Raw genomic sequence first — 58,220 nt, forward strand, 5'->3', positions numbered from 1 at the left:
TAACATGTGAGTTAAACGTCTTTTCTCACTATGACTCGCACTCCTCTTCAATAATGCATTAATTTCTTTCGAATGTCCTCTGATGTGATTAACCCATTGTTGAATTTCCCTGAGTCTCCTATTCGTTTTCACTATTTCATACGCATCCTCCAATGACCTCAATAATCTTTTACACGCGTTAGGATCCATGTTGTTCATGATAAAGATACTAAAGAACTAGCGGAAAATCAAGGTGAAATTTGTTTATTTACATATATATGTGGGTGTGCCTACGCTTGTACACTCTGTAAAATCTTACGTGATTGGTTGAAAAAGAATCATGTGACTCATGGAAAATTATTAACAAAATAGCAACATTTTTTGTTCGTGGTAAAAAAAATAGCTGAAAAATGTCCCGGATAACATTTAATCTTTGCGGTGCGATAGAACATCAAAGGGTCCGAAAACTCTGCTCCAGTTTGTCAAACATCTTGTTCTTAGGGTTGTGAGTACAACATGCGTTCCCAGGTAAACAGAAAATGTCTATGTAAACAAAAGATTGCGTTCGGACATCTTCCAATGCATTGCCATCCTTATCAGTTTGCAGCCGATGAAGATTTTTCGGAAACTCCTCCCACTACAACGTGTACAATTTGTCGAGGACTATGCCAAATTGGTGGAGGNAAATTAAACCGCGCATTAAACCGCGACCCCGCGAATCAAATCGCGAATTACACCGCAACCCCGCGAATTAATTAACCCTTTCATCACTTCGAGGGAAAAAATCGCGAATTAATTAATCAAACCGCGAATTAAACCACGACCCCCGCGAATCAAACCGCGAATTAAGCCGCGGCCGTCTGTTTTTTAACTCTTGTTGTTGACGTATAGTATTCCCCTTCAAAGTTTGTTCTCGTCGATTAGAGTAGCTCCTCATGAGCACAAGAAAAAGTGAACTGATGCTGGAGTCTCGAAATGGAGACGTTATATAATCAAACCCTCACCCCATCCCCCTGAAAATTTTTCAAGGTTTGTGTGCTCATGTATATAGATTGATTTATGATCCTCCATTGTTTTCCTGGAATGCATAAAAAAAAAGAAAGTTTTTGTGACCTTTTTCCTTTGAACCCCTTTCTGTGATGACTCATTCATATCTCAGGAATTTGAAAAATGTAAAGATAGCATTTGATGATTTAAGACCCCCTTAATCTTCTTATCATTTCCTAGAATCCATGAAAGAGTGAAAGTTTTTATGACCTTTTTTTTTGCTTTTAGCCCCTTCCTGTGATGACTCATTGATATCGCAGGAATTTGAAAACTGTACACCCCGCAAACTATTGTGACCCTCCTCAGGTATTTAAAGTAAAGAACCCGCGAATCAAAACCGCGATTTAAATCCGCGAATTAAACTGCAACCACGCGAATTGAACCGCGAATTAAACCGCGACCGCGCGAATTAATTAACCCTTTCATCACTTCGAGGGAAAAAATCGCGAATTAATTAATCAAACCGCGAATTAAACCACGACCCCCGCGAATCAAACCGCGAATTAAGCCGCGGCCGTCTGTTTTTTAACTCTTGTTGTTGACGTATAGTATTCCCCTTCAAAGTTTGTTCTCGTCGATTAGAGTAGCTCCTCATGAGCACAAGAAAAAGTGAACTGATGCTGGAGTCTCGAAATGGAGACGTTATATAATCAAACCCTCACCCGACCCCCCTGAAAATTTGTCAAGGTTTGTGTGTTCATGTATATAGATTGATTTATGATCCTCCATTGTTTTCCTGGAATTCATGAAAAAAATGAAAGTTTTTGTGACCTTTTTCCTTTGAACCCCTTTCTGTGATGACTCATTCATATCTCAGGAATTTGAAAAATGTAAAAGTAGCATTTGATGATTTAAGACCCCCTTAATCTTCTTCTCATTTCCTAGAATCCATGAAAGAGTGAAAGTTTTTATGACCTTTTTTTTTGCTTTTAGCCCCTTCCTGTGATGACTCATTGATATTGCAGGAATTTGAAAACTGTACACCCCGCAAACTATTGTGACCCTCCTCAGGTATTTAAAGTAAAGAACCCGCGAATCAAAACCGCGATTTAAATCCGCGAATTAAATTGCAACCACGTGAATTAAACCGCAAGTTAAACCGCGACCGCGCGAATTAATTAACCCTTTCATCACTTCGAGGGAAAAAATCGCGAATTAATTAATCAAACCGCGAATTAAACCGCGACCGCGCGAATTAATTAACCCTTTCATCACTTCGAGGGAAAAAATCGCGAATTAATTAATCAAACCGCGAATTAAACCGCGACCGCGCGAATTAATTAACCCTTTCATCACTTCGAGGGAAAAAATCGCGAATTAATTAATCAAACCGCGAATTAAACCGCGACCGCGCGAATTAATTAACCCTTTCATCACTTCGAGGGAAAAAATCGCGAATTAATTAATCAAACCGCGAATTAAACCGCGACCCCGCGAATCAAACCGCGAATTGAACCACGAATTAATTAACCCTTTCGTCACTTCGAGGGGAAACCGCGAATTAATTAATCAAACCGCGAATTAAACCGCGACCGCGCGAATCAAACCGCGAATTGAACCGCGACCCCGCGAATTAATCAACCACCCACCCACCCACTTTCATCTTACCCCCCTACTGGGCCCCAACGACCAGGTCGACGCCAAAAACTTTGTGCCAGAACCCGTATTACTACACTACTATTTTTCAATATCAATTTCTGAAGGTATCGCCCCATTGCCGACGAATTACGGTATTATCAAGAGTATAAACAAAAAACGGCGAAGGCGAGGAGAGACAATGTGCCGGGAACTCCAACGAGCTTGGTAGAAGAGTACCCTCCTTTACGGCATTTGTACAAAGGGACTTTGCATGCAGCCGATGGATCATGTGGAGTTATCATGATGCACGAAGGCATGCATGCGCCGTTGTCATCATTCAAGCAGTTATATGCTGATGGAACATTTAAAGTATGAATTTATAAATATTGAAAATTTATTGTATTTTCAGATGCTTTAGCTATTCGCATTTGCATCACTGGTCGATTAGGTGACGAAGGTTTAACAGATAAAAATGAGGGTCATTAATCATTGCCGTCGAAATGTAATAATAATTTCATAATCAATCCTCAGAGTATGGAGAGTCGGCTATGAAATTAAGGGCTGAGCATTATAACTAGAGGAAAGTAATAATGACGACAAAATGAGTAATTCCACATTGTCAAAGCACAGCACTGATATGTGAAATAAGGGTTGATCGTCGCAACTGCCGAAAGTGATGGTGATAACGAAGCGAGTCATTCAATGCGCCAAATTACAATCGCCAGCGGGGAATAAGGGCTGACCATAACATCCGCCGAATAGAGCAATTATGGCAAAATGAGTCGTTTCCGTGTATCGAGGCACCAGGGATCGATAGACGAAAATAAGGGTTAATGACCATTACTTCTAAAAAGTAGTGGTGGTGACGAAATAAGTAATTTAAACTTATCAAATCATGGCGGACCGAGATATGAAAACACGGTTTGAACATCGTCCCTGCTGAAAAGTAATGATTATGACAAAGAAAGTCTTTTCCAAGTCATGACTTAGGTAGATACACAGGATTAATAATGAAAATAAGCGTTGAGCGCCACATGTGTCAAACTTAGTAATTATGGCAAAATAAGTCTTTTTGGCATGACAAAACACTAAAGGATGCCAGATGAAAATGAGGGTTGTGCTACGTTGCACCCAAAAAGTAATAATGATGATGTTATAAGTAAGTAAGCTATTCGCACCACCGTATTTTGTGTCACGTGCTTCTAAGGATATCCATGTAACCTCTAAATCGTAGCATATGGAGACACGGTGTTACGAATTGTCACTTTGAGAATGATAGAAACTTCTGTTAGCCTCTGGTATTTTTGAATCACGTGGAGTAACTTGGGGTCATCTCGAGAAGTTTCTTGTAATTTGAGTGTCTGTGAATAACCCCCAGTTGACTCAGTTAACTTCGAAAGACTACCAGCGTTCATAGTAACTTGTATTAAAAATTTAAAATATAAGAATCGTGACGTGTCAGGGATGATTTCGCATACATATATTCAGAGAAGTGGGCGTATAAGGGTTGATTCTTATATCACATTCTTATTGTTGTAACTAACAATTTGTTCATTAGACCAGTCCACCCCAAATGTTATGATTGCAGCCACTGATGCCTTTGCATCTCCTTGAGCTGTTTTCGCCATATTTTATTTTATCGCATCAGTCGGAAGAGTAACTAGCAGTATGCCCGTCATACACAATACAGTGTAGACTCTTTATAGGGATACTCCGCCGTAATACTCTCCAGCTTTTCTATGGCTGAAGCCTATCCTCATCACGCTACTTAGGTGGCGGTTCAACCATTTGTTACCGCAAACTCTTTAAAAGACGTACAGTCCTCTAACTGCCTTCTGCATCTCCTCTGTAAAAAAATGTTATCAAATAGTAATTCCACCGACGTACGGTGGTCCAGTCGGTTAGGCGCTAGGCTAACACGCGGGCGGCCTGGGTCCAATACCCGGCTCGGGTGAATTTCTCGGGGAATATTTTTCAGGGATATTCACCGAGGAATTCACCTATGATGCCTCTTATCTGCACCCAGCCATCCAGACCCTGTACGAGCGGGAGGCTGATAGAAAGTCTATGACTGAATGCAACCGCCTGTACTGATACAGATTTCTGTGCTTCCTGTGCGACTCCCTGTAAGGAGGGCGTTTAAAGCAGTGCAGTGTAAAAGTCGGCCACAGACGCAAAGCCAATTAGCCAAAAAGGGCAGAAAGGGCGTAATATAAAAAAAAAATAGTAATTCCTAGGTTATTCCAAACTTGAATCGTTGATTGCAATAGGTAAAGAGCATTGTCATCAATTCGCGAAGGAATTCCTCTGTTTTTTTATGACGGGGAAGATGTAAATAATTATTTCTCGCTAAGTCTTATACAGAGTTTGAGGGATCTAATTCTATCGACCGTCGTAGGAGATAGTATGCGTTCTGGGGGAGGGCGAATTCTCGGAATTGGCTTCCCCTCCGGCCCCGAACACGTCTCATAAAGAATCCGCAATCTATACAATTCTTGGATCACTTACTGAGTCTTTTCTTTCAAACTAGATCAGATCTTTGATACCCGGGTTTGAACAAGTCTACACCATTCACTTCAGAAAATTGGATGTTGTAAGTTTTATCATCCCCCTCTACTGGGTTCCCACTTTGTCGTAGTGAGGGGGCTCGGTCGCGGGCGGTGGAGGTCTTAAGGACTACCGCTGCCCGCGGTCGCTAAGAGGAATCCACCCAATCCATGTGTGTGAGCGGCGTAAGCCATGGCCTCGGCCATACCGTGCCTAAGGATGCGTGGCACAGGGGGAGCTGTGTCGCTAACGGTGCCTCTCAGAAACCTGGGCGACCTCTGAGAGTAGTCTTGGGTGTAACCCACCCGAGACAAGCCAAGCCCTGGGCAATCGCGGCAATGCACCAGGTGAAAACGCTTAACCGCGGTACTCGTGGGACTAAAATGGAAACCAATTTAAAAAATCTTAATATTGAAAAAGCAACTTCGGGTGGGGCCAGCGATGGCGAACACACGAAGTCTGACAAGGCTGACCAGTCTGGTACCGATGTGAATCGGGTCAGACTGAGTGGAGCCGAGAGAAGACGTCGCAAGAGAGCGAAGCTGCATCAAACCTCGGGGGCGATTGCAACCTTGACGGATGCAGCAGCGAAGGTCGATGAGGGAAGGGGGGAGGGGGCTACGAGGAAGGCAATAAAACGCCTTCCATCAGAGCGTACTACGCCAAGCCCCTCAGTCAGACCGAAAGAAAAGAGAATGAGAACGCAGGATCAGGGCACATATGCTCAGAACACTACGAGCTCATTCAAGTTTGCAGTTATGCCGGAGTCATATCCGGATCAGAAACTGGGCACTGAAGAGGTAACGGAGGTGAAGAAACTCCTGAAGAGGGCCATTCTGGCGTTACCTGACGGGGTGAAAGCACCCACCTTCAACGGTGTCTGGGAAAGAGAAGGTGTGGCAATGGTGTGCTGCACTGATGAGGAAACGGGAAATTGGCTGAAAAGCCTTTTCCCCGAAAACAAAATAGCTGGACTTACTGTACGTGTGGTCGCAGCCTCGGAGCTTCCCAAGAAGCACAGGGTTGTACTACACGTGGAAGACCCAGATCTAACCGCTCAAGAAGCACTGTGCTTCCTTGAGAAACAAAATGCAGGACTGCAGGCCAGAGAGTGGGTTGTCGCTCGGGGCAGTGAGAGTAGGGACGCGAAAAGTGCCCACTTCGTTGCGCTGATAGACGACCGATCACTCTCTGTTCTGAAAGCCTGCAACTTCAGACTGCACTGCGGGATTCAAAAAGCTACTGTCAAGCTGCTTGCGAAAGACCGTGGTGAAAGTCAGAAGAAGGGTACATAGAGGTACCAGGAAAGTAGTCATCATTATGGCTGCAACCCGGGTGCACATTGTACAGATAAATTTGCACCACAGCAAAGCAGCCTCGGCTACTCTAGTCAGGCTGTTAGCTGGGATGCAGACTGTCATAGCAATGATCCAGGAACCATGGATAGTGGACAATGCTATTAAGGGCCTCAGTGGTTGTGGCAGAATCTATCACGCAAACACTCAGGAGAAAATTAGATCTTGCATTGTTATTAAAGGACTAGACTCTTTCTTCTGTTCACAGGCTAGTGAGGGAGACCTGGCTGTGGCACAAGTGGATCTGGGCCTGGGACAAGGCGAGGAAATGAGCCTGGTTGTAGGGTCAGTTTACATGCCCTATGACTCGGCTGAACCACCTCCTTCGAAAAAAGTAAAGGACCTATGCAACCATGTGAAGGAAAGGGGACTTGAACTCCTGCTAGGTTGTGATGCCAACTCGCACCATGTAGCATGGGGGAGCACCGGCATTAACGGCAGGGGGGAAAGCCTCCAGGAATTCATAATGGGGGCCGGTCTAAACATCCTTAATAGGGGGTCAGAACCTACCTTCATAGATCGGAGACGACAGGAGGTCATAGATATCACTCTGGGGACGGATAGAGTGGCAGACATGATTGGGGACTGGAGGGTCTCAAAGGACCTCTCAGCGTCCGATCATCAAACCATAAGAATGTCCATCCACACAGTGAAAGAAACGGAATGGGTGAGAAACCCAAGACGAACAAACTGGGGAAATTACCGAGAGAGTCTATCTGACAATCTCAGGGATATCATCCTCAGATTTAACAACAAAAAGCAGCTGGAGGAGGCTTCGATTGCCCTAAACCAGGCCATCATGGACTCCTTCGAGACAAACTGCAAGCTTATCCCGAAAGGGCAGCCCACTGAGACTCCTTGGTGGTCAGAGAGGCTCGGTGGGCTGAGGGGCAAAGCTAGAAAAGCTTTTAACAAAGCTAAGAACATGAGAGCGGGCCCCCGTAAGGAAGACGCATGGAAAACTTACAGAGGCTTGCTCGCAGATTACAACAAGGCAATAAAGGCAGCCAAAGAGGACTGCTGGAGGGCTTTCACAAGCAATGTGGAGAGTCAATCGGAGACCTCTAGGCTGGCAAAAATCCTTGGAACAAACAAGACTCCATATCTAGGGAGCCTACAGGCACCAGATGGCAGCCACACGGAAACCATGGGAGAGACTCTGAAACTCCTAATGAACACCCACTTTCCAGGCTTCATACAGGCCCAGGAGAGAGATAAAGAAACAATGCAAAATCAGAGGGATGTCTACGAAACCCATGATTGGGCATTGGCAAATAAAGTAGTGCAGCCCTGGGGGGTCAAGTGGGCCATCAAAACCTTTGAACCCTTCAAGGCACCGGGACCAGACGGGATCTACCCAGCCCTATTACAGGAAGGGATAGAGACTATCACGGGACCCCTAACCAAGATACTCAGAGCTAGTATAGCCCTGAAACATGTCCCTAGTGTGTGGAATGAGACTAGGATAGTATTCATTCCCAAGCCGGGAAAAACCGGTTATATAAAACCAAAAGACTTCCGTCCTATAAGCCTCACATCCTTCATCCTGAAGACCCTGGAGAGGCTGGTGGATAGACACATCAAGGCCGGGCCCTTGGCTGACAGACCCCTCTCCCCCTGTCAATATGCATACAGAGAGGGACGATCAACAGATACCGCCTTACATCACCTGGTGGGACTGATTGAGGGACAACTGGCGGTCAAGGGTTTTGCCATAGGCGCCTTTCTGGATATTGAGGGGGCTTTTGATAGCACTTCGAATCCGGCTATAGAAAAAGCCATGGAAGAACGACAGGTGTCCAAGACTATCATTGCTTGGACACAAAACATGCTGAAAAGCAGAAGACTGTCGGCAGGACATGGGAGGGTATGTGTGGAGGGACGTCCGACTAGGGGCTGTCCGCAGGGGGGAGTTCTCTCGCCCCTGCTATGGAACCTGGTTGTAGATGGACTTCTAAATCAACTAAGTGAGGCCGGCTTCCACGTCATCGGTTTCGCCGATGATGTGGCAGTTGTTGTGAAAGGCGGATTTCTGAGGGTGCTAAGGGACCTGATGGCAACAGCCTTCAATATCATTGAGGACTGGTGCAGGGTAACTGGCCTATCGGTAAATCCAGCCAAAACAACAATCCTGGTTTTCACCAGAAATTATAAACTGGAAAAGATCCAACCTCTGAAGCTAAATGGCTCGGAGATTAACTACACCAGCAGAGTGAAATATCTGGGTGTCCTCCTGGATAATAAACTCAGCTGGAAAGAACATATCTGTACTCAGAGAAATAAAGTGTTTGCCTCTATGTGGGCATGCAGGAGAGCTGTGGGCAGGACATGGGGACTCAATCCTAAAATGATGCTCTGGCTCTACCAAATAGTTCTACTTCCGAGACTGTTATACGCTGCGGTCGTTTGGTGGCCGAGGGTGAGTAAGACGGAAACAAGGAACCTGTTGAAAAGCCTACAGGGAACCTTCCTGAGGGCTGCAACAGGAGCCATGAAATCGACACCTACTGAGGCGCTAGAAATAGCACTCAGTATCCCACCCCTCGACCTTAGGGTTGTGAGTTGTGCTACCACAACTGCATATAGACTAAGGTGCCAACTAGAATGGAAGATGACGGGCCAAGGCCATACAAGGCTTAGCCTAATCAATGATCGACCCTTCATAGGTAAGACGGATAGGATTCCTAGGAAGTATCAGATCAGGAAAACTTTCAGAACGAGTATACCACCCAGACAGGAGTGGCTAGACTCGAAACGTAAACCAGGACCAAGAGAGGACTACTGGTTTACGGACGGCTCTGGCTTCAATGAAAGTTTTGGGGCAGGCATCTACCGTCTGAAAGATGGCTTCGGAGAGAGTTTTCCGCTGGGCCATCATTCAACCGTCTTTCAAGCAGAGATGCTGGGCATACTTAAGTGTGCAGAGTATCTGAACGCGAGAGACACAAAAAAGATGAAAATATTCATCTGCAGTGACAGCCAGGCGGCGATACACGCCCTGGAAAAACCCACTACAGAGTCACAGGTGGTGTGGGAATGCATGCAGGCATTGGACACACTGGGTAAAAACAACCGGGTCACCGTAACCTGGGTGCCAGGTCACCATGGGATTCTGGGTAATGAAGAGGCAGATAAGCTGGCCAAGGAGGGTACAGAAAGTGTGCCCTCACACGGCCTGCTTGGCATGCCCTTCGCAGTGGGAAAAACTCTTATTAAAGATCATTTCCAGCGGGATCATGTCAGGCGTTGGGAGAAAGTTGCGACCTGCAGACAAGCGAAACTGCTTATGAGAGGGCAACTAAGAGTTAGGACCAGAAAGCTTCTGGAGTTGCACAGAGGGGATCTGAGGGTAGCAGTAGGGCTCCTTACGGGTCATACAGCTCTCAGAGCTCATCTGTTCAAGATGAAACTTGCAGAACAAGAAGACTGCAGACTGTGCGGAGGCGATAAGGAGGGCGTCATCCACATTTTATGTGAATACCCCCTATTAGCACTCCGTCGCTATAAAATCTGGGGCCAGGCTTTCCTGAAACCAGAGGACTTACAACAAGCGGCTGTCACCAGCCTTATTAGCCTAGTGAGAAACACAGGGCTGGGGCTGTGTGACTAACCGAAACTAAGGCGGAAGTTACAAAAGATCGTATGATTTAGGTGACTCTGGGCGCTTTAAGTGACCGGCCGCACTTTTTCTATTCTATTCTATTCTAAGTTTTATCATACTATAATTGAATAGAGAAAGTTCCCTGTTCATGGAGGACATACTTCAGCGACTCGTATTATAATAGACGGATAAAATATTTTTTAGGGATTCCCAGCTATTTTTGTTTTCACATCTTCGAAAACTACAGCGATGTACAACGCCATCTGGGAGAAAGTTTTGGAAATGATACCTCAATTGCAAGAAAATGTCACAACTATCACCGGTGATTTTGAAGCAGCCCAAATCAAAAGCTTCAAGACTAATTTTCCCAATGCAAGAGTTTGTGGCTGTTTATTTCATTTTAAGACTGTAAGTCACCTAACTATATACATATATACACCTCATATTGTATCAGTATACCTATTTACCAAAATATACTACGATGTTCCATAGGCAATTGTGAAAAAATGGGACAGCTTAGGAATTCAGAACTGCGAATTCATTTTGGAGAAATCCTATGCTGTGGCTCACTTACCAGCGAAAGACATACCGGAGGGTATTCAACATATCACAACACTGATCGATAGAGAGAACAAAGTTGATTTACAGACATTTGGTGCTCATTTGAGGTCGTACTGGGCTCCATTGAAAGACGTCTTGTCTATTTTCAAGAACCCAATACGTACCAATAATACTTGTGAAAATTTCCATATGCACGCAGCCAAACTTATTGGGGTTCACCAACCCACTTGGACCATGATGTGTCAGTACCTAAATGATTCAATTTTATATAATTTACACAAGCATAATGCGGGCGCAAGCGCCCGCCATTTACGTTTCATGGGCATGGGTCTTCTATTACTTATTCTTATACAACTTCAAATCATAACTCCATTGTTTTCAGTCTAACTTGTTGACATCTCCTATTTTGCTCTAATTCAATTTCTTCATTCATATTTCCATTATGGATAATTAAGATAACGAAACAATTATCAATTCAAAAAATCAAGATTCAAACACATTGAATGATAACTCTGAAACCGACCCTTTCCCTTTTACTCCATCTGAAGTGTTGCATTCTTTCTCTTCAACCTCCACAAGATTGGCGTAAGTATTTCTCTTTCTTTACCTTTCATTACTTCTTTCCATCAACTCCCCAAATGATTGTTAATTACGACTAATAATTTACTTTTTTTTCATTAGTGAACTCTGTGTTGTTGTTGATAAGATTTATACACCGATTATTGTGACATGTCGAAATGGAGATTTGAAAAATGTTTTTAAATTTCGTGGAAATAATAATGATAACGAACGCATACAATTTATTGTGTGGAAGCCTCTCATCGATCCTGCTATAGAAAAAATCAAAATTGCACACGTAAATATCAATATTTGTTTTTTATCCATGAATATTTCATTACTTTCCTCTTTTTCTTGATAGGCTCTTCATATTCATGGTCTATACATCAAACCAGTGAAAGATAAGTATAATTGCGGAACAATTCCTTTCGAATTTGTTCTTCAAAAAAATACTTCAATCACAGATTATGGCAAATTTTCAATATCTACCCCTCAGCTAGAATTAGGTAACATTTCTAGTGTTGAGTTGGTTCCCTTAACTGATTTGGATGGAGAGAAGCATATTATCAGTTAATTTATCAATTTTTTTATATAGTTTTATGTTATTACATTCAATTTTAAAAAATTTCAATCATTGCTTTGTTCATTCAGAAATTCACGGATTTATCAAGACTAAATGGAGTATTGTTGGATCAGACACTGGAGCTTTCGAACAATCTTGTTTGGGGTCGATTTGTGACGGGGGATATTTCATTGACGTCAGTATATCTGATTATACATCAAGTTTTGTCTGTCCTTTTGATAAAGGAGAATCCGTAGAATGTGTCCACTCTTTTCTCAAAACAGGTGTTTTTTTCCCCCTATCATTTTCCTGTCCTTTTTAATTTTTTTTTATCATAACTTATTTATTTATTTTTCCAGGGAATTCTATTTCTTTCAGAGTGAAATCTTTGGCGTATATTTCTAAAACTAATTCTCCCAAAGCTACGTTGAAAGATATTATTCTATGCAAACCCTTAAATTCTTTGAGAATTAAATCAGAAGCTGGATGCTCTAAAAAAATGAAACTTAAATAATTTTCCATCAATCAACCATCGAGAATGATATACTCGCACTTTATTTCTTGGAATATCCTCGCGTATATTATTTATCTTTCAAATAAATTTATTAGTCAAAATTCATCACCATTCAATTCTTCTTCGTATATTAATTTTCCGCTTTTTTTCCTCTCAAGGTTTCTCATTATTCAATTCTACATTTCATTCGTTTTGAGAAAAAGACCCTATATGTGGTTATGTAAAAAAAATTTCTCATAAAACGTCGTTTCTTGACGTTTAATAACTTTCTAAGACCCTTTTTTTCAATGAAAAAAATGATCTTAGACTTATGACACTTAAACGTGGCGATTCATTATCCTCTGGGAGAGTATACATATGATTTTTTCCACACAACACATGATTTTTTTTCACATTTTCATTATATTCTCTTTTTTTTTCGTCTCCTTTCATTTCTCTTTTCTTTTTTTATAGTGACATCAATTAATCGATTACACTGATGTTGAACTTATGTTTATTATTACATAATTAACCTTCATATCAATATTTTTTTATGAAATTCACTGTCAATTTAATTCTACACAATTAATGATTGGAATATTGTATTTTTTATCAATTCTTGAAAGGTTTATGACGTTTTCTTCCTACGTTTCTTCTCCAATAGTCTCTTAGACTTTCTTCTTTTGTTGATTCTTTTCCTAATCAAATGGCATACAATTTTTATTAATTTTTTAATAATTATTCTCATTCTGATGGATTTTATTCACCTGTTTCTTTTTCTTTTTTCTTTGAGTTGTCGCAGTCATTCTTTTTCCATCCATACAAAGTTGTCTATTCTCAATATCCCACTTGAGCACTTCAACTTCTACGTCCATCTCTCTCCCAGTGTAATACCAACATTCTTCTTCTAAATCATATCTTGAATTTTCTACTACCACTTTCGTGATTAAATTTGAAGCATTCATTTTTCAAATCTCATTAATTCTTCAATTCAAGGTTATTTGTAAACGTTTGGTTATAAATGAATTGAATTTAGCTTAGAATGTCTTTTTTTATTATTCCCCCATTCGTACTTCCTTTTCGATTGTACGCATTCCCTGTAAATTCAAACAAATGCATCAACAAACTTTCCCTTTATCAGTTGAGCAGCTAACCAAAAATGTACATTTGCAATTACCCATTAGTTTTATCTATTTCATTATAATATTTCTTGATAGACAACATTTTTCACGTAAATGTTGTTATCTCCATTTGTTACCATTCCTTCATCTGACACAAAGATTTTCAAATTTTTTTCATTTTGTACTCTAGATAATGCCACATAGAGTTGTCCATGACTGAAAACACTACTTCTTAAGTAAATTCCTACTTCATTCAGGGTTTGGCCTTGAGATTTGTTAATTGTTATGGCATAAGATAGTCTAATTGGAAATTGTTTTCTACTCATAATGAACGGTAATTCATTTTCTAGTGTTAATAATTTGATTCTTGGCAAAAGTACAATGTCATTCGTAGCTCTTCCGGTAATTACTTTCGTTATTAGTACATGAGGTTCCATTTTCACAACAATGAGTTTTGTTCCATTACATAAGCCATTCTTAATATGTAAATTTCGTAGTAACATAATTATTGCTCCTTCTTTGAGTATTAATTCATGCTCTGGGAAACCATTAGGAGTGATACTATTTAAATACTCCATTGGAATATAATTTTGTGTACACTCTTCTTCGCTTACATTTTTGTCTATACTGAAATATACTTTTTCTTCTCCTTCTAATATTTTAATGATTTTGTTATTTATTTCCAGTGCATCAATATTTAAAGGCGTAAAAATGGCATTATTCCATATATCCTTATCATTTTTTTCGATTTTCCCTCCGTAAATTTCTGAAATAATATCATTCTCACATAAATATTATTGGGGTATTTTAATTGCAGTATTTTGCTTTTCAAATTCATCTTCATATTTCCCATTCCCAACATCTAATAACCAATTCTTGAATATTTCTTGTGATTCGATGATCCTATAGTTCGTTTTTAAAGATATTTGATCGAAAAATTTCCATAAATGACTATTTTTTACACAGCATTCGATAATTGCAGTTCGAGTACCGTGCTTTACTATTGGTAAAATTTGTCTAAAATCTCCAGATAATATTATAACTTTTTTCCCAAACGGTATTTCTATTTTCATTATATCTCTGAGTAATAAATCTATTGCTTGTAATGCGTATTTTTGAGCCATTGTTACCTCATCCCAAATAATTAATTTTGCTTTTTTAATTGCCTTTCCCAATTTTGTATTATGATTCACATTACATATTGAAGATTCATTCAAGGATAATGGTAATTTAAATATTGAATGAACCGTTGTTCCATTCAATAATAAATTTGCTGCAATTCCTGTCCAAGCTACAGTGATTATTGATATCTTCTTCAACATCATTTTTTTAATTATTCCATTCAGCAAATAACTCTTTTCTGTTCCCCCTGGACCATCCACGAAAAAATATCTCCGATGCACTGACTCATTTTCTACAGCATTTATGACCATTTCATACACTCTTCTTTGTTCTGTCCCAAAATTTTCTTCAATTATGGATATTTCGTTTTCTAATTTATCTGTGTTGATGTTTTCATAAATTAAATTTTCGTCCTCACTTATGTTGTTTATCAAAGTTTCATCTACATCAGGTAAATTAAAATCCTTCAATTGATAACCATTATTATTCAGAATTCTTCTTATTGTGTTTAACGCTATGGACTCTTCCTTTCTAATATTCTTCCTAACATCAATCATGTGTTCCTTATAATTATTCCACAAATCATAGGCGTCATTGTTGGGACAACAAAAAGCACATATATAACCAAATAATTTACAAAATTCCCTTGGCATTTAAAATTTGTTAGCTTCGTCGAGACAAAATTCTATTTCATCATCATTTTCGATTAAATTTCTTTTTTTCGCTGCTTCATTAAAAGTTTCACAAGTGATGTCTTCAACTGATCGTAACTCTGTAAAATTCTTCACCCCTCTAACATGAAGTAATAATAGTCTTAGACTATACCGTTCTATGTCTTTAGGACTGATAAAATATATTCTACTTATCACCGGTTTGGTCATTTTCTTTCTTTTTGTCCATTTTTTCAAGTTTGTATTAAATACATAATGTGTGGGAATCTCTGAATATAAATATTTCCTTGCTTCGTGATCGTTCATATTCAACTTGAACCATGCTGTTAAGGTTGTGTCTTTGTATGCTTCAATAGCTCGCTCTTCCGATCCTTCCTTGAAGTAAATCGTTTGTTGATTCTCTAGATGGACTGCTAGTCTTACAATAGCATGCGATTGTTCATGTATTAGAAATTCATTAATTCTATGCATTGCTTCTGGTGGACATATATATCGTGTTGATAAGTACTGTAGAATTTCATCGTATTTATATTGAGTTTCGTTGTTGCTATTAACTAATTCTATTAAAGCTGAATCGTGTCCTTTGTAGCGGTACTTGAATAAATACTTGATCCATAGAATTGTTGAACACAATTCGACATTGATATGACAGTTTAATACTTGTAAAAGATAGGGATTGTAAGGTACGACGAACCGATTATCCGCGACTCTAGTATTGTTTTTAGTCCGATAAATAATTGTTTTATCGTCATTAGATCTTTGATATATAGGATATGAATTATCATCCATAATTGTTGTTTCTGAAAATTCTTTAGGAAAATGTTTTGTGCATTTCTTGGTTTTAGTATCCATACACGGTGCTGATGAATTTTGTTCTCCACATGGTCCATGTATCAAATTGTTTTACCATTTGATACAATGTAGGTATTTCGTTTTCATCTGGAATTTCCGCGGAAATGATTTTATCCACAGTGTCAGAATCTCGAATAATATATTCAGTTTCGAAAAAAATCAGCATATGTATATGCGGTAACCCTCTCTTTTGAAATTCGACAACATAAAGATATGCAGTATGTCGTCCGAAAATTTGTACATGGAATAATAATTCTTTCAGTTTATCCACTTTCATTTTAAATACCCTGGCAACTAAATCAGGTCGATCAGATGCTGTTTCACCTGCCTGTAAATTTTCTTGAATTTCGGTCCAATTTGGATTACATGTCATCGTTATAAATAATTGTGGTTTTCCAAATTTTTGAGTTATACTTAAAGCATTCATATATATCTGCTGGTATGCCCGTGGCCTACTTTGAAAAGATGACGGTAAAATAATCATTTTTCCAGGCGCCTCACAATGATTATCATTCGATTTTTTTTTCACATAATCCATCAGTCCGCTGTACATCTCTGATCGTAGTTTAGTTTGTTCTTGCCTAATAAATTTTAGTCTTTCGCTCTCAATTTTCGTCCAGACATCAACAATATATTGTTGTGTGAGTTTTCCTGCAGATAGACATGGATTGAAGTTTTTCCTGACTGATAAATGATAACTATAGAATTGTAATGGGGTGACACATCTAATCCCGATTTCATGTTTTATATTTGTAGTCCATCCTCGTTCTCCTCTTGGAAATAATAATGGGTAAGTCATAGGATCAACATGTGAACTCAGACTTGAAATAGGTACACTTGGTCCACCCTTTGGATGTATGCATATGTCTCTGTCTTTAGGAGGTTGCCCATCATCAGATGAAAAAACCACAGACACTTCATTACATGTTGGTAAATTGAATGTATTTTTATTTAATGAAGGATCTCGCTTCAACCACATCATAATGTTTTTTGGTTTTCTTTTTTCAGTTTCAGCTTTCATAATTTCTTCTTTTTCTACATTGTACATCATTCTGTATGCTTGTAAATATGGATTTTTTATGTCTCTCAATAATTTATCTAATGTATACAGTAAATCTTCTCTACATCTTATATTACATTCATTCTTCATTCGTTCTTCATTAGCTTGTTTCGTATCCAAAATATATAATTGTCCATATTTCCTTTGTTCATTTTCATCAGGATGTAACGAGTAGGTATTATGGTAGATTTGGCCATGAATTTTATACACAAAAGGTCCACGTCCAGGCGGAGTTATTATTTTAGCACCCATACTTGCAAAAGCAAGAGCGCTGTTATAACAACGTATATTCTCTTTGAAATTATAAAAGAATTCTGATTCCTTGCTTAATAAATCTCTCAATACTTTTGGGTAATTTCCAATTTCATCAAGTTTAACTTTTCCTTTATGACAACAATTTTTGAAATTTTCATCTGAAGGTATTTCCGAGTAGAAATGTAATGCGTTACAAAATTTACATTTTACATTCATTTTCCCACCGTAATATATTTCAATATTTCCTTGAGTAATATCATTGTTATCACTTAAACCACTCAAAAAATTTCTATATTTATTATGTTGCTTTTCTAGTTTCTTGAGCTCAATATCAGGTTCAGTGTCACTATTATTTTGGCCTTCATAGTCACTTGAATCGTTTCCAAATTCTCTGGTTATCTTTGAATATTGTTCCTGTAATTTTTTCATCTTTTCCTTAGCTAAAATCTTACATTTTCGATGTAATTTATCATTTTGTTCTATTTTGCTGTCATTCAATTCATCATTTTGTGGAATAGGTAATTGTATTTTTGAAGGTATCAATTTATATGGAATGTTTACTCTTTCGTCACTAATTATTCTGATGTTATACTTTTTTTCTTTGTTTGATCGCTTTCTTATTCTATATAAATTTTTCAATCGTCGTCGTCGAATTTCGTTTGCCTCAACAACGGAAGGTCTTGAAGTATGATATTCATTGTAAGGAAAATGTTCATAGGTTTTATTCAGCAGTAATTTTTGAAAATGATTTTTCAATTGATCTTCATCATATAGCAGTTGTGACGGTATTTTTCCAAACGAAAGTGAGATGGAAAAAGCTATGGCAAGAATTACCCCATCATCCATTGAATCACTCCGTTGGTTTTGTACACTGTGGTAAATAATTCGAGGATTGAATGGATACAATTTATCTATGTATATATTTGTGTAAGTATTTATCTTCAATAGGTTCATGCTATCATATATATTAATCACATTATTTTCGTAATGAATGCAGATCCAATGTTTGTACTGTTCAGCTTCCTTATTAATCGTTGACGCATTAGTTGAAATGAGTTGAATATGCCGTTTTTCTTTTTGAATTGGAATGATGTTTTCATGATTATAAAATGACTGCATTGTTATACCGGTATTAATGAAAAATAATTCACGAAACTCGTTTATGTGAGATTCATTTAATTCCATTGGATTTTTCATAATTATTTTACTCATAGTTGAATGTAGTTCATTGCAGTTGATACTTTTATCCCCCTGGATATCAATACTTCTATTAAATTTTGGCTTCTTGCTCATAAGATTTGATTCGTTGATCGTTTTAATCCTTTTTTCAAATGTTCTTTCTTTGATGAGACTTCTCTTGTTAATGCTGGTAGATCGGTATATTTTTTTCTATTATATTGGTTACGAATTTCTAGATTTGTATGACTGACAATTTTATGAGAAAATTCTTCATAGTTTTCATCCACCAGAATACTATATAAATGTTCTCTCATTCGGGTCACATCGTATAATGTCGTCGAAGGATCTCTTCCAAATGCTATAGAAACGGTAAATGCAATAGCGAATACACCACAGACGGTCATGTTGTGTTGCTGTTGTACGATGTGATATTCGATATTCGGATTGAAAGGGAACAATTTTTGTAAATATGTAAATGAATTTTCATCTATCATTCGACGGTTCAAACTATCATAAATATGAATGATATTATCATGATAGTATGAACAGAACCAATGGCCATCTGATATTTTCGTAGTGCCCATAATTATTTCAACAATTTGATCATTTCCAAATAAAATTTGTATGTGTGAATTTTCTCTATTTATCTGATTTATCAGATCAGGTGTTTGCTAAAGTATAGGTAATTGCATTCTCATTTCTGTTTTGTACTGGAAAACCTCACAAAATTTTGCCATATGATCATCTTCTAATTGCCCTGATTCATTCAAAATGGTTTCTTTCATTTCCTGTGAAAGCAACATTTTCCTTATCTAATTTTCTTCAATACGAAATTCCTGAAATTGAGAATTCTCTTCTTAAAATGACTATGTTGGAATGGACAATTTATATGAATAAAATCATTAAAAATCCTTACTTGATATTTTTTCCCTGCATTCAATGAACGAAATTATTCCTTACATAAACGTCAAAAATATCTCACACCATTCTTGGGAATAATCTCACTCCAGTGAACAACGCAACTGTATAATGAACGGTTATTCATTAAGTATAACTTAATTAAAAGAAAAATGTCTTTCTTTTATTCAGTATAACCAAGCTAAACAACAAATGAATTCGTCAACATTCTATCGAATTTAAATCGATGTCTTGTGTGATAGCATACATTATCGTATGAACTTATCCATGTGTTCATCATATGATATAGTAATTCCATTCACTTTCCATGGTGAAATAAAACAGAAAACTGTAAAACCCACGAAGAATTGTATTATTCTTTCATTTCATCAAAACTCGATACATGAAAAAAATGATTATGAAAACAACACGTTCGAAAGCCCTACAATTTTTATGAAAAATACTTATCAATGGTCAAAATATACCACCAAAATTTCATGCAAATATTTGGAAAACTTCTCGAGATATGCGCCATGACAACCAATGTCCACATATGGAAAACATTGTATCATAAAAACTACATATCCGATGTCCTTCAAATTTTTACAGGAGATACTCATCAATGACCCAGAGATACCACCAAAATTTCATGGAGATAGTTTGAAAACTCTTCGAGATATGCGAATTAACATAAAATGTCCACAAAAAAATTCATATTTCATAGCCATATATTTTCACATAGATATGAACTATCCCATGAATAGACGTTTCTATCCAGTTTTTGAGATGGAATAGTACAGAAAACAACGTTAATTCATGAATCCGAGCCAGAATTTTTTTGACGATTATTATATGTAATAATAGATACGTATTAGCGCTAGATCTTGGGCTCAACGTGCGAGTGAATAGTTTCAATCAATGTTATGAATGGATAGATATGCGGACTTTTTTTCATTACACCTGGTCGAGGAGTTGACCACCTTGCATGTAAGCTGGCTGAAATCCAGGCTTTGCATTTACAGAGCCTTGGGATGTCATAGTAAGTCTCACGTATCTTACAAGTTTTTACCGAAGCACAGACAAGCCGTGAACCAAGGGTTGTGATACGAGGCACTTTTTTGAGCTTTAATGCCTTCGTCACAACCGGGGGCATGGCATAAGTCATATGATATTCGTCTTGTCTTGTTTTGTTTCTCTTGTGCTCTTGCATCATCACTGGGTAACTACGCGAGAAAGGGTTGACTGATAAAGATAAGAGTGGAGAATCATTACCACCGAACAGTCATAATAATTTCATAGTCAATCTTCAGAGTATGCAGAGTTGACTATGAAATTAACGTTTGAGCATTATAACTAGCAAAAAGTAATAATGATGACAAAATGAGCCAGTTAATACACCAAACTATAAAGAGTTGGCAATGGAAAATAAGGGTTGGGCATACTTCACATCAGCCATAGTAATTGTGACAAAATACGAGAATTTAACTTGACAAAACGCGAAGGATTGATAGATGAAAATAAGGATTAGGCTTCATTGCCCCAAAGAGTGGTGGTGATGATGAAATAAGTAATTTTAACTCATCAAAGCATGAAGGGTCAGGAAATGAAAACGCGGGTTGAACATCGTTACAACTGAAAAATAATGATTATGTCAAAGCAAATCTTTTCCAAGTCATAACAGGTAGACAGACACACGGCATTAACAATGAAAATAAGGACTGATCCTCATATATGTCGAAAGTAGTAATTATGACAAAATAAGTAGTTTATTGTGGTAAGATAATAAGGGTCGATCGAGGGAAAAAGCGTTCATGTTCATTACTTCCAGCGAGGTAGTAATGGTGGTGACATAAGTAGTTTTAACTCGTCAAAGTATGAAGGGTCGATACATTAAAACAAGCGGTGAGAATCGGTACTACTAAAAAGTAATGATTATGACAAAGAAAGTTTTTACCAAGTCATAACTTGGTAGAGCGCGAAATTATGTAGGGAATAATGTACAGACGACGGTAATTTCTTACGGGTTATAGCTAGAGATGAACGAGTGTGATGACACGTCACAAAATTTCATTACATAACGACCAATAATTATGAAAATTATACTCTCCACAGATGAAAATCTTTTGATGACGATCATTTTCCATCTATATAGATGTATTGCACCATACCAAGAATGTCTAATTGACTGACTGTGATAAATTAAGTTGTCTGTCATTTTCCATCACAAATTCTGTGACGTAATGTGACTTTTGCAAGACGGCCATTGTTTGGTCATATGTCAATTGAAAAACGACCCTTATTGCCCATCTCTAGTTATACCTCTCTAACCATGTGCTATTTTCAGCCAAACTATCTACGGTCATTGATACGATATCTGAATATCGGGTCTTGACAACCGGTGGTCGTCACCGATATTGGAGGCCATTAGATCTTCAACTGAAAGATCAGGCCATTCACAGATTGGAAATTGATTTCGAAATAAATCGGTAAAATTGAAATATTTCTTATAACTTCAATTTACTAACTGGATTTTTCGTGTACTGCTTCAAGTCAACATCATTCTTCGATGCCTTCATGTTTGCATTTCCTATCTTTAGATATGACGTTCCGAGTTTTCTGTTCGAGATGGCTAAACTGAGAAGGATTCACTTATCGAGAGGTTTATCGAAGAGATTTTTTCATTTCATTTGATTGCTTTTCAGGTGAAATTGTAATTCTAATTGAATATCTCACTTGTACTGTACCTATTTGACGAACAAGAGCACATGCCAGTGAATAATAATCCAATAATTGTAGAAGAACAAGATTTCTTGATGAGAAATTTGGATGCTGATGCTGGCGCTAGTATATATACGTCTTTATCTACATGATTTATATATACGGTGTCACATAGCAACGAAGTTCATGTTTGATGAAAATGAATTGTCCAAAGAAGTAGAGAGAGGATGAAATTTGGAGTCGCAGTTTTCTTTTCACTTTTGGATGATATGCTTCCTGGGGGTATTATTATCTTGCAAAGGTCGCCCAATGAAATGCATTTACTACCTGCTTCGTCTTGCAAAGCACGAGAAGGTTATAAGGTAGATTCCGACTGTCAAACTGATGATGAATGACATCCAAGGTCTGCTGCTTTCTTCAATTTTTCGTTATTCAGTCTTATTTTCTCAAAATATTGGCCGTCCACTCGACTCGACCTTGGATGTGAGGCAGGCAAAGCTCAAAAGTTATTGATTTTCATTTTGTAGAGCGGCAATTAATTTATGAAATTCACGAAACTATTCATTTGATTTTCAATATGACTAAATTATGTAACAATTTACGAGGGAGAGCCCACTTGAGGAGACCCATAGAAGGAAATAACGATGAAATTTCACGAGAGACAGAATAGTTGAACAGTCTATACATGAAGTGTTTTGGTTGGGAACGGAACTAAATAAAGAACCGAATACTTACAATTAATAATTAACAATTAGGTTTATTCAAATAAAAATTGAGTTAACGGTTTTGGTCATTGAAGTAAATAGAAAGGCTATTTAATATGTCACCAGCTGTTCTCTGTGTAGCTACCAAAACCAGACTAATCCAATTTATCTCTTACATTTCTTTTCCTCGAATTTTCGGATCGACGACAACAGTGCAATAAGAAGGAAAAGGACAGACGATCGAAAATTCGAGGGAAAAGGGAATCAGAGGTAAATTTGTAGGTGTCATTGGCCTCTCGATCTCCGGTGATTATTATTGAGGAGTCTTCAGCACGGTATTGTTGTATGTGTGTATGTAGCAGACGCTACATACATATTCATTACTTCCAATTTGACTTCAGAAACCGACTCTTATAATGACAGAAATTATGGCGGATTATAATAATTATTGACAGTTTAATGAATTATTGGTTATTGTGCGAAAAAATGATAAGACAATACAAGAATCGTTTGCAATGAACAACATACGATTTGACGAGTATGTTGTATGTTGTGTGTCGGCGAACCGTTTGCTTCCTAAAATCAACATTTTCACGCGTGCGCACTGGACAAGCTGATTGTTAGCAAATTCAAATCTGACAATAAGGCAATATGTGACTCAACATTTCATACCTATGCTTTCTGATAATGACGTTGTGTTACCTTCCTGTTATTTAAACGTTCTTTGGAACTTTCCAACCAGACGAATACCTGAAAAATCATGGCGTTATAGAGACTGACCAATGAGAAGCTGGAAAGGGTTATAACTTCTCAGATATGCATCTCATTGGAGAGTTCAATGGAACTTTCAAGTTAAAGTGACAGTCGGAACTTACATTATACATAGTCAATGCATTTTCTTTAATCAACCTTTGTGAGATGATGATTCTCCAGGAAGCATTGCATTGAAAAGTGGAATAGGACCTCTTAACTCCAACTTTCACCTTCTATGGAGGTGTTACGGGACACCGTGTGAACAATTTATACAATAATCTATGCATAACCTTTGACACATCCATTCGCAGGTGGTTTTTTAAAAAATGAAGTGCAGGTTAGGACGAGAAGAATAGTGTTTGCCGGTAAAATCGTCATTTAAAGTCAGTGCGAATATTAGAGCCCTATTCACTACAACATTCATTATTATCGTAGTTATCGATCGCCAACTCATGCCTGAGGTACCCCAACCTGCAGAGCAGCAACGGCAGAGAGCTATGGCACCACGTAATCGTCAACCACGACGTGATGGCCGCCGCAGCAGGGCCACCAGCCCCTGCAGCAAGATCTCGAGGGCGCCGCCGTCGCCCACCACTGCAAGCTCCCATCCAGCCGAATGCCGAACATGCTGATGTCGCAGTTCCTGAAGTAGCACCAGTCCCTGCGACAAGATCTCGCGGGCGTCCCCGTCGAGTACCACTGGAAGCTCCCATCCAGCTGAATGCGGAACTAGCTGATGAGGCAGCTCCCGAAGCGGCAGCGGCAGAGATACCGCAGGCCCCACAACTAGTTCCACCAGAACAGATTGCACCTCATCCACGAGTGGCAATTGACGAGGCACCGGTTCCTTTGAGGCACCAAGAACATCCACGCCGAGGTACACTGCAAGCTCCCATCCAGCCGAATGCCGAACATGTTGATGTCGCAGTTCCTGCAGTAGCACCAGCTCCTGCGACAAGATCTCGCGGGCGTCCCCGTCGAGTACCACTGGAAGCTCCCATCCAGCTGAATGCCGAACTAGCTGATGAGGCCGTTCCCGACATGGCAGCGGCAGAGATACTGCCGGCCCCACAGCTAGTTCCACCAGAACAGATTGTACCTCAGCCTCAGGTGACAGCTGGCGAGGCACCGGTTCCTTTGAGGAGGCACCAAGAGCATCCACGCCAAGGTACACTCCCAGCTCCTATGCGAAGAGCTGCAGAACCAGTTGATGATGCACTTCCAGAAGAGCCAGAGCCAGCGGCCCTTGGGGACATTGCACCACGGGACCATGCAGTACCTCGCGGAGCAGCTATGGAGGTAGAGGGGAATGAAGAACCACCCAGGAAAAAGAAAAAAACCAGACGAGGCGGAAAACAACATCGTAAGAAAATCATGAACAAATTATTGGATGATATACATACAGGTATTGAGGACGTGAAATATTGAATTGCATGTATCACTGTATCTGATGAATTTATCCACATATATACCGTATCTCATGACCACGGACTTTATTTTTGAGGGTGGATAAAGGGTGAAATTTGGAGTCCACAGTTCCTCTTAAACTTTTGTTCTGGGTGGTAACCTAGAATCGGGAACTGTTCAAGTTCGGAGACTGTTCCAGATAGTAGCTTAAGTTCAGGAACTATTCCATGTAGATTTCCAGGTTCGGAGACTGTTCCGACCGGTAACCTAGTTTTGGGAACTGTTCCAAGTGGATGTCCATGTAGGAGAACTGTTCCAGGTTGCCGTGCAGGTTTGGGGACTGGGAACAGTTCCCGAATCTGGACATCCACATGGAACAGTTCTTAAGCTACTATCTGGATCTAAGGCTACTATCTGGAACAGTCCCCGAACTTGGAGCTGCACTTGGCAGAGCCTCCGGACTTAGAACTTCACCTGGAACGCATCCCGGACATTAACCTCCACCTAGACCAATCCTCGGACATGAAGATGAAGCTGGAGCATTTCGTAGACCTCGGTCTCTTCCTGAAACAGTTCCTGGAATATGATGTCAACTCGCATCATTCCCAGGAATTCGAACTTCATCAGGAACCGTTCCTGGATCTCAATCCTCTACCTGGAGCTGACACTGATCTTCATCCTGATGTTTGATCCATTTTCGATCATCGTCTGCTAGGTAATGGAGAGAAATTTTCGAAATAACAATTTTTTCTTTTAGAAAAGATTGAGATGAGAACCACTTGTTCAGTGGGCGGAGCTACGCTGTAATTGGTCAACTTTGAAGTTGAATCACTTGACAGGGTGGCGCCGTACAACAAAGTTGAAAAGGAACTTTCAACTCCAAATTTCACCCTCTAAATAAAGTCCGCGGTTATGGGACACGGTCTATACCGACGTACGGTGGTCCACTCGGTTAGGCGCTAGCCTACCACGCGGGTGGCCTGGGTTCAATACCCGGCTCGGGTGAATTTCTCGGGGAATATTTTCAGGGATATTTACCGAGGAATTCACCTACGATGTCTCTTTTCTGCACCCAGCCGTCCAGGCCCTGTACGAGCGGGAGGCTGATAGAAAGTCTCTGACTAAATGCAGCCGCCTGCACCGGCATAGGTTTCTGTGGTTCCTGTGTCACTCCTTTCGGGGAGGGCATCTAAAGCGGTGCAGTGTATAAGTCGGCCACAGACGGATAGCCAATTAACCCAAGGGATAGAAAGGGCGTAAATAATTAAAAAAAAAAAAGACACGGTGTATACAACCAATAATCGACCTTCTCCAGATGTTTTCATCCAAGTCCATAGAGTATATTATTTGTGCTCAATGTATGTATGTATTCAGCTAATGATTTTCAATAATTATCTTACTAGTATCATTACATATGGTCCATGCGTGGTTCGTACTTTTCGTTGTTAGTCTTATTCTTCGCCTCTCGCATAAGGAATAGATTGAAAGATACCAGGATGATGCAGCGAACTAAGAATCATTCGTTGAACGACGAGGGGGAGTCTAGATGATAGAGAAAACAATATGCCTCTTGACGATAGTTTACCTCGGACGCCGAACGCGTAGACTTCTATGTACCTACCTGCACCCTTCGGTAGGGTATAGATGCCAAATCGAATCCATCGAAGGAATGAGACGTAAAAAAATTGTAGATTTTTGCATTTCAATTGGCATTTTTAGTATAATATTTGTTGTGATTACTCGCTCACGAGCAAAATTATCACAATTCTGAAGAACAGTTAGAAGGTGGATCAAATGTTTATTTATTATATCATGGGAAAACATATACAATCTTATGGAACGCGCATCAAACGCGCTTTGGTATCTCTAGTCGTAAAAGAATTTATAGAATAAAACTATTGACTCAGAACGAAGCTAGTCATTTCGTACTTACACTTGCGATCATCAGTGAAGTATGAGTGCGCGAATGTGCACCGCCAACTCTCGCTGGTGTTTGTAAGTGTGAGGAAAACTTACAATTACGTTCATCGGTGCAACGTTAGTGCGCGACAGTGCACTGCTTCCATCGGTGTCCGCAATGTGTGAGGAAGGGTTCACCAAGTTCACTCTTAGTCTCCATAGCGAAATACTAATATGCGCGGTTATACTGCCGAGCGTGCTTCAAATTTTATCTCTACCGTTGACTTTCAGTGATCGTAGACTTATCAAAGGTTATGGCTAGAACCGAATATAAGTCTCAAAGAATAATTGAAATGAAATTTTTTCTTCAAAGTACATTCCGTACTTACACTTGTGATCATCAGAGAAGTATGAGTGCGCGAATGTGCACCGCCAACTCTCGCTGGTGTTTGTAAGTGTGAGGAAAACTTACAATTACGTTCATCGGTGCAACGTTAGTGCGCGACAGTGCACTGCTTCCATCGGTGTCCGCAATGTGTGAGGAAGGGTTCACCAAGTTCAGTCGTAGTCTCCGTAGCGAAATACTAATATGCGCGGTTATATTGCGGAGCGTACTTCAAATTTTATCTCTACCGTGGACTTTCAGTGATCGTAGACTTATCGAAGCTTATAGCTAGAACCGAATATAAGTCTCAAAGAATAATTCAAATGAAATTTTTTCTTTAAAGTACATTCCGTACTTACACTTATGCTCATCAGAGAAGTATGAGTGCGCGAATGTGCACCGCCAACTCTCGCTGGTGTTTGCAAGTGTGAGGAAAACTTACAATTACGTTCATCGGTGCAACGTTAGTGCGCGACAGTGCACTGCTTCCATCGGTGTCCGCAATGTGTGAGGAAGGGTTCACCAAGTTCACTCTTAGTCTCCATAGCCAAATACTAATATGCGCGGTTATATTGCGGAGCGTGCTTCAAATTTTATCTCTACCGTTGACTTTCAGTGATCGTAGACTTATCGAAGCTTATGGCTAGAACCGAATATAAGTCTTAAAGAATAATTCAAATGAAATTTTTTCTTTAAAGTACATTCCGTACTTACACTTGTGATCATCAGAGAAGTATGAGTGCGCGAATGTGCACCGCCAACTCTCGCTGGTGTTTGCAAGTGTGAGGAAAACTTACAATTACGTTCATCGGTGCAACGTTAGTGCGCGACAGTGCACTGCTTCCATCGGTGTCCGCAATGTGTGAAAAAAGGAAGAAAGGCTCGCCACGTTTACACTTACTTTCAAATATTAAGCGTGACTTAAATTCTGTTTGTGCACTTAACTCCTAGGACTCTGAGACTTCAACAAATTATCGGACTCAGAGCGAGCATTTCATAAAATAAAGTAGTTTGAAGCAAAGAGAGGGATTGCATACTTGTACTTACGATCATCAGTGAAGTATGAGTGCACCGACTTCCACTGATATTCGTAAGTGTGAGGAAAACTTACAATTACGTTCATCTCTGAATGATTAGTGCGCGACGGCGAGCTACTTTCATGGATGTTCGCAATACATGAGGAAAAAATCGTTGTCTCTCCAATTACTTTTATTAACGAAATACTCGTTCTCGCAGGTATATTTTTTTTCTCCTGAATGGCTATATCCCATATAGGGCAAGTGTCATAATCGCAGGTATATTGCAGAATATATGCTTCATTTGGACACTCCCAAATAAAGGGATAGTCTTTCTTTAAAAATCTTAAACGAATCTATTGAAGTAAGACTGGTTAATACAGTTTTCAATCTCATCTAGACATCAAAGAATTCGATATGTTNACGTGAATAAACAGTGGATGTATATTATTTATTTATTTTTATTATGGCCGTTACTGAATTATTGACCTTCTCCCCTGCCGGGTGGTTGAATCTGTGGCCAGTTTCTACGATGCGCTGCTTCAATGCCCTCTCTGAAGGGAGTGACATAAGAAACCACAGAAAACCTATGCTGATGCCGATTGGGCAAAAGACAAAACTCCGCATGTGAATCCTACAATAAAAAATATCACTGAAGAATTCACCCGAGCGAGGAATCGAACTCAGATTGTCCGTGAAGCAGACTTGCATCTATTCACTTGAGCAACAGTACGTCGGCTGCATTTAATATATTTTTATGTCACTTCTGCGTATGATCGGGCGGCTTTAGTGTAGCATGACAGATCAGAAGTGCCAGGGGAAACTCGTGATAGAAAATAATATATGCTACTCGTGGAAAAATCAGGCGGCTATGTGCATCGGACGACTACGCTAGTCCTCGGGCGGCTGCACCGCCCTCTGTTCTGAAAAGTTGGTGCGACTCATTCAGCTCATTTTGATGCTCTTATTATGTAAGGTTTTCAATGTATCAGCAGTGGTCCCTGGTAAATGGAATATGCAAACTTTCTCATGGGATACTTCTCGACGGCAAATCAGGTGTTTCATGATAATACGCCAAAACTGTCAAAACCTAAGATGGTTTTAGATAAAGACGCCAAGTCTTCTCTTAGTCGATTTTCCTTCTAGACACGTCTCCATTTCCAATCCTGATCTTTCCACTTGCATCAACACTATTTATCAGTAGAAGTACGAACATCTCGAAACAGGGTCGTGCATAATATTCTTGTATAGATCGATATAGTAGCGACTTACAGTAATCCTAGTATTCTCCAGTAACTCCAAATCAATTCCAGGCAACTTTGATAATTTTTTTTTAATATGACATATGTGATGAACTAACCTCACCCCTATTTTTTAAACAGAATGCGGTGTATGTGACGAGAAAAAGACCCTTCAACGACNTGTCCGTGAAGCAGACTTGCATCTATTCACTTGAGCAACAGTACGTCGGCTGCATTTAATATATTTTTATGTCACTTCTGCGTATGATCGGGCGGCTTTAGTGTAGCATGACAGATCAGAAGTGCCAGGGGAAACTCGTGATAGAAAATAATATATGCTACTCGTGGAAAAATCAGGCGGCTATGTGCATCGGACGACTACGCTAGTCCTCGGGCGGCTGCACCGCCCTCTGTTCTGAAAAGTTGGTGCGACTCATTCAGCTCATTTTGATGCTCTTATTATGTAAGGTTTTCAATGTATCAGCAGTGGTCCCTGGTAAATGGAATATGCAAACTTTCTCATGGGATACTTCTCGACGGCAAATCAGGTGTTTCATGATAATACGCCAAAACTGTCAAAACCTAAGATGGTTTTAGATAAAGACGCCAAGTCTTCTCTTAGTCGATTTTCCTTCTAGACACGTCTCCATTTCCAATCCTGATCTTTCCACTTGCATCAACACTATTTATCAGTAGAAGTACGAACATCTAGAAACAGGGTCGTGCATAATATTCTTGTATAGATCGATATAGTAGCGACTTACAGTAATCCTAGTATTCTCCAGTAACTCCAAATCAATTCCAGGCAACTTTGATAATTTTTTTTTAATATGACATATGTGATGAACTAACCTCACCCCTATTTTTTAAACAGAATGCGGTGTATGTGACGAGAAAAAGACCCTTCAACGACTGAAACCCTGCAATCACCGTCTCTGTGTTGCATGCATAAAAAGCTGATTACGAGATATTGTCCATTCTGCAGAGGAAATATCGAAAGCTATTTACCGGAAAGTGGAATGGGTGGCGAGAAGTGGAATACCGGAGTGGTTGACGAAATTCAGCGAGAGTGGTACGCGCACGTGCTCAGAGATATAGCGGAAGAGAGAAATGAGGAAGATGATGAATTTCCTCCCTTCATATAATAGAAATTAATTCCAAATTCATTTATCACTTATTTAAAATGTACAATGATGTGTTTCTTCTTGCTTTTTGATGTTCACCAATTATATTTCTTGATTAAATTCCCTTAAACGAGGACCTGGCATTTAATGTCTTAGTCATTATTCTTTATATTTTTCTTTTCAATTTAAGATTCAATTTCGATCTATTCAATAAGAAGTTCTCTCATCAGATTCAAAATAACATCATTGCCTTTTCATAGAAGTACATTTCTGCCACTTGTATTTGTGTTTTGTGATTTGATATTGATGACCGCGTTAGGATTATTATGAATTATTTATCAATGACCTTGACTTTAGCTTACATTGCGATACTTCAATACTTCGCTCTTCAACTCGACGCGTGTTGAAAACAAATGATATAACTATTGTTGCCCTTTAGCGATGCTTCTTACCTCCTTTTGGAAACAATCCGTAATTAGGTATTATCAATAGCATATTGATCGAATGACGGAAAAACCTCGCAGGTTGTTCTCAATATAACATAATCACTGCATCGATAGAGTATAGCGATTAATATTTGATTCCTGATGAATATTCAGCAGAACATTCCCAAGGAAAGGGACGAATATGAACATGTTTTATTGAACTAAAGTTGCTGGAATGATGGTCGGTGGGAAGTCGTAATATCACGCAAAAAACTCTGGAAATTCTCCCCTTACCACGATTCGATTTTACCATGTGGACGGGCAAATTTTACTCTGATGACAAGTAGATTTTACCCTGTCGAGNCATGTGGACGGGCAAATTTTACTCTGATGACAAGTAGATTTTATCCTGTCGAGAGACTGATTTCACCCTTATCTTAGGTTTCGAGTAGTGGTCCTTACCTCGTTAACTTGGAAGAAATAAAGAAGTCTTTTGTAGCTGAGATGAAAATTCTTGATAGCGTGTGAACAGATGCAGAAAACGGTCATACTCCATTCTCTTTGTCTTCTTAGAGATCATGATTCTGAACTACAGTAGCTGCATACCTTCACGGTATGAAGGAGCACTTCTGTAGATAATTATAAGGTCTTTTCTTCGCCTGCTGGGTGGCCTCCAATAATGATAATGATGATAATATTAATGATGAGCGTGAATATCAGGCGGAACCTCTATCACAATCGTCGTCGATTGGTCAAAAAAAACCGAAACTGTCTTACATCGCCAAATATAAAAGTTAAATTATATGTGTACGATATTACATACACAATATTGTGCGCCCGATATTTCGTGCACGATATTACGTGCACAATATTTTGTGTACGATTTTTTGTGCTTTTATTCATGAAATAACAATTGTGTGTACAAAAATTATACACCAGTGCATATTCTGACAGAAAGAAATGCAAAACTGAAATTCATTTCTGATGTGCAAAAAAAAATTGTGTATAACTTTTCAGAAACAATTATTTTGTGTGTAGGGGTTGGGGGGGCAAAACGGACCAAGGGGGCAAAACGGACCGGGGGGCAAAACGGACCCCTGGGGGCAAAATGGACCCCTAAAAAAAAGTTTTTTTTTTCTCACGAATAAAATTTTCCAAAATTCATCACTGAATAGGAGGGGTGAGAATGATGGAGGAGGAGGTGGTGGTCGGTGGGTGATGGAGTTAGACGCCAGATACTATTTTTGAACCAGTTAAACCCCGCAGGAAAGTTTTTTCTTTCAATAATGACACCTTTTTCACTTCGTAATTGACTTTTATAATTTATTATTAGAGCTGAACGTGAAAAGTATACTGCCATTAATGAAAATTGAGAACAACATCATGGTAAGATAACTTCATTCTAATGAATACGAAAATGTCCACGTTCTAATCAAAAGTCTTGGTGAAATTGGATGGAATGATGATGAATAAGAACAATGATGATTAATAACAATAATNGAAATTAAGGGATGAAACAAAAGCTGTTTGACGGAGACCTAAATTACCCATCAATTAACCTTCTTTCATCCCCTAATCTCTGTAAAAAATGGAAGGAGCTGTCATGGAAATCACAGCGCAGTAAGAAAAATAATTGTTTTGTGGCGCACAGTGACTCCCGGTAATTAAAAATTCACCTCTCCCCTCCTAATTGAGATTAAGGGATGAAAAAAGGGCAGTTCGACGGAGAATTAAATTCCCCATCAATTAACCCTCTTTCATCTCTTAATCTCTGTAACAAAAAATATTAACTGCCATGAAATTCATGGGCCAGTAAGAAAAATAATTGTTTCGCGGCGCACAGTGACTTTTCACCATTCGCCCGCGAATTAAAAATTTGTCTCTCCCCTCCCAATTGAAATTAAGGGATGAAAAAAAACTGTTTGACGGAGACCTAAATTACCCATCAATTAACCTTCTTTCATCCCTTAATCTCGGTAAAAAATGGAAGAAACTGTCATGGAAATCACAGCGCAGTAAGAAAAATAATTGTTTTGCGGCGCACAGTGACTCCCGGTAATTAAAAATTCACTTCTCCCCTCCTAATTGAGATCAAGGGATGAAAAAAGGGCAGTTCGACGGAGAATTAAATTCTCCATCAATTCTCCGTCGAACTGCCCTTTTTTCATCCCTTAATCTCAATTAGGAGGGGAGAGGTCCATTTTTAATTACCGGGAGTCACTGCGCCGCGAAACTATAATTTTTCTCACTGGCCCAGGACTTTCATGGCAGTTTATATTTTTATGTTACAGAGATTAAGAGATGAAAGAGGGTTAGTTAATGGAGAATTTAATGCTCCGTCGAACTACCTTCTTTTCATCACTTAATCTCAATTAGGAGGGGAGAGGTGAATTTTTAATTACCGGGAGTCACTGCGCGCCGCAAAACAATTATTTTTCTTACTGCGCTGTGATTTTCATGACAATTTCTTCCATTTTTTACGGAGATTAAGGGATGAAAGAGGGTCAATTGATGGGTAATTTAGTTATCCGTCAAACAGCCTTTCTTTCATCTCTTAATTTCAATTAGGAGGGAAAAGACAAATTTTTAATTCGCAGGCGAATGGTGAAAAGTCACTATGCGCCAAGAAGAAAATTATTTTTCTCACTGGCCCATGACTTTTGTCGTGGTTTGTATTTTTCTGTTACAGAGATTAAGGGATGCAACAGGGATCGATTGATGGGGAATTTAATTCTCCATCACACCGTCTGTGTTTCATTCCTTAATATTAATTAGCCAGCAAATGAATCACCTGAAAAACATTAAGAACATGTTGAGAACGAGGAGGACATAAATTCCCCTCCGAAACTATCCCAGTGACAGCGGGACTGCTATAGGCTATCCAGTAGAAGTTTATCCTTCCGAGGGTACCCCCACTCTACGTAATTCCCACTCACATGCTTGGACCCCACTCCAAAAATCCACGGATATTCTTCTGGAAGATAACCTATACTGTCGAGTTACCGAAATAGCGAACTCGGCCAGACACCGAAATCGACCGCAGTGCCCTCTCTGCCATGGGGTCGTACTAGCCTCACGCTGGGGTCGGCCAAACCCCCGGATCTGAGCCTCTACTTTAGTCTATCCTCTTTGGGCCTCATGACCGAAAAATGAAAGTTTGCAGTTTGCATTTTTCTGCAGATAACTTTACGAAACGAAATCAGTATTATAAATAATTTATATTGAAAATTTATTGATTAGGAATGAGTATTAGATGTTAATTGTGGAGTAGTAGTCAAGAGCTAAAACGTTTCAAGTAACTGGAGAGAGATACAATCGTACCTGTCATCAACGTATTAAAAAAAAATTCTGGGAGTTTGGATCATACTTTTTTTCTACCTTCTCCACCTTCATGCAACAAAATTCCGCCAAATTCACTATCTGATTCTGGGGTAAATCAACATTTGATTTCACCCTGCCCCATTGTTGTTTCAAGTCTGTACAGCTCAATACCTCCAATCTGTCAACTCGAATCTTAGATAAATCCAATATTTAAACTGCAGATTGCGTATACTCGAATATGACTGACGATCAGTACATGTATTGAAGTAGATAAAACGATCAAAAACAAAAAAAAACATGACTTTCCTTACTGATAAATATACAGAAGTGTCGCAAAAATGTGTTTACATTTTTCACCCAAGCCAGCTGGACAAGTACATTTGCTAATTATTTTCCTCAAACAGAATTTTTATAGTTATTTCGTGGTAATTATTCCAATGTGACGATTGACGACAAGCTGACACAATTTCTACGTAATTCTGTTTATAACTTTTGACATCACAGATCAGGATGTGTTCAGCTAATAATACCTCCTCTCCTGCTTGAATTGGTCTCCTAGTATCTCCTAGTAAGTCTCCAATATCACAAAATGTCAAATTGAACTTTGGATTGATATTCATATTTACAAAAGTCCAATAATAATAGGGTAATGGGAGGCAAAGATCTTAATTTCGTATAACCATACATTCCGGCGCCCAACCACCTGGTAGGCTGCGCCATAGGCTAGTTATAAAAACCCTCAGTAGAGGGCGAAAAATCGCTTTTGGCATCGCCAATGAGGCAGAATACAAAATTTGATTTGGTTATTCGACATAAAAGTTAAATTTCTAGAATATGCGTTTGCTTAACATTAATTTAAACATACATTAGTCATGATAATTATTGGTATTACAGTGAAAATTATTTTTTATTTGATTTTCGTCGTTTTTTCTTTCTCAAATTTCGATGTTTGAAAATTTATCGGATACATTATTTTAATTGATTTAGTGATTTTCATACAATAGTAAAAATATTTGCAATTAATTGCTATAAAGGATTTCAAATGGATCGTTTAATTGTTATCTTAATGATTAACTTAGTTATTTGTATCGTACGAACTTGTAATAAGAGTTTTTAGTGAATTTTCGAAAAGGATCTACTGAAAACTATAAGTTTGGCTAATATTGGCTATAGTTTCGGGGCGCATAGGTCAAAAAGCGAGAGCGGTCGGGCTTTGGCCTATGACGATGGTTTTTTAGGTAGCGGAAGGGCCGTACCTTCCTGTTATTGGTCCGGAAGTGACCAGGGGTTAGGACTTTCTCAGGATTTTCGCAGGGTGGGGTGATTTTTCGCTTGGAGGAAAACTTTTTTCCGAGTTTAAATCATTCCCTTCGTGGAATTTGAACAAGTAAGTCCAAGTGTATCTTCGAGAGAAGTGAAAGTGTCCAAGAGGATTAAGTTTTGTGGGATTTTGATTTTTTTTTTAAATTTCATTTGAGAGACCATGACTCAGGATAGGGGAATGATGAGAAGGTTCCTTGCTCGTGCAGGGGAGATTGGGCCTGCTTATTTGAGAAAGAGGGTAAGTGAATTTTAGAATTTGTTATCATTTATATATATTCGTTTTATTTAGGTAGTTTGAGAGAATTTTTCTTTCTTTTTTTTTGTTTGGGTTTTTATACGGAGGAGAGAGAGATAGATCGATTGAAATTAGGGAGTTAAGATGTTATGTTTTATTAGTTTGTTGAGTTGGGAGTTTTAGTTGGGGTGTTTTGGGAAGTTTTTATTTATTTATTTATTAATTAAAATTCGTTTGTTTATTGTTTGATTCTAGGTCAGGAGATTGAGTGATTAGAGGGAACGTTTACGTGATTTGGCGACCGGTTGCCTTCGATATGTGGCATTTTCACGTCGTGGGGTGCCTTTTTTGCAGCATCCGTTGAGACTTGCGGATCTTCGACGAATTTAAACAGTTCGTTTGATTGTTCAGACCATTCAGATTGCAATGGTTGGTCAGCACGCCCTAGGAGGATTGGTGAGTTTTTATGTTGTTTGTTAATTTCGTAAATTTATGGGGAGTTTTTTAGTTGTTATTGTTTAGTCGGAGTAGTTGCAATATAGATTTTTTCTTTTCGAGGGAATTATTTGTTTATTTATTCGGGGTAGTTGCAATTGTCTTATCTATTTATTTATTTATTCATTTATTTATTATTTTGAAGAGATTTCGAGAGGAATTTCTAGAAATTTTATTTTATATATTTTTTTAATATATTTTTTATAGGAGTCGCCTCACCTGAAACTGAAAGACTTTTTCAACATTGAGGAGAATCACTAGGTCCACAGGATTCGGAAGAGGGTTGTTGGTGCTAATGATTACCTCCAATTATGTCTTGGAGTGATGGAAAGGGAATATTTTGAGGACTTTTTGGGACTGAGGATGATGCTAGAAAGGCGATGGGGAGGAGATAACCCCATTGTTGAGTGGGGCGTCCCCATGGATCTGGACTAAGGATCGGTGCGAATCGTTCTCCCGCGACGGGCCGAAAATTTCGAGTCCTCGGGCAGTTGTGCCAGAAGGGACAAAAATGAGATTACATTTTGTAAACAAAATTTCTTTTGAATAAATAATCGTAAATTATGTAAAGAAGAAAAAAACTGTTCGTTCGACTATTATTTATTCAAAAGTGTTGTTTTTTCTTTGGGATGCACTTTTATTGATCGTGCATTCCTTCGTTTCCAATTCCTCTCATTTGTCGGCGTTTCGATTTTGTTTTTTTTTGTTTATTTAATTTTATATGAAATTTAAGGGGTTAATGTTTCTATGGCTTAGAGGATTTTGGGGGGTTAGCTCGAGTTTCGAAATAGTTTTTAGACAGAAGTTAATATGGGCACAGATCTTGATTGAGTTAATGGGAAAGGCGTACTAGACTGCACATTTGGGCTTCCAAATGTGCAGTCTAGTATTATTGATAATAATTACTTGGGAGATTATGAAAGAAAACGGGAGAACTACAATAAAATTAAAAAAATTTAATTACTTATTAGCGTTGTTGAGTCGTACGTTTATCAATTTACTTACTTATTTATTTATTTATTGTTTATTCATTTTTATTTCTTTATTAATATTCCTCAAAAAACTAATTTTGCTGAGATTGACCTTCTTGAACGTTCATGGCATCAAAAACCATTACCAATACTTCCCCCACTCCCTTCCCGATATCATCGGGTTAACGGAGACTTGGCTGCTTAATCCCTTGACCTCCTGTCCAGGTCTTTTTCGCGAGTTCAACTTTATCTCAGTGGATGGCACCAAAGAGGATCTAAGTGCTTCCGGTCGTGCAAGTGGTGGTCTCGCTATTGGTTTCCACAACAGTCTCTATACTGAGGTCCTGTCCACCTCCGAGTATTAGATCTTCGCCAAATTCCCCAACATTCTCCCTCCAGGTCTCCCAAGGAACCTCTATGTTGGACTAATTTAGTTGCACTAATTCAGTTGGACTAATTTAGCTGGCTGATTTGGGAATAGTCCTTGCAGCACTACAGTAGGTCTTGGAGGAGGTTGAGGACACCAGGACGGGTGAGCCGCTCATTCTCGGTGGAGACTTCAATGATTGGATTGGTCCCGACGGATGCTATCCCGACGAACTGCTCGAGGGCTCCGTGTTATCATCCGAAAGGTCTCTCACTTCCACAGCAGAAAACGCCCGTGGTTCTGCCATCAGTCTTTTTATGCAGGATAACGGCCTTGTTCTCCTGAACGGCAGGACTCCTGGAGACACTCCAACTCAGATCACCTACGTTGGCCCCAGGGGAAGAAGCACCATAGACTTCGTATTCTCAGACCTCTGCAACATCCAACTAATCTACGACTTCTCCGTTGACCACTCAGTCCTTCCCTCGGACCATTTCCGTACCTCCATAGACCTTCTCGACCCCTCCACTCCCCCCCAAACCCCCAGAAACCCCTCAATAGACCTCGCCTCCTTTGGAACCGAAAGCGAATCGACGACTACCTCTTGTACCTGACCAACTGCCCCTCCCTACTGCTCAACCCCGAGGCCGATATTAACCTCCTGATGGAAACCCTCCACAAGACGATTTATGAAGCTGCAAAAGCATCAGGTATGCTCATTTCTCCGAGAAACACTTCCACCTTCCATCCAAAACAACCGTGGTTCGATCGGGAATGCCTAGCTGCGAAGAAATCAACAGAATCTTCATTTTGTACCTGCCGGAATGCCCAGTTTTTATCTCCAGCTGTTGTCTCCTACCGCAGTATCAAGAAAACATACTTTGATCTCATCGACGACAAGAGGCAGGCGTATTTCAACGACATCAGGGAGAGGATCGCCAATGCTAAAGCACAGTCCGACTTCTGGAGAGCATTCCGGTCCTGTACAGTTCTATCTCCATCCCCAGAGCTCGACGTAGAGGTCTGGCAATCCTTCTACGCTGTCGTCTACCCTTCGAGGGTTGTTGACTTCGGTGATTACAGTGGCTCTGCTGACCAGCGTCTTGATGGTTCAATTTCACTAGGTGAGATTAAGTCGGTCCTGGTGGCTGCGAAGTGTGGAAAGACTGCGGGCTCTGACAGCATCCCTGCAGAATTTTACAAAGCCCTCCCTCCTGCCGGTATGCTGTATCTCCTCAACCTCTTCAACAAGATCCTTTCCGAGGGCGTGGTTCCTGACTATTGGCATGAAATTATCCTGACCATGATCTTCAAGAAGAGTGACAAGACCAAGCCAGAGAACTACAGAGGGATCGCGCTGGTCGTCGTCGCAAAACTCTTCACGAAGATCCTCTGCTCCAGGCTCGACAAATGGGCGGAGGAGGCAAACATCTACCCGGAAGCTCAAGCTGGATTCCGCAAAGAACGCTCTACGCTAGATAACATCTTTGTAGCGCTGGCGACCGTCTAACTACAGCTGAGACTCGCTGGCCGCAAAGTTTCCGGTCTTTTTGTCGACCTGAAACGCGCCTTTGACTCGGTAAGTCATCCTCTCCTGTGGCAGAAACTCTTCCAACTGGGAGTCAGCAGCAAGATTATCAACATTCTCCGTAACCTCTACAACCACGCTACCATAAGAGTACGTTCCGGCGGCCGCCTTACTGAGAGTATTGATATCACGGAGGGTGTACTGCAGGGCAAAAGTCCAAGTCCCACTCTCTTCCTGCTGTTTCTGTCCGACATCGAGTCATTCCTGCGTGGCAGAGGTCACCTCGATCCTAGCATCGACGTCTTTAGGATTGTTCTGGCGCTTTTGTTCGCAGACGAATTGATCCTGTTCTCTGCCAACTAACTGCGCATGTATCGGCTTCTATCTGCCTTAGAGGCTTATTTCCAAATAAACCTCCTAACTGTGAATGCCTCCAAGACGAAGCTGATCGTCTTCAGATTCAGCGGGCCCGCTACACTGCTTCCAAACTTCCCCCTGAGAATCTACGGCGAGGACATCGAAGTTGTATCAACCTACACGTACCTGGGGTGGTCTTCTCTTCATCGGCGCTTGGCTCCCGTGCGGCCCAAGCTACCATAGCCAAAGCTCGGATCGCCCTTGGCTCAGTAATGTCCATCCTGGCAAGAGCCAGCTCAGACTCGTGGGACGCTCCAATCAAGCTATTTGACACCATGATTGCCTCAACTCTGCTCTATGCCGCTCCCACCTGGACCCTTCAGTATACCGACAGCCTGGAGACCATTCAGCTTGGCTTCTATAAGAGGCTTCTTCTTCTTCCTCCTTGCATACCAGGGCATCTCCTCCGTCATGAGATGGGCGCAGTGAAGCTGATTTTTCGGGTCATCAGACTCACCCTGGGTCCAAACTGGTGGGTTGGTACACCAGTGTCCTCCAGCAGAAGGGTGACAGGCTACCCAAGGCCTGTCTTCTCAGGTACATGGACTTAGCTGCAACGGCTCGAGCTTGCTCCCTTCCATCCTCCAGGGCGTCACTCACCAGAGCACGCCGATACAACCCCATCCTCCAGCTCCAAGGTCTTTTGGAGTCATTCAGCATCCAATTTGATGCCACTGACTCCTCGGCATCCTATTGGTTTTCGGAAGGGCCTAGAGTTCTGTCTTAGCTGAAAGCTCATCTCCTTGAAGCTGACCGGACTAGAGCAGTAGCATTTTCTTTTTGCCTACTGCCGATCCCAATGACTTTATCTGGTCTCCCAGCGAATTACCTCTGTCTACGAACTCCGATCTCCATGACTAGGGTGAAGGCCCAAGTGAGGCTTGCTAATTCCCTTGAGATCTCCTTCGGCATCAACAAGGTGTTCTTCAAGATCGACCCATCCCTGCCCTGTCAGGTGTGCTCCAGTGGTTCTGCCGAGACCTTGATCCACTTCCTATTGGACTGTCCCCTCTATATTTCCTATTGATTGTCACTCCTAGGCAAAAATATCTACCCTGACAGGAACCTCGAGGACAATCTCCAGTCCCTCATTCACTTCCTCGACTCAGATGACCCGCTGGACACTAAGAAACTCTTCTTGTATGTCAAGTGTGCCCTCAGAGCGCGTGACAAAATCCTGAACCCGACCGATGTCGGTTCTTCCTCCCTAGTCCGCTTTGATAAGGTCAATCTCATCACTAATTACTTTAACTCAGGCACGAACCGTTACTTTTTTCTCGATTACTTTACGATTTTACTCCTAGCTCCAAGTATCTAATCTTATTTATTGGTGATTATTTAAGGGAGCTTACAATATTATTTTTCCTGTTTTATGCTCTGCTAGGCCTCGTTACTGCCTCAATTTTCAATCCGCAACCACACTGGACCTCCACTTTGAACTTGAATTTCAGTTTCAACTATTTTCTTTTGATTTCAGCGCTAGTTTAGCGCTCATCTTCGAATAACGGACCTTCCCTCCCCCCCGATACATTTCTTGTACTTTCTACTTAAAAATGCTTGTTGTACACTGTTTATTATTTCTATCATTATGTATACTTTCAATTCTCTGACATCCGATATGTACCCAGCTGTAACAAGGTTGTACCTCATAATCAGTGAATAAAACGAATACGAATACGAATATTTATTAATGTTTTGTATAAGAATTTTTAGGATTAGGAAAGCTTCCATGGGGAGTTTATTCCCTTATTTAGATTAGTGGGCGAGTATTTGCATTATTAGTGGGGTTGTTCTCGATTTCTTGATTTAGATTTATTTGTGGTAGAGAAGTTCGAGGTTTTTCGTGGGAATGAGGGTCTGTTGGGGTAGGGGTTGGAGGGATTTGTTCAATTGACTTATGCTTTGTTGGGGTGGGGTTTGAGGTGGAGTCTCTGGCACTTAAATGAAGTAGGAGATTGATTACAGAGTCCCAGACAGCTCCGATTAGTTTAAGAGACCAACCGAAGACTCCAAATAATGTTTCTCCGTGGATTATGGTGTTCATTATTATCTTGACTACGCGAAGTAGGATGAAAATTCCAAGGAAACCGGCACTGACGGTTCCAAATTTAATGAAACGTCCCCAGGTGCGATCCCAGGCGTTTTCAGCGAGTTTTTGAAGCGCGTCCTCATCTAATAGGTTATAAATTGAGCCTTTACCACCGCGGTTATTAACGGAACTTATCGTTTGCGCAATTTCTTCTAGCGCAGGGCGTGTTTCCCTACGAGATACAATTCTTTCGTGCATTTTGTCTAAATCATCTTGAGAATATATTCCGCTAGTTGCAAGATTTGCTGGATTAACATACTTCCATGTGGAGCTTTGGGAGGGTCTCAGGGAACTGAGTGATATAGTTTCAACTGGGCGTGGCGTGAATTTGTACCAACTTCCCTGAAATTGATAATAGTGGGCCAATGGTCCATTGCATGGAATTTTTACGGCTTTATTAATTAAAATGTGAGTTACGGGAGTTGAAAACATTGTCTTATTGTTCCTGAGGACAGGTAGATTATCGTAACAGTCTTCGAGGGATCTTACAGTAACTTCTCCTGGAATACATTTTACTACGTGAACGACTTCTCCGGCTGTAACGGCCATGTAGCCAGGGCCTTTCATAAGTCTATAAGCAAATTCGTCAGGCATTGTTGTTGGAACTGATAGACTATTCTGCAGGATTTGACGTTCCATTGCACATCTTTGTAACATTATGTGTTCGTAAAGGGATTCTATTTGAGATTGGATGAGTCTTTCGACATAAACAAATTTTGCATTGACATAAGTGAATAAGTCCATGTTTTCTACAGAAATAGAATTATAATTTAAAATAGAGCCTGCGTCTGGGCCTGATGTTTCGGAAACACATAATTTAGGGTGCTCCGTTCTGATAAGGCGCATGCCGCAAGAGTAGTCTACTCGAATAGTTTTTCATGAAAAGCTTATATCTTGATAATTGACTGTGTAAAAGGTTTCGCTATTAGTTTCCATTTTATGCGATATTCCATTATAGAGAACTGAATAAGTACAAGCTCTACATGCCATTTGTTTGGGAAGAGGGTCCCAGAAGGTATAACCGCCATCAGAGTCGATACCATAACCGGCAGTTAAAGGGCATGCTGTTCCTGAAGCTAATTGAATTTCATTTGTCCCTAATTTAATTTTAGCTGAGCGAGTGGCAAGATTGATTTTTACGGTTCCTTGAACTAGGACATCTGGCCAGTACGTAGACAGAACGTCTTAAGTTACAGATATTTTGACTTCCCAATTTTTGTAAACGATTCCGCACCGTGTAATGGGATCATGTGATTTTTTCCTGAATTTCTAACTTATATTTTCGGGCAGATAAAAATTTGACCCACTGGCAGTACGTCGTTATGGAGGTTGGTGAAAAGTCACATGATTTTATGACAGTCTCTAGCCAGGTAGCAGACGCTGGAGCGGTGCAGTGGGCTTCTCAGGTCATACAGCCGTCTCCCAGGGCCCGCTTCCAAGCTATATTGCATTTGAGTGGTGGGGGATACTGAGCCATACCTCAATTCAAGAGTGAGGGTATCTAGCCACGACCATTCTCTTGTTAGCTGGACTATACCTGGATTGAAGCATATGACAATTGACAATATTCTCTTCCTTTTAAGACGAATGAAAATTCTCATTTTCAATTATTTTCTCCTTACAACTATTATTCAGAATAACGCCGGAAATAATAAACAAATTCCGGAAAAGCCAAGCTGCAGCGGTCAAAATTTGTAATTGAACTGTTTTTTCTGCAATGAAACGAAGAGAAGAATCGTTCTTCTAAATTTCTCCAATCTGCATTGAATCTTTTTAATATAATTTTCAAGGTATGCATGAAAAATTTGCTAATTGAATTCGATTTTGGAAAAAAACATTGCAATTTTCTTCAAGCCCTTCTTTTTTTTCTCTAATCAAGTTAGGGGTATCTTCATGAAAAAGTAAAATCCGAAAATGTGTTCGAAATGATGAGTACAAAAATTTCGGCCATTTTCCCCATTTAAACTGAAAATCTGAAATTTTGTAGTCCTCAAGTCGGTCGGCGTTGGACGGATGAATATTACCATAGCTATTCGGAGGTCATCGATGACTCATTGTCACGTTACTTACGAAATAAGAAATCGAATTGTTCGTTCGTCCCTTGTCTAGGTATATAGGGGAGGTGGTTCTCACCTATTTGTTCTTCTAATGAAATAACTTCTCACAATTTTCGTCAGCAACCTGGAGGTCAGTCGAAAAGAGACTTCCTAAGAGTCTGCACTAGCGTAATTATTATTTCCAACTCTTCGCTATTGTTAACATTCGCGAATAAACGGTCTAACATGCCGAAAACTAAAAAAACTATGGAAATTCCGTTGGTGGGTTACGCGAAACCGGAAATGTGTGGAGAACAATTGCCTTAGAATCAAGATGTTTTGGAGTGTTATTTATATTATACGGGACACAGTATTCCAAAACTCTCAGCTCGGGAAGCTGCGCTGTGCGTAGTACGGAAGTGCACTGTCTTCTGGAATTATGCAGGGATTCCAATCGTGGATAAATCTCATGCTACGAAGATGATGACAAAATTGGTGAACAATTACAAAACTGTTTTGACGTACGGCGCTATGAAGAAAAAATATTGGAACTATCAGGAAAAAACAATTGATTTCAAATGTATGCCAAGGCAATTTTTCAATATTTCTCATCGGAAAAAAGTTAGTGTCACGAGAGATGGACCGGCAAAAAAACTACTGAATTTTCATTTGAAAAAGAAAACCGAAGAAGAGGTACGTTTGACCGAGACCATCGATACGGGGAAACATATTGCTCACAGTGCATCGAAACAATTAGAAACGAATAAAACATCACAGCCATCCAAACAAGGTATATTTCAGAAAATAATTCTGTTAAAATTTTATTGAAATTTCCGTCGCATTAACATCTAAGGTGTCGATATCATGAGAATTGAGATGTAATTTATCATAGAATCGTGCATAAAATTTCTTATTCATCTGGAAAATTTAAGAAAAATTTTCGTGTCAAGCGATTATTGAAATTTTAATGATAGCATGAATTTCCAAACGCTTTGTGAGAATTGAGCATTAGATACGATTTAATTTCCACTAAATACAAGATTTAGATAAATTGTTGTCTAACTTTTCCCGATTTTCAATATTTTCCAGTCTCCGACTGACCAAAAAACTGAAAATTCCGCCATTATTCAATGAGGTAGCATTCATAAATTTCATACAATTTTATCATTGTAAACATTTTCTAGATTTTTGACTAGAAATTCCAAGAGTAATTTACCAACAGTATTGGTTGCTTTTCACCCTGTTTGCATATAAAAATTTGGGTCTATTTGACATCAATTTGCGACTAAAAGAATTAAGAGAAATCCAGAGATGTTCGTTAAGGGATTTTATTATGTGTTTCCCAAAGAAAAATTGAGTAAAATAATTTTCAATAGAGATGACTTGAAGTTTGTCTATTCATTTGGCTCTGAAAGAACTCACATGACGCAAATTGAATGATAATTTAATGAAAAATATGATGCATTTAAAGTTTTCATTTTCGTAATAATTGTAGGCAACGACTAAGTCATGAATATTTTATTTTTCTGCTCACAGAATAAATCCAATCGTTCTGACTACAAAGAATTTTTGGAATTGGTGATAATCTTCCTGGGTGGGAATTTACCCGGAGGAGATTGTTTCCGAGCTTTGGGTCCAATCCACCATGCTAGGTGGATGTCCAAAGCAATTTACTCACTCAAAATTTATTTATTCAGGATGCAATTCAACTTAGAGCCGGAAGAAAAATAAAGTCTGAGAAATATGTGTATTTTTATTGTCCTTATCTACCAAAAAGCGTAGTTCACAGCATCGCACACCGTCACACGCCAAATAATGATTTGTTACTTTTAAAAAAATTAGCAGTAAATGCAACTGGTTCTCATGGTGTCTTCTCGGAAATTTGCACGGCTGCATTCAACAAATTCGTTAATCATCTTTGGTACCCATCGGAGGAGTTGGTCGCACTCGCTTTCTTCGATGAGAATGTGAGTGCAGACTGTAAGAAGAAGATGTGTCAGGCTATAAAATCTTGTCCTATCCTCAATAATAAAAGACAAAATAGGAAAATCGGAATGAAAAATCTACAAGTGATTGGAGATTTGACTTTGGATTGCTTCGTTACTAGCAATACGATGAAATTTTTTTAGATTTTGAGGATCGATTCCAATTTATTGAACAGTGATCCAGCAACATGGGAGGAAAGATACGACTTTTAAATTGCATGTAAAATTGCCAAATCTCTCCGTGTAACTAACGATATTGCCGAAAGAGCAGTATCTCTTGTGAGTGAGTATAATGACTTACTTACGAAAGATGAGGATAGTAAATAGTGTTTAATGCTCATTGTCCAAAAATAACGAGAATTGTCTCCGAATTGTACAAGGCAAGACTAGAAATTTTCTTTACTAGATTCATTGAAAGATCAACATATTAATAGTTAAACTGGCGTAAACGAGCATTTCGAAATTGATTTTATTATTATTCTTGTTGAAAATAATTGCAACTGTCAATAAATTATTTGAATTAACTATTTGAGTTTTCTTTACCTGTGAAAATATTCAAAGGTTTTGTCAAAATCGCACGAGATTCATGCGAAACAATTGCATTTTCAGTTTTTAATACAATTACGCTGAAAATTAAACTAAGAGTTTCACTCCTAATTAAGATATTTCCACCAATCAAATTTTGTTTGAATCCTGATGAAATCGAGAATTCAATCATCTTGTTTTTCAATGAGATTATGGCAAAATTGACAAAAATAAATGTTAACTGGAAGAAAGAGAGTCCGATGTTGTGAGGGAATAAAAGGATTAGACCGGTCGGAGGAAAGGACCGGTTGACCCTCTCCATTTCAGGTATATGGCCGCCATCAAAGCACTGAGTGATCCGTGCACTCGCCACCTCACAGAAATCCGACAATTTTCTTTTGCATTTTTCATGCATTTATAATGACAGAATACATTTTTCCTTTCTAGCGGATATAGTGCGATAGTTGAACAATCATTTGACAGAATTCCAACTCAATTAGTCCATTCTGACAGGTGTTTAGAGCTTCGTGAAAATCCTATTTTTTCGTGAAAAAAATCTTGATTCATTCTTCGTCCTCCTGATAATCGGATTGGGGCAATGGATTTTGATAAAGTTAATAATTCGGTGGTAAAATGAAAATTTTTAATTTTATCGACCTTGCAAAAACTCCATAAGCATTTCAAAAGCTTTATACTATCTGAAAATATGAGTTAAAAATTTCGGAAAAAATCACACGCTCCCATTACATAATGCGGAATTGTTTACAAAAATTCGTAAATAAAAATACTTGTAACTTTGGAAGTTCTGTCTACCTACTGGCCAGGTACCATACGGGTCAGAGTATGTGGTACCATAACAGTCGCCACCATGGTTTACTTGACGTGCTAGGAGTATGGGACGATTTACGGTTCTGTTAATTGGTAAATTCGTAATATCTGTGTGGCCAATCCCTATGGCACGGCGTATATGTGTTTGTATACATACATCACAGGATACTGGGAAAACATAATTAGCGAGGCCATTCATGGGTTGAGCAGAGTAGGATTGCCATCCGCAGTTTGTTATCATTCGAAATATTTCTATTTTACATTGTGTTACCTGGACTTCAGTATACGTATTGAGTTGTAACAATTTAAACTTAGGTTGAGATTTTTTAACGCGTGAGTTTTTATGTCACAAGTAGTATGGAAACCACTTTGGCGCCCTCCACCTAAAGTCGATATAGCCCCACCACCACACCGATCGGAATAGCGCGGCTCAACCCCGAGCGGTTTTGGGGGAACTGCTGGTCCCTCGGCCGCGATACTAAAATTTGAGGATTAAAAATATTGGCCCTCTCCATCACTAATATTTTAGGGACCTACCATCGCACCGATCGGAATAACGTGGCTCTGACGTGTGTGAGCGGTGGGGGTGAAATGTGTACTGCGGACGAGTATCCCAATCCCGAGCGGTTTGGGGGGAACCGTTGGCCCTCCGGCCTCAATATCTAGCAAAAATTCGGGGGGTCAAAATTTTTTCGAACTGAGAGAGCATACCGGTGCTCCAATAAAACCCGCGAAAACCGTAAAGATATTAAAAGAATACTTTACCTGTCACTGCACTCTCCTGACAGGGCTCCGAAAAATCCGAAAATCGTCATTGATCACCTTATGCATTAAATCTAACTGTCACTAAACCACTAGCACTGTGGGTCCATAGGCACGGGAGAGAAACGTCAATACTACCAATCCCTGTTCAATAGTTCAATGTCCCTGTCCTCATCGGACTCCCCGAATAGCGATACCTGGGCGAACTCATCGTCCTCGGCGTCCCAATCGTCGCGCTCGCGACGCTCCTCTTCCAACCAGCTAGCCAGGTGATGCTGGGTGTAATCGGCTGGCTCGATAACCATGGGGAATGGTCCATCCCTCTGCCACCATCCCACCTGGGGTGGTCCACTGAGACCCCGGTGCCGAGTATCATTCTCCAGATACTCAGCTGGGAGAATGAGAGGTTGCTCTACCCGGAGAGTCCCCCGGCGGTCCGGGAATCGGGGGTCCAGCTCGTCATACCCGTCTCGCAACTCGTACGGGTCCGGGTCTGCCTCGATGGCGATGGGGTCCCCTGATCAGGGTGGACCAATCATGGTCATCAGTAGCCGAGCATGATGACGACGTGTCCGAGGAGGGTGTGGCGGGGCGCGATGGATTTGGAATATACCCGCTGGTGGACGGTGTCGGCACGTCCTGGGGGGTGGCGGTGCTAGTGGGGGATACAAAGTTTTTCCCCGTCACACGCATGATTACGCGCACAATACGTCACCAAAAAAATACCCACTCTATCACACACACACACACACACAATAATCCAAATGTTTGATCACTGAAACCACACTTCCCGATAAATAAGATCTTGTCAGGGCCGCGCTTCACTGAGGACTGAAAAAAATGATTATATGGTTTGGGGAGACAGCCGTTGAGTTGGTTACTCACCCTGGAACAATGTGCTGCCCATGCAGTTTTGCACGTGCACTCTGTGGCATCTTCTCCACCGTAACCCACACTAGCTGTCGAAGGTCAGACTAGCCGTCTCCACATGTGCTTACCTTGCTCATCTGACATCTGCAGAGACGAGTTGATACCATTCTCTTTCTTATAAGAATATTCTGATCATTTAAAATTACTAGATTCAATTTTAACAAGTTTATTACTCATCAAGTCGATGATTAACAGTCGTTTAAAAATGTAATCAAAATGAACACAATCAAAATGAACACAAATTGATATCTTTTGTAATCAAAATGAACACAAATTAATATCATCAAATGGAACCAATCTTATGAACGAAACTTGCAAATTAATTACATACCTCTATTTCTCCAAATCTTGCAGGAGCCTCGGCCATGGATACACAATAACTGTTGGCGGAGTACTGATAATTCTTGGGAAATCCTCAAATATTTACTATTCACACTTATTACCCCCTCCCCCGCGGTTCTACCAATCATGTAGTTGTAATTAGGAGATCAGCCAATAGTAGTGGTTGCTTCACCCAGAGTGATTCCTTAAAATTTTACGGGTGTTGGCGTTGAGTCATCACAAAACACACGTGAGCGTAACTCTATCATGACTTTTTTTTTGTCGTCTCCGAGTTGCTGATCGATGCATCACGTGTTATAAAATTTGCAGTTTTGATGGTTTGTCTTTGTCCTAAGAGAAATTTACAAAACTAACAGCTAATGAATCATAACACTTTTTGGCGTAGTGATACGGTTATCAGACGTCATAAGTGTCTGACCCCTGTCATCAGTAATGGCACCAATCCTGTCTTCTGGAACAAGTATCATCTTCTGCGCATATTCCATCTCTTTTGATTGTTTCACTCTTAATATTTACTAATGAGGTTTGAAATCAAAGTACCTAGTATAGGTGCTAGAAGCAGCGGGAGGAACCCCCCCTCTCTGAATGATAATCTTCTTCTTTTTTGATAGGCAATTTTTCCAACAGACAAATCACGAAGTACTTTTTTATATGTATTTAATTTATCTTTCTGAGATTTACCGATTGGTCTATTACTGCGTAAGAAGTTTAATGCACACTCACATATACAACGTATTAACCCCGTGTCAGCTTTTCTAAGTAACGCCTGCCGCTGTTCTTTATTCAAATGACAAAGCGCTTGAAGGACAATTGTCAATTTCTTACTGGGCGTACCTCGCGCCACCATGGTATAAGGAAATCTGACACATCTGTCTTATTACCTTTGATTTATACCTTTCCGCGGTACGTACACGAACTGTTTTTCGTTATTTGGAAAGATCGAACTGCGTGCTCGATAATCTTCAGGTGTGGATTGTTTCAGGTCCAGCAGTATATAAACATGCGGCCGTGAGTTGGCGTCTAGGTAGGCTTCTTGTAAAAACCTGCGGTTGTCAGGATAAACTTGTCGCGCGAGGTGCTGAATTTGTGCACGATCCCGAGGATTCTTGAAAATCACAATGTAAATGAAATTCAGAGAAATATCTCTTTGACCCCGTCCCTGGTGAAATATATTCTGTGTCAGTGTTGCCAGATGAGGGGAAAAATCCCACGCGTGGGAATTTCGTGCGCAGCTCCCTCGCGCACTCCTCGGGTCCCCGCCACTACCGCACAGGCTCAACGCCCGTAAATAATACCCGATAAATTAAATTCCGCGATGGAACTGTCAATTAATTAATTAAAAGGAATGAAATTGATGGTATTATTATTTTTTTCAACATTTTAGTTATTAATAATATTTAATAACAATGGAGAGCTCAGTTTACTGTTAAAAATTCTTTAAAAATTGAGCAAAAGTTTGATAAAAATATTGAAAGTGAATTTGAAATCGGTTTGGGATCAATTCGTCTATGAAATTGCTTATCCTATTGCGAAATTGCATTTTCCTATTCATTTTCAAAATTCTACTTTATTTTTTATTAGATTTTTTATTAGATTTCAGGGACTTTAAGATTTAATAAGAAAGTTTCCTAAGTTTTAATAGTGTTTAAGCATTTTTGTCGTTATAACGACCGGAAAATTGCAATTCCATTAAATATTTTATAATTTTTTTCAATTTTCAATCCCACAATATTTATCATTTGTACATAGAAAAGGAAATATTCGAAATTTCAGAATTTATTCTCAGAAATACGTCATGAGGGTTAAAAGTCATGAAAGGGAGGATCAAATGCCGTAAGATTCACAAGGGTAAGGGTGAAACACTGCGAGGGTAACAACAGGAAAATCCAATTTCCCGCAAATCGCGGGTGCAATCGTCTCCAGTACAAGAGAATACATTTTGCAAATATAACAAGATTCATTAGCTTTATTAAATTTTCCACGTTTATCATTTTGTGGCCCTGAAAAGGGCCGGTGGTTTCTGAAAATAACCATTTCTGGGTTCTGAAAAGAACCATTTCTGGGTTCTGAAAAGAACCATTTTTGTGTTCTGGAGAGCTGAAGAAGGGCTGTAAAATAAAAAAGGGTTAGTTGCATAGTTTTTGATGTTGTGTAGAATCCTGGAAATTCCCCCAAGTTTCGATTAAATCCTTGTTCTGACTATAATGGCTGAAGAGTGTTGATGTTATACTGGCAAAATGAAGAGTTGATGAAGGAAGCGAACCCGTATAGAATAAACAAAATACTAATTATGACTCGGCTTTGGATATAAATTATTTGAGTTATGTAACGCTAGATGATCGGAAGTTATTTTAATAGTTGTACAGTCAACATTGTGACACTGCATGGAGGATCGTATCTGACAAATAGACTTAAGGCAATCATTACCGAGTTTGTTACGTTTTTTGGTTTTCACGTCTGTTACAATAGAAAAAATACGCTCAGCCTCAGCATTAGAATGTGGTAGACACAGCACAGTTTTTGTGAGTTTACTTAAATTAGGGAATCGAAAAGAACCTGTGAAATCTTTTAATTTTGATACTTCCCTCCAAAACAAATCTACGGAAAGCAATTGTACACGTTTCTTATCTCTTTGACTAGCAAACGCATCCGGTAATGCATGCCATTCAAAAGCAAGAGAACTTTCGTCGAAATTTCCAAAATGCTGAGCTACATCGTTAATTACTGTAGATTCAATTCGCTCATCAACGTCTTCTAGAGCCACCTCAGGATTCAAAAATTCCAAGTTTTTAATTATGGGATGTGCATGTGGCAAACGAGATTTCATTTCAGAAGTTGCAGTTATGTAGAACTGTAAACATCTGAGACGAAATTGCTCAGCGACATTTGCTGGAAAAGTTCTAACAAGATTATCACATTCAGGCCCAAGAGAAATCTCATTGACAGGCAGCAAATGATCAGGATGACTAATATTGATGGGAGTTGTAAAAAGTTTTTGAATTATACTTTTCTTCAAAAAATTACGTGCCATTGTACGAATTAGCCCTTGACTTTCTCCAGCCAACTTATGAAGCATGAATTGACGAGACTGGAAAAGGGCATTAAAAGAGTTGAAAGAATTCATTGTATATTTTAAAAAAAGGAAATAAGCCTTGACACATTGGTCATCTAATAATTCGTACAACTTCTGTGCTGAAGGTGACTGTTCTTCCAGCATTGCTGATGAGAAGAATAATTTTAAAGGTTCCCAATTAACGAGAATTCGCACCACACATTGATGCAAACATAACCATCGCGTATTTGCCAGGTTCAAAATTTTTAATTTCTCTAAATTGAAAAACTCTTGGTACTCAGCTAATATTTCACAACGTTTGGGACTGTTGCAGAGGTACCCCGATATACCTTTAATCAATTCCTCCGGTTCACTGGGTAACTGACTGCACGCTTTAGAAGCAACGATCGCGGAAGAATGGCAAGTGCAGTTCATCAAAATAAGATTGGGAACTTCTAATTTTAATCTCTGTGCGAAGGAATTCTTAATGCCAACCATAACGCTTGCATTGTCACAAGCCAAGCCTACGATATTTTGAAGAGGAATTTGTTTATCCTGTACCGATTTTTTAAAAGAATTATAAATTTTTTCCGCTGAGCAATCAGTCGCGTCCAATTTGATTAGATCTAAAAATTCGGTTTTAACTTCACCGTCTTCAGGTGAAACATATCTCGCGAGAACACAAAGAATTTTCGTTTTGGAAACATCCGTTGTTTCATCCACCAGGACTGAGAATTTATTGACCCGCAAAATATCTATTAGATTGACACTCGCGACCTTCGCCAAAACATTTTCAATAATACTTGTGCACTTTGTACGCCCGAGAGAACTATCTTTCACGATTTGACTATCATGAAATGCTCTTTTGCAAACAGGGATGAGATGATCTACAATAGAAATTGGAACGTTGTGTTCAGCAATGAAATTAGCAATAAGAATTTCCGCGGTTTTAACCGATTCTTGATGATCTAGCCCAACACTACTCGAATCCTTCTCAAGAACATTACCTTCATCACTATTCTCTTCCTCGCGGTCAATTGAAATTGATTTTAAAATATTTTCTTTATGTTTATCACTACTCGCGTGTTTGTGAAGTTCAGATTTTCCAGCAGCAATCACTTTCGCACAAGCACTACAAAATGCACTATTTAGCTTACCTTCAACACTCTCCAACCAATTTGAAAATTCAGGCTCTTTTTTCCAGGATTCTTGAAATACCTTCCTCTTCTTTGATACTGGAATACCGGAAACTCCATGTCCTGAGCTTTGGTCCCGCTCTCCTGTGATCTCCATATCAACTCGTAATTTAACTTTATCACGAAAACTCGATAAACTCGTCAAAAATAAATCACTTATGAAGGTTTCACCACCAATTTTACGTGACTGACTGAACGAGATTAAGTTGACTTCTGTTTTGATTCTTACACAGGAGTGAGTGTATTGTGTCGATGTCAAAACAAAAGTCGACGTTCATTGGTCTGCGGGAGTTTTATGAGTTCGCGGAATTGTCCCGAGTCTCTCGATCGATTGTTTTTCGGAAATTCTCTCGACAAAAATTAGGGAGATATTCCAATTCGGAAATAAAAAATAGCGAATCAGAAGAGAGTTCATTAAACCGTTTGAACATAAAGTTTCAATTACGAAACATTATATTAATAAAATAACCCTAACAGTATATTAATAACATGATCAATTACGAATCGCAATAGAACAAATTCGGGGTAAATAGCCACTCCGAATGTCTAAAACGATTTAATATTAATTGCAGTTACAGGGCGTTTCCCTAAGAAACATCAACCATTTAAAATCCGATTGATTTTGTTTATTCATAACAAAATAGGAAATTGTGACGTTTCTGAATGTTGACCATTTTGGAAAACTCATAATATCACAATAGCGCAGTGGTGCAGTGGTTACGTACCGCAGCTACAACGCTGGGGATCCACGTTCGATTCCCACTCATATTTTTTTTCCCAATTTTTTTTTTTTCAAGGTAAAATTTCAGTCTCATTTTTAATCTACATCGATTAATTATTCATTGATAGTGACCCTCGTGGGCTTGGAGACTCTCTTCATGGCCCTCATTACCCTTGTGACTTACGTGAAATCTTCTTACCCCGTGGCCCTCGTTGCCCTTGTGACCCTCGATTCCCTCTTTGCCCTCATGGGCCTCGAGAATTTCCACATTCTCCTCGTGGCCCTCATTACCCTGGTGACCCACATAAAATCTTAATTTCCCCTCGTTGCTCTTATCACCCTCGGGACCCTCGTCGCCCTCGTGGGCCCCGAGAGTTTCGACATTCTCCTCGTGACCCCCATTACCCTTCGTAACCCACATGAAATCTGACCTTCTCCTCGCTTCCCTCGTGGTCTTTGTTGCCCTCTTGGTCCTCGTTGCCCTCGTTGCCCTTGTCATCCTCGTTGCCCTTCGTGACCCTCATGAACCTTGACTTTCTCTTCGTGACCCTCGTGGGCCTCGAGAAATTTGACATTCTCCTCATGGCCCTCATTGCCCTTGTGACTTGCATGAAATGACACGCTAATAAAATAACGAGCCATGCCGCAAATCAAATATTCAAACGTCGCGCCGGGCCGACTGCGCCCTAAAGGCTGCGCACTATTACCCGAGAGGAGTGGGGAGCGTGTGGGAATTCCCATCTGGCATCACTGTTCTGTGTTATGAAAATTACACTCAGATTTTTATGATGACTACCTTTCGTGAAGAGATCGGTAATGGTATGGTTCGATGACTCACGCATCAAATCATCAGTAATAATAAACTTGGGTCGTGAATCAGAAATATAATCTTGACTTTGTGGTGGTATTTCGCGGAACTCAATTAAATTAGCGTTTGGATAATGCATGTATGTGGGTTGCCATTCAGCATAATACGAAAGAATTCGTGAAAATGTTGTGTCGGACATGAAAGATAGGTATTGCAAAAATGTTTTAACAAAAACTGTTATCCCGCACCCCGTGGGGTCACTTATTATAGACGTCCACGGGTGTTTCCAACGCGTATCCATGATCGAGACTGATGGTGAAGAACCATGGACATACCGTTTCTATACACAGTAGGCACTATAACGAACAAAAAGAATGACAACACTGTAGATAGGATTCATATATAAAAATTCTTTATTCTTTATAATTACAACCACGTCTCCACAGAAGAATTTTTGTTTATCCAATCACGAAGCTGGTGAGCTTGGGCTAGAGCGCAATATACGTGGTGTTTGGTGTTCTGTCCGCTCAATGTCGCATGGTCATCACATACAACTGAAGATTTTTCCATCTTACGAAACGACGGACAATCGTCTTCTTTCTCGGTAAGGTCTATAACTTCTTTTGCTGTGTGTTTCCAGATGAAATCTGCGTTGCAAGAATCCCGTACAAATATACGGTCTGCACGTTGCACTATACTACGTAAATGATTTTGCATCAGATCTTTGAATTTAACGTTTCCAACGCTCGAGTCAATTCCGTGATGGTGTGTAGTTACCCACTTCTACTCCATACTTCATACTCCTTCCTGTATTTATAGGGAATTTTCAACGGTTCACATGATTTGAGAAGCCAGTGCCAAGACAAATCACCTTTTTTTCAGCGCAACTGCTGCAATTTCCTTTGCTATAAAGCGGTTATAGTGTCCTTTATAACCCTGTATATCCACGACAATATCCATAATGAGGTGTTGCTCAGGCGCAAATACAAATAAGACTGAGACGAGACGAAAATACGAATATCGTGGGAGTGGGAAATTCAATAAAAAATGCTGACGCCACGATTATATACCTCGGGAAAAATCATCACATTTCATTTATTATTATTCGTCATTCGTTTGCTACATACCCGTATGGCACGGTCCTATATACATTTCTACATTGCCTTTTAGTGCTAAAAACAGAAGTCATTTTTACCTCTTTCTTTGTTACTACCTGATGAAATTCTGTGCGTCTGATAGCATCCTATGACAAGACTATCGGACCCTCCCTTTCGCGTGTCACCATTTCTCTGACAGCTTGATAATTGATATGTTGATTGTTATTGAAGTTTAATGTGATACCTTTAACTTTACACACTTCTTTTGTCTCATTATTACTTGTTTGAACTAGGTACGCATAGAATTTGGGGCCCCCTGATACAAAAGACTTGATATAACTACCCTCCCCGTAACCTTCTAGCTCATTTGTCAAATCATCGAGAAATTTACCGCATTCTGGTTCCGACTCACCGTCTTTTAATACAAATATAATGGAATCTGTATCACAATATAGAACCCTCTCTTGAAGTCTCTCTAAGTAACTATTTGAGATGGTAACAGTTTGAGATGAACCTGCGCTATTGTGTAGACCGCAATAACAACGTTAGCTGTGGGTGTCGGTAGAAGCGCCTCATTTTCATATACAAAATTCACGTACATCATTTTTTCGTTGACGGGAAGCAACCCTGTGATTACCAATTCAGGGTTATTTATCATTTCTAATAATCTTTGCCTTGTCGCAACTATTTCAGTTTACGGTAAGCTCTCTCTCTGCCCAAATTTACCCCAAAATGCATTGAGAATCATTTTCGCTAAAGCTCTATACCCTGGATTACACTCTATCTTATGTTTCTTGAGTAAGATGCCTTCCTTCGCAATATATTCTTATATATAAGCATCTTTATCTTCATCTGTTGAACAACCCTGCGGATAGTCGGAGGCTTCTTGCTTTCCTTTTAAGAAAGTGTCTACATATTTGTTGAATAACCCGTCTATATTACTTTCCCGGTTGTATTGAACGATCTTGTATTGATAAATTTCAAATATTTTTACGATTCGATAACCGTTTTCAATGGCCTTTCGCAATTCGTCTACAACCCATGTACCTGTAAACTCGCGATCTTCATCGTCTTGGTGATTACAAATATCCTGATTCAATGTTTCACAACATGAACGACATAACGGAAACATTAAACGCCCATGAGCACGGATTGGAAGCACAGGGAAATATAAATCAGACGGAGTGACAACGGTGCATTTTACAAGGCCCTCCACATTATCAAGATTATTATCACGACCTATCAACACTTGGCACTCGTCGTCTACGTAAACTTGGGGGTGTCCTATTGGGTATTTACCAGTTTTGTTGACAAAAGGGTACAAAGATGTAACATCAAGATATTTGATCTTTTCAGTATTTGCGGTATCGTAGAGGGTGACATAATTTTCTGTATGGCCGCCAAAGAAAGCATCACGAGGATTGAATTCTGCATTTTTCATTAAAGGGGTGGTTGTTTACAAAATCGCGGTCTTGTACGAAATTTTTTAATTGATCATCGAACGTGCACTCCCACATTACTATTAAAGTGTACCCGAGACGGCGAATCTTATTAGCTGTCAATGTGGTACTTTCATACCGGGTATCAACTGAGTCCCCTGCACGTAACTCCCTATGCCTGTTTATTTTATAACACGTCGTACACCCGTGCCAAAAACACACTTCTGCTGATTTTCATTCTCGCAATAGCCATCGATCATAATACCGCATGGCAATCGGTATTCTTTAGCGTTACCTGCATGGATAATACGGTTTCCGGAATGTCTTTGCTGCAACAATAACCACGATATAGCTTTCTTTGACTGTGTAGTTGTGTATCTGTACGTACCGCCCAACGGTAAAATTCCGATTGTATCAGACTGCATAAAATTAGTTCTATAAACTTTAGAACAGATCGACGCAATCGTACTACATTGGGTGAACGGACAAATACCTGTCTTTTTAGCAGCATTTCACGAAAAATCATACATGCCCGTCTCAGAATGGTACCATCCATACGGCAGTAAAATTCTAGCTCGTGTTTGAAATTGAAAACGTAATTCTCGTTTAATTTTTCGTTGTGCCATTCCAACAATTTGTCGCG

The 58,220-nt window shown here is 39.6% G+C and overlaps 2 protein-coding genes across 2 annotated transcripts; both read left to right on the plus strand.

Annotated features, from left to right (window-relative positions):
- The first annotated feature begins 10,827 nt into the window (after positions 1-10,827).
- On the plus strand, positions 10,828-30,740 carry LOC107042426 (skin secretory protein xP2). The gene is made up of 3 exons (XM_015263471.1): positions 10,828-10,909; positions 24,049-24,976; positions 30,436-30,740. The coding sequence occupies exons 2-3, from the start codon at positions 24,142-24,144 to the stop codon at positions 30,519-30,521; spliced, it is 921 nt and encodes a 306-aa protein (XP_015118957.1). The 5' UTR covers positions 10,828-10,909; positions 24,049-24,141; the 3' UTR covers positions 30,522-30,740.
- A 7,746-nt stretch (positions 30,741-38,486) lies between these two features.
- LOC107042424 lies at positions 38,487-39,332 on the plus strand. Its single transcript, XM_015263468.1, has one exon. It carries the CDS (start codon positions 38,487-38,489, stop codon positions 39,330-39,332), a length of 846 nt encoding a protein of 281 aa, XP_015118954.1.
- The last annotated feature ends 18,888 nt before the right edge of the window (positions 39,333-58,220 follow it).

The sequence above is a fragment of the Diachasma alloeum genome, unplaced genomic scaffold (assembly GCF_001412515.2).
Source record: "Diachasma alloeum isolate Michigan unplaced genomic scaffold, Dall2.0 Dall_scaffold_00463, whole genome shotgun sequence".
Taxonomy (NCBI): Eukaryota; Metazoa; Arthropoda; class Insecta; order Hymenoptera; family Braconidae; genus Diachasma; species Diachasma alloeum.

Excerpts from the sequence above, each read along its gene's own strand:
- LOC107042426 (XM_015263471.1), top strand. The coding sequence starts at position 24,142 with ATGGCCGCCGCAGCAGGGCCACCAGCCCCTGCAGCAAGATCTCGAGGG. Across the intron at positions 24,977-30,435 it reads ACGAGGCGGAAAACAACATC|AATGCGGTGTATGTGACGAG; the intron begins GTAAGAAAATCA and ends TTTTTTAAACAG.
- LOC107042424 (XM_015263468.1), top strand. The coding sequence starts at position 38,487 with ATGGAAACCCTCCACAAGACGATTTATGAAGCTGCAAAAGCATCAGGT.